Source organism: Magnolia sinica, chromosome 7, assembly GCF_029962835.1.
Source record: "Magnolia sinica isolate HGM2019 chromosome 7, MsV1, whole genome shotgun sequence".
NCBI lineage: Eukaryota > Viridiplantae > Streptophyta > Magnoliopsida > Magnoliales > Magnoliaceae > Magnolia > Magnolia sinica.
Window position 1 is genome coordinate 6284734 of NC_080579.1, and position 72089 is coordinate 6356822.

The following is a 72089-nucleotide window of genomic DNA, read 5'->3' on the forward strand; positions in this document are numbered from 1 at the left end:
AAAAGAGAAAAAAAATTTATATGCTTATATGTACATATTTATATAAATATGTATTAAAGAAAATTGTAGGTAGAATAAAGTTTTCCATGTTATAAAAAAATAAAATAAAAATTGAATAGACAGCCACGGACTATAGTTATGGCTATAGTTATAATCCGTAGCCATGGGTAAGTACCTTCGATACTCTTCGATATGTATCAAAAATTGTAGGATTTTTGAGGCAAACTCGCTGGATAGTACTGGATCTTTTTTTATCATATCGAAAGACCTTCGATACATATCAAAAGACATATCGAAAAAGCAGGGGCTACGGTTATAATCCGTAGCCATGGGTAAGTACCTTCGATACTCTTCGATATGTATCGAAAATTGCAGGATTTTTGAGGCAAACTCGCTGGATAGTTCTGGATCTTTTTTGATCATGTCGAAAGATCTTCAATACATATCGAAGTATATATCGAAAGACTTTCGATACATATCAAAGGACATATAGAAAAAGCAGGGGCTACGGTTATAATCTGTAGCCATAAGAACCCCTTAGCTATAGGCTCTTGGTTTTGTTTTTTTTTTTCTGTTGTAATCTCCACCACTTTTTGTGGGTCCTATTATGAGGTATGTGTTATATCCAAACCGTCCATCTATTTGGCGAACTCGTATTAAGGCTTGAGACGAAAAATAAGACAGATCTAGCTATCAAGTGGACCACACTGTAAAAGGCAGTGGAGGATTGAACGTCTACCATTGAAACCCTTTTAGGGGTCATAGAAGTTTTGGATCATTATGAAATTTGTTTTTCCTCTTCATCCAGGTCTTTGTGACCTTATGAATAGATTGGATGGAAAATAAATGTTATGGTGGGCCCTACAAAATTTTTAACGGTGAAAATCAATTTTCTCGCTGCTCTTTGTGGTGTGGTCTAGTTAATCTTTGGATATGATTCTTTCTTCTTTTTCTTTTTCATAATGCTCCGAAATTATCTCGAAATATGACTGAACGTTGTGGATATAATAAATATATAACTGTGCGGCCCATGTAACTTTGATCTCTTTTGAACCGTTCATACAACTCGGAGTTCGAGGAGCGTCAGCGCTCATCTTCGAGCACCAGCCGATCCTCTTTCGGAAGGAAAAGCAGGGGCATTTTCGACCTTTGGGAAGCCATCCATACGTATGGGGCTTATTCTTGAGAGGTAAAAAGAAGTGGGCTTAAAAAGGTAAATGGGCCATATATGGGTCATACAGCTGTAAATTTCTCATTTCACGGTCGCATGCGGATCACGACTAGGGCTGAAAGTTGGGCGGGTCCAACCCATCGACCATGACCGACTTGACATTGGGTTGGGCTTGGGTAGGATGTATCGGGTTTGGGCCATACCAACGCTAACCCGATAAAACTTGGGTTGGGCTCGGGTTGAGGTCTCGGGTTGCCCGACCCAACCTAAACTCGATCAATCTATAAGTTTCTTATAAGTTAATTATAATTGAGAGTAGATCGTCTGTGTTGAATGCACTCGAAATTTCAATGTCGTCGGGTTTCATTGGTCCACGTAATTTCCGATAACTTAAGCTAACAAGATACACCGTATTTCTCTCTCCCAAATAGATTGCTTGATGCACAATACGACTTTTTTAAAGTAGTTATCCTATATTTTAACTTGTTTGTTTAGAAAAAAATATTTTTACAATAAATAACTACATATATAATTAATAAATTTATAAGTATAAAAAATAAAATTTGTATTGAAAATATAATAAACTAATGTAATAATGAAAATATTAGCATATATTTACCCGACCAACCCGGCCAACCCGGCTGAACCGGCTTGGGTTGAACTTGGGTTTAAAATTTCCAATCTAAGGTTGGGTTGGGTTGGATTAGGGTTGAGGTACAGGAACCTTGGGTTGGGCTAGTGTTGACCACCAACCCGACGCAACCCGCCCGACTTTCAGCCCGACTGATGAAGGGGGCGAGAGGTTTGCTAGAATACATCTACTCGTATTGTAATACAATGCATCACATCTATAGCAGTTAGATCTGGAATCATTATTAGTGATCCAAACCGTTTAAAAGATGGACCTGTACGTCTGTCGATGATGCTTAATGACTAAACCCTGAATGGGATTCTTAAGGCTTCAATTATTTAACTTCTTGTTTGTGGAATATAGACTTTCTCTTTGACCGTTACTTTGTGGGCCATTGATCAGAAAGTATAGGACTTTCTAATCTTGAAGCCACCTCGTTGATAGATTCATCACATCAATAGCTTGGATATTAAATGTAGCCCCATATTCAATGGCTATGGTCCGGACGTGTATCCATTTGCAGGACATGAGGATGGTAGCAAACCTCCGCGTGCAATGCACTGAATGAAATAAAACTGCATTGGAAGTTTCTGCACCTAACTATGCCATAAGTCATGATACAACCATTTTTTTCTCAAAGCATGTCACGTGTGTGGAATTGTTTACACCCATTTTTTTCATTGTCTTAATTGGCCATTAATAATGTCACGTAGTATTATTATAGGCTTGATACACACCGAAAGCAGAAGGGTGCTTGCACCCAAAGAAATCATTAATCAAATTATTTTCAGCCTTACATATTATGATATTAATGAGATGTGGTACAAATCCATATGCGTACCTCTAAAAAGGTGAATCATCCCATGCCATGTGGGTACAATCAACATACCTATTTATGAGAAAATATATCAGGCATGAGTTTATCACGAATCTAGCGATGATATCTTCATGAATTTACCACAATCTAGCGATGATATATTCGACGTGACCATCTCTCATGATCCTTTCAAAGTATGAGATATTGGAAAAAGCAATAGCGATAAACGAAAAGTTCTAAACATCAGGAGATCAAATCATTATCCAATCCAATCCAATTTGGGTCTAAACTTAAGTTGGGGGAGGAGATTGTCATGATATAATCCCAAGTAGTCCATTAATTGAGACAGACAATGGGAGAGCAAGATCAAAAGACTATTTTATCTATCCAACAATTTAAAGAATTGAAGAGGCGGATAAAGTACCCAAATGCCCCTCAAGTCATGTCTCGATTAAGAACTCGAAGAGTTAGAATGTGTTGGATCCTCTATCTGTCCATCATTCCCAGCATCCAAAACCATCCACATTGAATGCTGAAAATGTCAAATGAAGCCTACTCTATATCATCCAACCTCTTGGTGACAACTGACGAAGTCCATTCAATAAAATGTCATTAGAAGACGCAAGTGATCAAGATTGATCTGAATTCAATCCCAGATTTAGTTGTTTTAATCAGAGGGATTTTGACAAATCTAGGCTTAATCCATTGTGGGCCATGGACACCCTACAACGGATCAAGATTTGAAAAGTCAATGAGTACTCTGAATTTAACTGGAGTTCTACTTCTCAATCCAAGTTATCAATTCTGAAATAATAAGAGTATTCTTATATTCAGAATATGAATAGCGACGCGAGTGTGAAGGAGCCAGAAGTAACAAGGAAACCCTAACGAGGTTTCACTGTCTCAATGATCTATAAAAGAAGTAATCAAAGAAGAGTTTGGTACCCTACGTCAAATAAATCAACCTGTCTTTTATTTATATTTTCTTCCTGTAATCTAACTTAGTTTAGCTATTCCCTAATAGCTCTTGCTATAGTATCTTAGGAGTGGAGTTAGTCTTTTTGCCTTGAGTTATAGCTCGTGATATTTTAACTTTCAATTTTGTTAATCATACTCGTCTCAATTTGTCTATTTTGAAAGGCGTACAAGGCATTTATCTATTTTTATTTTGTTTATTCATTTGTTGTCTTGTAAATTGTCCTTTGTAATAAATATCATTTTATAATACTTAACAGAATCGGCAACATTTTACCTTATTTAATTTGAATATATCTTTATTTATGTGAGAAGTAATTTGAACTTATAGTGTTGGTAAAAGAAAAAGTCCTTAAGGTCGTAGACTTAAATATATTCTCACAAGGCAAAAAGAACTCATTTAAAAGGATTAGTCTCATTTTTTTTCACTAATCATATGAACGAAGCACAATATTAGTAGTCAAGAGGACTCTGGATCTTTGATTCAATCTCCAATATATCCATCATGGCAAATGGAACATTAACAATTTAATCAACTCTTGAGTTAGGCAAACTCTAGCATGTCCGCCTATCCTACTCACATACACATGTATCCAAATAGACCCTTGCTCATATGAGTGGTCACGTGTTGATTGAACATAGAGTGCAACAAGCATATCTTGTCCGTACACAAGCCAATTGATGTCATCTATAGGCATTGATGTTATGTCCTACTCTATGTGTGTATTGGTAAGATTTTGTAACAAGCCATTGTGTATATCCCACCTTTTGTATGGTTGGAATATTATACATATGTCACATGTTGGCGGGAAGAAATGGAGGTAGCTTCTTATACAACTAATGTACATTAATATTTCACGCTTAAGAATCACCTGAGATTTTATTTTCCATTTTTTTGATTTTCCTTTATTTTTATTTTTTGATTTTTTTTACATGCACACTCACACCTACACACCACATGGGTACTCGGACCGATGACCTTAGTGTTGAAACCCACAGCCTACCAAGGTTGCATTTAAAATCAAGTGAGATTTTAAATGAGAGAAATGCTCACACATAACTAGTTCGCATGTGGGGGCACTTAGGCGTTTGTATGACATCTTGGATGTGGTTTGGTTGGTGACCCCAACAGGCTAGCAAGAATCAACGCTTCATGGGCCTTACCATGACTAATGTGTATGTGTTTTATCAACATCCATTTTGTAAGCTTAATTTAGGGCATAGTTCAAAAATTGAGATAAAACCAAAACTTAAGTGGACCACACCATAGGAAAATGTGGGGAACCAAAGCCCGTAGACCACACCATAGGAAACATGGAGATTGAACGCTTACAGTTGAAAATTTCTCAAGGGCCACAAAAATTTGGGATTTAACTAATGTTTGTGTTTTCCTTTCGTCTAAAATTGTGTGACCTTATAAATAAATTGGATCACAAGTAAACAATACTGTAGGTCTTATGAATATTTCAATGATGAATGTCATCATCTCCATTGTTTTTTGTGGTGTGGTCCACTTGAGCTTTGGATATGCTTCAATTTCACGCCCATGCCTTGGAATAAGTTGACAAAATAAATGGAGTGCAGATAAAACACATACATCATGATAGAGCCTATATTGCCTGAAACCAGCAGGCTGGATGTCGTTGGATTCACCAACCACATCACCTCCAAACATCTTACTCACCCGGCCAGGTTGTCTCCAAATGAAGATGAGACTCCTAAAAAATTAGGTCAATCCAACCATAAAAATAGTATAGCTTTTATGAAATTTTCTTTTTGATGGTATGACCCACCTAACGTGGGACTAACCTCATTTTCGTAGTAGATGAAAGTGAAGATTATATATTTTTTTTAAAATAGGCATGGTCCCAGGAGCAGTTAATTGTAAATGAAAGAAAGTGCACAGCTAGGTGGATCTGCAAGGCCCAAAGTAATGTAAGTATTTTATCCATGCTGTTAATCACTTTTATTAGACCATTTTAAGTTATGACTCAAAAAATGAGGCAGGTCCACAGCTCTAGTGGACCACGCTAAAGGAAGCTGCAGTGATAATGATACCCACCGTTGAAACCTTCCCACCGTTGAAACCTTTATGAGGGCCACTAAGATGTTTTTTTACCATCCAACCTATTAATAAGGTCACGTAGACGTGGATGAAGTGAAAACACAAATATAAGCTTGATGCGAAACTTCTCTAGCACCTCAGAACTTTTTAATGGTGGACATTCAATCCCCACTTTGTGGTCCTCTTAGGACTTGTACCCGCCTAATATTTTGCATTATATTTTAAAATGATCTGAGAAAAACGATTAATAGCATGGATAAAACACTTACATCACTGTACCCCACGGAGCCCTGCTCGGACGGATACCGTCCGAGCGGGGTAGGACGCAATCTGCGTCCCCCTTAGAGTATGTATGTCATCCAATGCATCAAGCAGAGCTATTGGAAGAGGGGGCTAAATATCATGCTGATCCAAACATCAGGTGGGCCATATGATAGAAAACAAAGGAGAGCCACTTAAAAATCTCAAAATTCATGTGATGGTCCACTTAATTATTTCATCGGCATGATTTTTGGGCATCACTTTCCTATCGTGATTTCTTGAGCAACTATTTTAAATTTGTTGGACGACGTACATACACCATGGATCGCTCCACGCTATCTGTAGGTAAGACATCAGAATCTTCAATGTCGTGTGGCTCATTTCTTCAGTGATGCTCACGTACAACTAATTGCACGACAAAAAGGTGTGGGTGATGCAATCGTTGGATCGACGTTATGTTTTGGCAAATCCATTTCACGGTGAGACAAACTTGATGGACGGTCTAGATGTCTTAATGAGCATCATAGTGGCCCAACACCTGAACCAATTGAACGTAGGTTGCGTATAAGCATTTCTCTTATTTGTCATGGTTTACGTGCTAGACCGTAGAAATATGGGGGAGTGGATTGCGTCCGAACCCGGTTGCATAATCCGTTGGATTAGAGCTACTGCGGGGCCCATAGCGATGTATCTGTTTATCTGCGCCGTCCATCCAATTTCTGATATAACTTTTAAGTAAGACTCCAAAAATGAAGTAGATACAACGGTCAAGTAGACCACACTAAGGGTGTGTTTGGATAGGTGGATTGGAAGGGATTGGATTGTATTGGAAGGGATTGGAAGGAGTGATCACGAGATTGGCCGGGCATGCCAAACAAATACGTTGAACTTTTGCCTGGATATAGCAATCCCAGCCATCCACTGACATCACCATCGATACCTTGAAATACACTCAATCCCTCCTAATCGTACCTATTTTGCCTGGACCGGGATTGGCCAAGCGTGCCGAACAAACTCAGTGGTCAAATCCCTTGATATAGAAATCCTATGGGATTACTATCAATCTATTGGTGCCATCGATTATCTAGAAATGGCTGCCATCCACCGTAATACAATCCAATCCTATAGGATCGGCCTGTCCAAGCACATCCTAAATAGTGAGCTTGGGTTGCATTATATTCACGGATTTGAAGAAATAAATGCACGAAGAATTGAATGCAAGAGCCATATCCGTTGTGGTCCGCTTGAGCGTTGGATCTACTTCATTTTCTGGTTCATACTTTAAAATTATCTGAGAAAATAGATGGACGGCTTGGATAATTAGATACATCACGGTGGGTCCCACAAGTGCTCTAGTGTGGCGGCTTACTATCCGACCGGAATTCGAACGCAATTCACATCCGAAAAATGCGAGTAGCTTTTCAGTTGTTTGGAGATGCTGATTAGTCAGATAACGTTCCACAGCACACGTGGCTGTATGTACGGTGGGTAAATCTTGACCTTTCATCTGGTATGTCTTGATATGAAATGCCCATGGTACAAAAAACACACTGGTTGGATGATAACTCGCCATGATTACTTGACTTTGTAACCTTCGATTTTGGACACATTGACATTTTTTAATTTTGACCGTCCATCTAAAGGCCACAGATCAACGGTTAGAATTGCATTTGTGGTGCACCGAGGTTTCCAAATTACACCGGTCGTGTGGGCCCATCTTGTTGTGGATGTGAAATCCACTCCAGACATCAGGTGCGTCCATCATTTTAGGCCCTTCCACCAAAATTTAGTTCGATTCACGAATTGGGTTGGGCCACACTACTGGGAATAACAGAGAGAGTACACAAACCATAGGTTGTGTGCGCATTCCATCCAATCCGTTCATCAGGTACTCCTTATCAGGATGAACAAACATTCCAAAACCATCCCGATCAAAAACTCATATGGGCCACAGATGCATGAACTTAGATGTTTTACCTATGATTTTACATTATTCCTCATGGTGCGGCCCACCTGAGTTTAGTATTGAGACTATTTTTGATATGTACAGTAAAATTGAGAAGGCTCACTTAATGGACGGAGTGGATGTCACAAGAAAAAACTCTGGTTGTTTATCTGCGGGTTGTAGATGGTGGGTGGCGTGGGCCCCACCCACTAATGGATCAGATCTCATGCACGTGAGCCATGTTGTCTTTGGCGTGTGTAGATGCGCGCCTGTTATCCACCGCCCCTAATTAATACTATCTAATGCTAGCATTATTTGCGCGCATGAGATAGGCGTCCAATCATCGCGAAACACGAGACAAATACTTACACGTGAAAGAAATCAGAGACACTAATAAGATATATTTAACCGTTTGAGTTCCTATGATTTTGATATTATTTCATTTAATTCATCAGGTGGGCCACACATATATCTTTAATCTGGAACGTAGTTAAAAATTCCTTGTCAATCGCTTTCATAAACGGACGGTCTTAATGCAAATTTCACCAGTATCATTCATGAACCATAAATCTATAAACAGTTTTCGCTACCTTAGGAGTGGAAAGGATCTTACACACGTGACTTTAGTTGTCGCATGTGACGAACGCCCTTCGTTCATCAACGCGATTGGAGTGGCCGCCGATTGCGTTGTCCCCATCAAGACGGACTCCGTCTTGGTAGGGGCTATGTGGGGTCCACCATGATGTGTGAGTTTTATCAACTCCGTACATCCATCTTACAGGAATATTTAAGGATTTGGTACCAAACATAAAACGTATTTGATACTCAACGGGACCACAAAAAAGGAAGAAGTGGTGATAATACCACCACCGTTGAAACCTTCATACGGCCCACCGTGATGTTTATTAGCCATCCAACCTGTTCATAGGGTCAAATAGACCTGGATGATGGGAAAAAACTAGTATTATCTTGATCAAAACTTCTGTAGATCCCAAAAAGTTTTCAACGGTGAAGGTTGAATCCTCACAGTATATTCCACTTAAGCCTTGGATCTGCTTAGTTTTTGGGATCACATGCTAAAAAGGATATGGGAAAATGGATGGACGGCGTGGATCACGGTGGGCCCCACAGAATCTCTGCCAGGAGTTCACGTCCTATCAGAGTACGGTTTCAACCGTGGTTCTAGCCTCGAGTCAAAAAAGTCCCTGGGACGCGGATGCGGACAAGCTACTGACGGGTTGAGTACCGAGACTCACGGCTGAAGTGACGTCACCAAGTTCTGTGGGCCCCAGCACGATGTATGTGTTGTATCCGTGCCGTCATTTTATTCGGAGAGATCATTTTAGGACAAGAGCCAAATAATTAGGTAGATCCAAAGCTCGAGTGGACCCCACCACAGAAAATAATGGGGGAGTGATGCCTACTGTTTAAACCGTCCTAGGTCTACCATGATTTTTATCTGAGATCCAACCTGTTCATGAGTTAAAACAGACATGAAAGAAAGAAAAACACAGATATCAGATTCATCGAAAACTTCTATGGCTCACAGAATTTTTTAATGGCAGCCGTTCAATCTCCACTATTTTCAATGATGGATCCAGTCGAGATTTCAATCTGCCTCAATTTTTTGGTACATGCCTTAAAATGATCTATATAAATGGATGGACCGTGTGGATACAAAAAATTCATCATGGTGGGCCCCACAGAACTTGGTGACGTCACTTCGGTAGCCAGTCTCGCCACGCGTCCAAAGTCCCCATCCCACCGCGCTATTCGAAAAAGAGAAAATCATCAATACTCCGGAAGAGTATGATAATCCATACACGTGCAGATACAATCTTTACTCCATATCAAATCCCATCCGTACAAATATCATTCCCACTGTATCGTGATATAACAAGGATGGACGACGATTAGACGAATTCAGGCGATTCATTTAATCTAAACCTTCGTATAAAATATCGACAGCTCATAGTTATTTATGATGAGAAACGCTCCAATGCTTAAGGTTTGGGTCATATTGTTCTAGACTGTTCATCAGGGCTAAGGTGGATTTCATGGGCCACCAAGAAAAACATTACCCTGATCCGATAAATATTAACCATTTGATTAATGCCTTAAAAATGGACGGTCGTGATCATTCAAAACAGGATCCAACCATCATGGTTTGCTCGTGTCTCTTAAAAGTCACTTTTTTTGAAGGGCAATTCTACCACCGCCATCCATGACATAGAAAAGGACGGCTGCAGAAATCAAGGTCGGATTCGATCATTCTATCGGTGTGATTTTTGCAGCAAGCCATGCAGTGAAGTCTAATCTAATGGACGGTTCAGATCGAACCAATAGGACAGTCCAAGTGAACCGATGCAACTATGAGCAATGGAGCATTTTTACCACCTAATCCTATATCTGAACCACATCTCGTGCGGCCTAGATTGAGCGAAACGGGGGCTACGTATGCGTGGTTGGAGTGCACGTGTATGAATAGTTGTACTCCGCCAGAGCATCAAATAACTCCTCTCTTCAAAAGGAGCAGTGCCATGTCTCTGCTCATTTCAGCACTTTCTCGACATCTCTCAAGTGTCATCCGTTATATAGTCTTCCCTCCACCAAATGACATTTGAAGAACTAGGGCTTCAAAGACAACACAGAAAGATCGATGGAATCTCGGCCGTGTAAGTCCTCAAACTCCTGTCTCTTTCTTTCTCTCCTTCTTTCTCTCTGCAATTTAAGGAAAAAGATTACGGATTGTGGTGCGGTGTGAAGATCACCCTGCAGCATCACCATTCCTAGGTGGGGCCCACCTGAAGAACGGTTCGGAATTCTGGAAGGTGAGTCCCACCTGTGCAGAATGCTGGCCCGGATGAGAAGCAAACACCGGCCACTACGGCTATATATATATATATATATATAGGGAAATTCGGGAGCATAATTTGGAGAATTTTAACAATTTGGGAACTGATTTTTTTTTTTTTTTTTGAAAAGAAAAAAAAATATAAACTTTTATTAGAGAATAAGATTATCTATGTTGGGTTGTGGTTCTTGTGAAGAGGAATGCTCTGCCGAATTGCGGGGTGATTGGTTGAGGGGTCATTGTAGGGGTACTTTGGGAATACTGGAATGTTGGGAGTGGGCCCCACATGGGTGTTGTCAGGTGGGGCTTTTCTTAGTTGCTTAAGCATTCCTCAGGAAGCTAGTCAGATGATCCCCGCCGTGTAAATGCCCTGGGGCAAAGCAAAACTCATCTGTTGAGCCACTCTTGGGTATGAAAGAAATAGATAGCTTGAGAATTCTCCGTCTTTGTTCCACCGGCCGAGCAGACCGGCATATTCTTTTGCGCTAGGAAATTACATGGTTGGCCCCATGTGATGAGCAGCTTGGATCTTGCATGTTGGCATGTGTGGAATAGTGGATAGCTTGAGAGTACTCCGTTTTGTTCCACAGGCTGAGCAGGCTGGCTTGATCTTTTGCCCTGGGAAATTACATGGTGGGGCCCACGATATGAGCGGGTCAGATCTCACAAGTTGGCATTTGTGGTAGAGTGCAGTTAGTTAAGTCTGCATTTCCCTTTCCCAAGTGTTAGTTATAGCTATTATCGAATTCAATGGCAAGGAATATTTTGATTTGGCATGTATGCCGGTAGTAAGCAGTAGGGCACTTCTCCAAAGAAATTGAAGAGTCGATTTGCAGCATACATTCCAATGTGGCACACTTGTCATGGATGTGAGCAATGCATCAGTTGGAGTCACTATTGGGTATGAACAATGGATGGTTAGGAAAAGGATGACCGATGCTCTGAATTTAATTACATTGTTGCTCACTGAATGAGTGGACCATCTTGACTTCTACGCTAGGGCATGTTCATTGTGTTCGCCAACTAATGAGTGTCCCAGGTCTGTCACATTTTTTCCCATGCTGGCATGTGTTCTGGAATTTCCTTTCAATTTCCTTGTGGAATCACCATTGCATTTCCCACACCACTGTATTCCTATTACTATTCATGTAACAATGATGCTCCATGTTCTGAAAAGGTTGCTGTTTCCAAAATTGTGTAATGGACGTGGCAACAGAGTTTCAAAGAAAAACAAAAATTTCATGTATCTTAGTGGCTTTATATACTCTTTAATCTTTATATAGTTCTACTATCATTTTTAGTCATGTAGAAGCATTTTTCCTATAATTGGTGCATTTTTTTTTAGCTCCATTACACTCAAGGTATTCCGTATCGGTAATGGTCAACACTGTTACTGATATGAGTATCGGCTGTATTGGCCGATGCGGTGGCATAATGACCATTACGATGCTTGTAACAGTTGAAAAAAAATTTGCCCGAAAAGTTCTGAAAAATACTTAGAAAATTCAGAATAATGTAAATATTCTAAATATGTATTGATTTTTTGTTTTGAACATGTTTATGATAGCGTAACGGTCAACAATTTGGTGAGTGTTGTATCTAGTTGTCTGGTGAATTTGTGAACATGGTTATGTGTCTCTAATATATACACATCACAGTTGAACATTAGAACTAGAAATCAGATAAAAAGCATAAATACCACTTATTTTTTTGAAAAAATGGCCATCGAAGTTTCTATTCGTCCAAATCGCTGTAATCTATAGTTTTAACCCTAAAAAATATAGTAAAAGTGGTCGAAATATATTGTAGAATAATCTATGAAAGTTTTTGGAATAAGAAAAGTAAAAAAATGAGGAGAAAAATGAATTTAAATAGAAATAAAGATGCTAATTTTTGGATCATTAGGGGGGTAATGGTGTTATGCCTCATAATGGCCTATACCTGTAACGGCTGATACGGTCTCAGAAAACCAGCTGACACCTTTTTCCCCTCATATCGTGTAATAGTTATGGCCGTTATCTATACATATCGGCCATACGGAACACCTTGATTGCACTCATTAACTTAAAGTTGCTTTGATATGCCATGTTTACTTGGGTCCCTATGTTTGATACACACATTGAGGTTTCTATGTGTTGGCTTGTTGTGTTTCCAATGCTATAAGAGATCAGCACAACTTTCAAGGAAAAACGATGACTTGTTTTCTCTATCTTATTGGTAGCATTTCCTCGTAATCCAGACCGTTAATTTGAGTGGATCCTTTTGCGACAAGTCTTTACCATTTGATTTTCACTTAATTTTTAGGACCCACTATTCCTTACCCGCATTCTTTCCAAGCAGCAGATCTATAAGGTCACAAACCTTTTTTTTTTCATGGAGCTAATTTCTTCATTTATAATTAAAATCCATTGCTTGGTATGCAGAGATTAAATGCCCCAATATGAAGCACCCTTACTTTCATCTATGGCCAACCATGTAGCATTAATGCAAGCAATCCTTCCAAGTGAGCTTCTCTAAAGCCCAAGGTTCAGACTCCTTTGGTACCACACGCCCATTGTTGTCTACAATTGTAAGATTGCTTTGGATTTAACTTACCAAATTTGCGAGCAAGGGCTAAGGTTTGTGAGCCTTCCTCACATGACAAAAGTCCGATGAGCATCCTTTAGAAGGATTGGACGAAGAATATCCCAAATTTGTCTTTGAGCCACCTCAACGAGTTTGGATCCGAAGAGAGCGAAATTCTTAATAGCCTTTTAACTCTTCCTCCTCGTCCTCTAGCATATTCCTATGACAAGACGGAGTCCATGACATCTCGGATCCCGAGGCTGAACATAAAAGATTAATAGAGACATCCAAATTTGGGGACAAGTTTGCCAACCTCGGGAGTTCTTCATACAACATCCTCTCACCCAACAAAACATCCTTTCAGAATCGAACCCTTCTTCCCTCCCCCAAAGAGAACCCCACCCTCTCCTTGAATCTTTCCCCTATGCTCGAGATAGCCTTCCACTCCCTTGTCGCCTTACATAAGAAAGACTTCTCAGTCTGCCATTCCCTCTCCTTCAATCCCTACTTTCTTGTCGCCACTTTCTTCGAAAGGTTTCCATCCTCCAAACTGAACCCCCAACGAGCACCATATTGATAACTTGCAAATTCCTCATACCCGCTCCCCTTTACGTCATAAGTATACACACCTCTTCCCATCTCATGAGATGGAATTTGTTCTCTTCCTTCGCCCCACACCATAAGAAGTCACATATGAGGCTCTCCAGCTTCTTCTAAACACTTTTGGGCATTTGAATAGGGATAAGAAGTGAAGCGGAATATTTGAGAGCGCTGCTTTTATTAAGGTAAGTCTACCCCCAAGGAAAGGTGCCTGCTTCCTAGCTGAGAGTTTCTTCTCAACTTTCTTGATGGCCTTGTCCTATTAATGCTTTGTGGGCTTCCCAATGCATAGTGGGAGACCGAATTAGGGGCCATTTGGCAGCATAGATTCAATGTGAATTGAAATCTAAAATCACAATTACTATAGAATCCATGTGAATTAGAATCCTAGGCGGTGTTTGGCACTATGCATATGGATTCCATGTGAATCCAAAATTTGTGTTTGGCACCTTTCTCCATGCATAACATGTATTTCACTAAATTCCCCACTGTAAGGTTTATGTGAAATTCACCCTGATCACCAGGTGTGTTACTCAATATTAGCCATAGGGCTCAAAACTCAGCTTGGTCTGTGATTCAGGTGGACCATACGATTGGAAACAATATACAGGGATACCTCTCTCAACCGTTTCCTTCGTATGGGCCACTTGAATCAAGAATCGGGCCGATTTTTGGGCCCTATGGCTAACATGGAATGGCATACCTAGTGGTTGGGGTGGCTTTCACGTAAACAGTAAGGTGGGGCATACCAATTCTTGAAATCAACTAAATCATTTTCATGTAGAGACATTGTGGCATGAACCCATCTAGGCCTTAAAAATGTTGTGGGACATGGCCACCATGATGTTTATGTAAAATCCACCCCGATCACTAGGTGTGTTGCTTAATTTGAGTCGTAGGGCCCAAATATCAATCCACCATGATGTTTATGTAAAACCCCCCTGATCATCAGGTGCGTTGCTTAATTTGAGTCGTATGGACCAAATATCAGATTGCTTTGTGATTCAAGTGGGCCGTAGGAAGGGAAATAGTAACCCTCACCCTTCAAATTGTTTCCTTTCGTGTGGCCCATATGAATTGAGGATGGGCTTGATTTTTGGTTCCTAGTCCTACATTTTAGTTTTGTATCTAACGGTAGGAGTGGATTTCATATAATCATCATGGTGGGCCCTGAAAAGATCAAGGGTGCAAGTCTCCCTCTCGGCTTTTCCCTAGATATGGCCCACCTAAATCATACACCGAGCTGATTTTTGGGCTCTACGGTTAAATTAAGGGGATGCACTTAGCGATCGAGGTGGATTCCATGTAAACATGACTTTGGGTCCCACCAATTCTTGAAGCAAGCATACTGTTGATTTTGGTGCTGATGTCATCCATGGTAAAGGGTGGCAATGGGATTTGAAAACATAACTCTTGGCAACGAATCTGAAATGGGTGAAAGGGTGGTAAATGGAATCCATTTACGACCACGTTACCATCCCCAAATGCACTCACTTTATGCGTTTACCACCTATTCGCACCCTTTTCCAGCATTTCCATGGTGCCAAACGACTCCTTATGAGGAAGGAAATGAACCAACCCTACAGCCGAATACCTCCTCTAACTTTTTAACCTCCTCCTTGGAGATGCCAATGCCTGACATTTCACTGTTTTGGATGCTCATCTTTACACCTGACACCACTTCAAAGCACTATAGGATCTTCCTAAGGTTATCCACCATGTCTCCTCATCATCACTGAAAAGTCTTATGTCATCTGCATGCTGAAGGTGGGAGAAATAGAAATTATGCAATAATACAAATTTCTACATTATTGAATATCTGTATGGGCATGTTGGTGAATTGATTTTTCAGGGTCCTTGTGTTTGACACCCATGTTCATAACCTGTTCATGTAGAGCATAATGCATAGCTGCACTTGGTTTAAGGATAAAACTTCAGGTAGCTATTATAGGGTGACAAGGGGTGCCATTGACAGTTTTGTTTGGGTGTCAATTTGGGTTGTTATCTATTAGCAGTTTGGCGGTCATTTCTTTCTGTCTTTTAATTGACAACTCTTATGGCATTGCTGCATCAGTCCTTTTCTGATAGTTAGTTTCGGAACCCCTTTATTTGTTTTTAACCCTTGATTAGTTTTACACTCTTACCGCTATGTTTTGCTGTTGGTTGGTAAAGATAGTATGTTGGGCTTCTATAAATGAGTTTATGGTTTCAAACTTTCTTTTGGTTACAGCACCATCATATTTCGTCGGTCCTTGTTTTCAGTTTAACCAGAGATGCAATCAATTCTTTGAGAGATTTCCTTGCATGGTATCTAACATAGCATTCGTGCTGTGACCTTGTAGGATCATATCTAACATCTTTTGAGAGTTTGAAGCATAGAATTAAATTTGTATGTTTTCTGTATAGTTCACAGCTTCTATGTCTTTTAGTTCAATTTTTGTTTTGGTTTTCAGGAGATTGCTTATTAACGGGTATGATGCAGCATCATGGAGTTCAAAATCCGATACCCATCTTTTGAGTGTACACGGATGAAATTTGTAAAGCACATTGTTGCGGCTACCAATTCCATTGTAGAGCAGAAGACAAGAAGTTGGATTTCATGATGGTTGATTCTTCTCTGTTACTGTATGAGAAACATGGTATTATACTTGAGTCTAATCCACTTCTAGTTTTATACTAGGGAAAATTAACAAACATCCTCTCTTAAAAAAGTATTGATACCAAGAACCCCAAAGTTTTACTTTCATCCCTGAAAGCACCAAAGTTTATAAAGCAGTCTGGAGGCACCCCACCATGCGTTAACATTCCATTCCTTCCATTTTTAATTTTCTTTTCCGAAAATGCTCCTACTTGAAACTACTAAGGCAAAATGAAATGTCCCTAACTTGTAAAAACTGAGGTGTGGCTCTGCAACTTAGTTGAAATCATCCTGGAGGGAACTCATCCACCGCACACTTGGCAAGTATGCATTACAATCCAGACATCCAAATTGCTGGCCCTGTTGTGAATTAAACATAGATTGAAATCACAATGATGGAGGGATCTTTGACCATGTTGTTTTGCCCATTAAAATACAATTGCTTGATTATTTCTTAACCATCCACTTGTAACCGTGAATTGAATTATCGGCATCAGCAAATCAGTGTCATCCTCAATAGGGGAAATGATTTGAACGGCCTGGATCAATGAACATCTGTGTCACATGTTACTTGATGAATCATCACCATTTAATAAATTGTGATACATAAGCAGTGTATCTGCCCCTTGGTTGACATAATCTCCATCCAGGTTCCTATATCCATCTTTAGACATGCCGAACAATTTAGATTGAACAATGTAGATGATTTGAAGAAAACATTAGGCTGTTCCACTCATCTAGTGATCCTCCCTTTTACGAAACAAATTGTAATAGAGTTTGAATTGAATCATACCACAATAGGCACCAAGCAAAGTAACATATCAAGACGTTATCAATTGAGAACCTGTTTAACAGGTGTATGTGTGTCATGGTTGCTCATAATAAAGCTTACGCCAAAAAAGAATTGCCACCAACATGGACCTCAAAATCATGCTTCCCTCGAAGCATAAATGTTATTGTGTTTTTGAGTCAAAAGCCATAAAAAATGCAAGTTCCTAATGAGGCCTTCAAAGAATCGATTTTAATAAAATTTTCTTTATTAGAAAAATTGTAGAATTGTAGGATTCATCCAAAAGGGATTCAAAGAAGGATATGAATCTTTGATAGTGTGCTGAGGGCGTGTCATAAACCCTTCTTGTGGGTCTGATAAACCCCTGTTCTGGCTATTTGTATTCTGTCCTGGCTTTTGTTTTTATTTTGCTTTGCTTGGTGGTTGGCAAAAAAAATTTCACCATCCATCCAAAAAAGCAAAAAGAAAACAGAAAAACGAAGGATTGAAATAATTTTGCCTAATACTTAAATCATAAATCATTAGATTTTGACAACAATGGATGTTCCACACACTTGCTAGCCATGATTTTGTATCAGGTTGTCCTCAGCGGCTGCACACATGCCCACAAGCACACTTGTGCATGATTGAACTCCAATTCAAACATTAGGTATGGATGACTTGGAACTTTCCCTGTTCCAAAAATCAAGATGATTCACGCATCAGGTGGGATATGCTCTTGTTAGGAAAGTCGATGGTTATAAAAAAATCACTATTGGCTTGTGGCCCACCTAATGGGGGACAGACTTTGATTTTGGGACTGGAAATGTTCACAGTGAGCCCCACATTGCCCTGCACACGTTTCATGTTGGCTCATGTGCAATGATTCACATCTTCAATGGACCACAGTAGTATTTCTCTGTCATGGTGAGGTCTACATATGAACAGCTCATGTCTCAGGCATTGGTATGTTGGTAGGTGTGCTACAGTTAGGGGGTGTTTGGTTGCTGGTTTTTGTATTTCTTGTCTTAACAATTCCCTATATTTTATAGAAATCAAATTTGGTTCTCACTGTAAGGTTGGTTCTTACATTCCTCAGCTGTTTCTAGAAAAACTTACCTCAGCTTTTTGCCAGGGAATGAAAAACCTGGGCAATTAAAACAGAAATTTAGACTTTTTCCAGGTTTTTCCAGAAAATCAGTTGTATCAACCAAACAAAATTTAGTCGTTCCCCAAGAAATACAACGCCAACTCCAACATTCTCCAGGAAATATAACAAACGGATAATGAATTTTCAGCAACCAAACAGGCCCTTAAAGGTTCCTATGGATTGTGGACCCACAATTGATGGCCTGTGATCCAAAATCGAATATCCTTAGCATTGATATTTCAACCCCTTTTCAGTTGAATGCAGACCATTACTGTATTTTATATATATATATATATATATATATATATATATATATATATATATATATATATATATATATATATATATATATATATATATATATTTCTTGTTTTGAAACTTTCTATTTGCTAGAGACGTGCTGAAGGGCTTAGATGTCCCCATCTGGTAGACTTCTGGTGCATGAATCACCCAAAATGGGCTCATTCGTATCAACGATTTGAATCACCGAACATTGGGACCACTTGTACAACTTGAAAACATGTGCATAAACAGCCATGGAGAAGCTCCATTTCCAACTCTTCCCAACCTCACTCCATGAAAACATTTCCAAAAATCTCGCAGCAATTTTTATAGGGAAAGGATCATATTTGCAAAAGGACATCTAACTGACCCAAAGTTGGTATGCTAGGGGTATGTTATGATGATTTTCTGAACTCAGGTTTAATGGGATGAAAGTAACTATGGGTGTTTCCTGATCCGAACACTTCTTCTTATGGGGTTTGTGGTCACTTACTCCTATACTATTGTTTGTGGAAGTTTCCTAGCATTGCTCTCCCTTGTTGCTCGCATTTATGCCTCACCAAATGGTGATCCAGATTGTTCGTCTGTAGGTCAAACCATGGTAGGTCATGGGGCAAAAATCCCATGGTTTTAGATCTTGGTTTTTGAGTGTGAATGAATGCATGTTTTGGTGCGGAAACTTGTTGCTTTCTTGACCCTGCCCCACAAAACACACACACACACACACACACACACACACACACTTGGGATTGGACTAATTAAAACCATGAATTGTTGATCTCCACCGACACAAAGGATCGTAAGACACAACTTTCAATGCTTCAACACCTCTGTACGCATGGTGAGGATATCTGTGCAGTGAGATCTTTCCCATGTCACCCATACACTGTTCTGCAGGCCCACTAGATCAAAAGTCTGAATCATCACGTTTTGGGGGCACATGGGGCATGCAACAATGGAGAACAAATGGTGAGGTGGTCTTGTTTCTGTTAGTAGTAAGTTCTAATTATAACTGATCCCACTTGCAGACTGTATTTGCATTCAAGGCATCGAAGCCAACATCATTTGTGCTGCGGGTGGTTCTTTTATTCTTTGTGACAGCATTTGGAGTGTATATTTGCTTTGTGAGTCTAAAGCAGACGACTGTACAGATAAAACACAAGAGCATACTTCCAATTATTGAAAAGGCAAAAGTGCATTGTGATATGCTTAACATCCTGCCGAAGGAGGTCCTCTATATGCATTTTCCGCATCCCAAAACTTATAGCAGGTAATTTGTTTATCCTTATAGTTACCTTGTCTATTCACTTTTGTATATATTTTTGCAAGCTAACTTGTCAATTTTCTTTGAACAGGGGTGAGTGTGCATGCACTCCTGTCCGCTTCTTTGTGATTTTATCCATGCAAAGATCCGGAAGCGGGTGGTTTGAAACCTTGCTAAACAGTCACCCCAACATCAGTTCAAATGGGGAAATCTTTTCTGTTAGAGAAAGGAAAACCAACATTTCAACGATCTTAGCAACATTAGATACCGTCTACAGCTTAGACTGGTTTAGTAGTGCGGCAAAAAACGAATGCGTAGCTGCGGTTGGATTTAAGTGGATGCTTAACCAGGTGAGATATCTTTTATCATCTCTGTTCTTACATTACATCCCATACCTATACATGTACTGATGTACAAATCGTACTTGCTTGATCCTTGTAACCAGGTCCTGCTCCCACTTTGAATCATGCTTTGGACTCAGGCCCATGCTCCTCTTTTCTTACCATTTATGCTTGCTAACATTTTGAAGCAGATGCTTCACCCCCCTACACTTGTATTTGTTGCCTCTTAGCTTCAAGCTTTGTGCAACTATTGTATAAGTGCTTGCGTGTGTGCATGCATGTGTGCCTGTGTGTTATATGAGAAATGCTCCAGTGCTCGTAGAGCACCATTAGTTATAGTGCTCATTATTGGATCAGTTCGCTTGGAAAGTCCAAGCGATTGAAGTGTTTGTGCTTGCATGCATGTGTATCAGTTACTTGGAATGCCTGATCAATTGATCTGAGCTGTGTGTTAAGTCCAGAATACATTATAGGCTACTATGCAAACACCTTAGTTTCTGCAGCCATCCTTTTTCCAAGCCATGGATGGGATGGTAACAATTGCCTAACAGAAGTGATTCTTTAAAATAATAATCAAACCATTTGTGCCCCAACAAATAGATGGATCAAATTGTTTTTCGTATCTATTGTGTAAATGATCTTAACCATCCATACTAAAGACCATTAATCAAGTGCTTAATATTTACCAGATCATTGTGACGTTTGCATGGTAGCCAATGAAATGTGCATCAAACCTAATGAACAGTCTAAATCAATGGATTGGACTCTCTAAGTGTCCCAATGCAACTAGGAGCGCTATTAAGTTACAGGGCTTTGAGCATAATGGATCCTCTCTCTCCCTCTCTCTACACAGATACACAAACTTGTACGTTCTTATGCATTGAAACATGGTTGTTTGGAATAAGAACTCGGCAGGTGAACAAACTAATTTGCCTAATATTTGTTGTTCAGTTGTCAATATTTTTCTCAATAAGAAGAGAACCATATTAAACAATTGAGTGGAAGAGAGATGGATAGATGAAAAACGTACATATGAAAGATATTCTAGAAGGAGAAGAGGCTCTTACTTCTATTTGGTTTCTCAGTGCAGTGGAAATACCGAAATCTGAACCAAACAGGTGGTGAGAATCACTGAAACACGCCTCAGAAAAAAAAAGAGAGAACAACCAACACAATAGTTTGCATGTGGTGAGATGAAGTATCAAAAGAACCCAACCAACGACAAATAAGGTGAAAAGGGAGGAGATAAATAAGAGAAGTCTTACCTGGGGCATAAGTACAAAAAATAATTCTTTCCACCCAAGTAACTATTCAATGAACTGCTCTCTACTCTCTTTTCTTTTCTCACAATTTACAGACACACACGCTCTCTCAATATATATAAAATCTACACATGGTTTTTATAGATCTGGAGATAGCATAAGATAGAGTACCTAGGGAGGTTATGTGGTGGCGATGAGGGGGGAAGGTGTCCTAGGAGCATACGTAGACATCATTAAAGACATGTAAGGGTGCCATGTTTGTACAAAGTGAAAATGGCACGTGGCGAGACCATTGAGTTTCCAATATCAATGGTCTTCATCAGGGGTAGGCACTTTTCCTTACTTTTTTGCACTTTTTATAAGAAATGATAGCTTGCGAAATCGTTTTGGCCTATTCCGGGCCGTGTGTAGTCGATCAGATGTGGTAGAGTTTGTGGCTCTTCATGAGGGCTTGAGAATCTCTGCAAAGTCTTTTTCCAAGCTGCTGGTTGAATGAGATTCTAGAAATGTGATTAACTGGTTCTCTTTGTTGGGCCGGGGCTGTGAGGATTTCCTTTGTCATCTGGACATTAGAGCTTTTTGCATGGCTCCTAATAGGGCTGAAAGTTGGGTGGGTTGGTGCTCAACCCTAGCCCAACCCAAGGTTCCCATACCTCAACCAAACCCAACCCAACCCAACCTCGGGTTGGAAATTCTCAACCCAAGCCCAACCCAAGCTTGATCGGGTTGGTCGGGTGGATACATGCTAATATTTTCATTATTACATTAGTCTATTATATTTCAATACAGGTCTTATTTTTTGTATCTATGATTTAATTAATAATATATGTAGTTATTTATCATAAAGAACTTCATTTTTGTCTAAACAAACAAGTAAAATATAGGACAACTACTCCTTTAAAAGTCATGTTGTGTAGCACGCAGTTTATTTGGAAGAGAGAAATCTAGCATATATTGGTAGCTTGAGTCATCGCAAATGGCATGGACCAATGAGACCCGATGGCACTATGATTTCATGTGCCTTCAACATAGACAATCCACACCAACTCTATTTCTTCGTTGATGATTGATGGAGAAAGGGTATTTGACAAGGAGTGAATTTGTGATTCCATTGTCAACTACTGTTCAAATTTGCTCTTGGATGATGGTGTGTCTCGTCCAAGCATAGATGATCTCTCTTTTAATATCCTATCTCAAGAGGATGCCAATCATTTGGAAAGTCCTGTTCATCTCAAGGTAACTGAATATGCTGTTAGTGACCTTGGCGGGGATAAGGCCCCTGGGATTAATTTGGCATCTGTACAACGAGATTCTCAGTTCTCATCAATTGATCTCCTTTCGGTTTCTTTAGAGCTTCTTGTGGCCTCCAGCTGGGAGATCCCTTATTTCTTTTTTTATTCATCATTGTCTCTGAGGCTTTTAGCCGCATGCCCTCGAGAGGTCAAGAGGTTGGCCTCTACGGGGGTTTCTGGGTAGAGAATTTTTTGGATCCTATTAACCACCATTTGCAGATGATACCCTTATTTTTTATGAAGCCAATGAATCTATGGTTAATCTTATGTGTATGAATTTTTGTTGGTTCGAAGTGGTTTTATGTCTTAAAGTGAATATGTCCAAAATTGAATTCTTTGGAATCAATCTCCCTTGGTACGAAACCTCACGTTTGGCTAAGTTATTTGGGTGTGGAGTGGGTTCCCTCCCAACTATGTACCTTAGTCTCCCTCTGTGTGTGGTGAAGTCTCCCCTCTTCCTTTGGGATAATATTCTCGAACATATGGAAAAGAAGCTTTTCCCTTGGAAAAGCAAGCTTCTATCGTTGGGTGGTAGGATAAATTTGATTAAGGCGTCTTTGTCTAATTTATCCATTTATAATATGTCGCTTTTCCACTACCTAAATTATGTTATTCTTCGCATTGATAAACTCTGTAGGAAGTTTCTTTAGCAAGGAGGATCCTCTCACTGGAAATTTCCTCGCCTAAATTGAAACGAGGTATGCTTGTCTTTCTCGGAAGGAGCAGGCATTAAGAGATTGGATTTGGTTACCAAGGCTTTGCTCGGTAAATGGGTTTGGAGATTCAATAATGAGAACAATCTCTGAAGATTGCTAGCTGTGGCTAAATATGGGGTTGATCACACTATGGGATGGATCAAATCTTTGACTCTCTATCGCTCCTAGAATTTTAAATGACTTCAGATTCAATCTGGGTAATGGGGAATCCATTAGGTTTTGGGCTGATAAATGGTGTGGGGATCCCCCCCTGATATTAGTATTTCTGTGAGCATGGTTTTTGGGTGAGGGTGTGAACAATGTTTTGATTCCCCCATTTAGGCGCAATCTGCGAGATTCCGAAATCGAGGACCTTACTGCTCTTCTTTCTTGTTTGCAGGGCTTTGTCCCTTCTCCCTTTTTGGAAGATTCCTTGTTTGGGAGCTTAACAACTTAGGGAGCTTTCTCGGTGTGGTTGTTGTATAAGGATCTAGCTTCTCCCTCTTCCCTAGCTTTAGGCAGTCCCTCAGCCCAAGTTTGGTTCTATGGGGCTCCCCCTAAAGTTGTGGTGTTTGCTTGGCTTGCCATCAAGAATCATATTTTAATAGTGGACAACCTTTACAAGAGAGGAATGCCCTTTACTAATGTTTGTTTGCTATGCTTCTAAGATGCTGAATCTGTGGATCATTTGTTCTATCACTGTCTTTTTGCGTGGAACATTTGGTCTAGCTTGTTAGATTGTGTGGGTGTTTCCTAGGTTATGCCCTTATCCATTGAAGATTTTTCTGCACTTGGCACGAGGAAGAAGGTGGAAGGCTTGGAAGGAAAAGATGGAGACCGAGCATGCTTGCAGTCCTTTGGGCATTCTGGTTTGAAAGAAACAATCAGGTTGCTTCCGTCGGGGTTTTTGGTAGAGTTTTGAGTTTGTTTAGAGCTTGGGCCCCCTAGTGTAGGTTTTTTGGGGTTCCAGCCTTGGGGCTGGCTTGTTGTACATAGTTTTCGGTTTTTTTTTTTTTTAATTGTGTGTGTGTGTGTGTGTTTTTTTTTTTTCTTTGCTGGGTTCTATTTTCTTTTGTTGTGTTTTCTAGCTTTGCCTAATAAATTCATTCACCTTTCAAAAAAAAAAAAAAAAAAAAAAAAACCAATCTTCATCACCAATTCACCATACATGTATTTGCCAAGTAGGAACATCCTTTCTTAGAACTTCTAAGAAGAGCATCTCTCTTGGTGGGCATCGTTGTCATTTGCATTCATAGCATGTTTAATCCTAAATGTGCAAGAGTATGTTGATGTGTAACTATAGTGCAGTGCTTCTTTTTTTTTTTAAATTTTTTGTTTTGTTTTGTTTTGTTTTATTTTGTTTTGTTTTGTTTGTGTTATTATGGTGCAAATTTATATTTGGGTTCAAAGTGGTGACCCTTGATCAACAAAGATGGTTGGATAGGAGGAATCCATGGTGGATTGCAGATGACCCCAAAAGAACTATGATTAGAAAATCATAGACATAAATAGGGGCATGCAAAATGGATTTTAGGAGTAAAAAATGGTCTTACCTTCCATTTTGCATGCCCGTATTTGGATTGTTGTGATAATCCAATCAAGGCGATATCGGGGCCATGAGCATTCCACAGTGGAGCCTCTTATACAATTTTCATGGAGATCATAAGTGGGCGCACTTGGGCTCACAAAATTCACACTGTGATATGGCATGGACAATCCATACTGGATCATAGTGCAGTTCATATAATTTCTCATCTTGAACTGGATGAATGGTGTTCACTGTTCAGTGGTTTTTGTGCCCAATTGTGCTTATCAATATCCCTCATAATTTATAATGTATAATAGATGCCATATTTCCTTGTTATGTCCTGCTTGATCTGTTCTTCCGATCTTTCTATAACTTTTTTACTTTCTCAATCTTTTACAGGCTGTCATGGACTATCACAGGGAAATAGCCAATTATTTCAATTGGAAAGGCATTTCTGTAATATTTCTGTTTCGTAGAAATCTTATGCGAAGGCTTGTCTCCGTGCTGGCGAATGCTTATGATAGAAATGTGAAGCAGCTCAATGGCACCCATAAGTCTCATGTGCATTCAAAAGAAGAGGTCTCTCTCTCTCTCTCTCTCTCTCTCTCTCTCTCTCTCTCTCTCTCTCTCTGTGATTACAGCATATGTGTGGCCCTCCAAAGCAACCAGATTGTATTGGATGATGTTTTTGTGATGGGCGTATTTCACTCTGCATTTTGGACTCTCAGTTTCTCGTATAAGAAGGCTTCCAGTTTGAAAAGGCAAAGATGGGTGAAAATACCTTTAACATTTAAAAATTTTCATTTTAAAAGTTTTATCAAATCTTGTTGTTATGTTTAAAAGCTTTTCATCCTTCTATTTAATGATGTACAAGTGAATTGCACCTTTTGTGTTTACAAAAAGTCAAAGGCTAGTTTGGTCACTACTCATACATGCAAGCTGAATTCCCACCACCAAACTGCAACCTTTTTTTTTTCCCGAAAGGTAGTAGATGTTTGTTAAAAAGCTGCTCAGTGACTGCTAAGACGGCAAATAATTACACGGAGTAAGTCAGGGAACATAAAAGATCTACCCGAAAATAGGAAAATGTTTTACACCATCAGATCCTGCAGCCCATTCCATTACATCCCTTTTAATTTTCCACACAACTTCCTTCCAGGGCCTTGATTTGTTAGAAAAACAGTGGGTGTTGCGTTCACCCCAAATATTAAGAATAAACGCCAAACCGCAGCCTGTTAGATATAGGAAAAGGCAAAGTGCTTGTATTGGCTTATCCTTCTGAGACAATGACTGACATATTTTTATTTTTGAGGAATAACTCTAAATTTTTTTGAAAAGAAATGAAAGAGGAACAAAAAGCATGACAATTACGGTTTCAGGAGTCACCAATGCAAAGAACTGCCAAGACACTCCTTTGGAGCACATCTGAGATATCATTACAGTCTGCACGATTTTTTTTTTTGATAATGAGAATTTTACTAAAATCATGAAAGCAGCACACTGAGATGACGAGAGGTCATCTGGTTGCAAGAGTGTTGAGTGTGACTGCTCTACAACAATCCTTAGATTGGCATGTGCCACCAGCCCATTCATTTTAACCTTCTCCTGCACTGAACATAATAGTCCTCCCTTTGTGATTCTATATTACAGAACACATTATTTTGATTCTTCCATATCAGCCACAACCCTTTATTTTTTTTACAGGCGCACACACCCCACACACTCACGCTGGTGGAATTTCACCGCCTATGGGTACTCGAACCCTTGACCGGGAGTTGTGAAACTCCATATCAGCCACAACCCTGCTAGCAAAGCAAGGTGCCACAATGCTCGTTTGTTCATTCCCAAACAAATACCCTTCGCAAGCATCTCCGAAAGAGGAAATGAAACCCGCAGCATCATCTTTCTTTCTCTCTCTTAATTATAAAATGGGGGCCCGAAAATATTTTTATGGAAAATGTTATTTGTTGTCAAATGTCATGGAGATATTTGGTCTATTTTTCAATTTACTCGGGGGCTATGAGTTATGCGAAGGTGAAATGTACCAAATTATCCCTGCAATTCATCAAAATGATCTCCATGTCCACTTCCTTTTATTATAGTTGTAAGATACGCTCATAACTTACAGTTTTGTACTTAATAAGACCCACCTGACTCAAGACTGATTTATAACTACCCCAAAAATAATCTCTCGTGCCTATGGCGTGAACCAGTGAAAAATATAATCAGGCACACAAGAACCTTTCTGATTCATGTTGATCAAGAATGATTTACAGTCAACAGTGTGACTTGGTTCTGTGCTGTGCATATCTTCGTGTCGAGGACTGTATAATTTATCTAGTAAAACCAGAAAACAAAAACTCTATCTGAGTTCTTGAACTCAAAAAATCAGAACACGCAAACTTTTCAAACTTGAAAAATATGCTTATCAACTGAGTTTTGATTCAACTGGGACACATGCCCTTGTCCGATTAGCAGTTAGAACTATGTGCTTTTGAATGTTGATCTGAACTTAAAAAATGGACCGTTTGGGGGGAGAGGAATAGGCAGTGCTTTGAAAATAGATCCAAATCTGAAAGCTTGGTAATTAGGAAGATTACTTCTTGGGTGGTTGGTTGGGCTTCAGGTTTAAGGATCCAGATGCTTGTGTTCTTCTTGCCATTTTGGGCCTGTAGTTTTTTTTTTTTCTCTTGTTTGCTTTGTATTCTTTCCTGTCTTCTTTTTGAAGCGGCTATTCAATAAAATTGTTACCTTTCATAAAAAATAAAAAAAATCTAAACTTAAAAAATAACATTGATGGTTTCCTGTCTGTTGACCTGGATTATCTAATTTATGCTTATGAATCTGCATGCACGTTGGCTTATCATCTTTAATCATCCATTGCAGGCAGAGGTACTAGCACAATTCAAGCCCATAATCAACACCGCTGTCTTGATACCCAACCTCAACCATGTCGAGCAGATGATGGCAGATTCCTTGCGGTACTTCAACAGCACCCGCCATGTAATCTTGTACTATGAGGACATTGTTAACAACCCCAAGGTAAAAAAAAAAAGAAGCTTGCTGCTAAGGCTACATGCACTTGCCTACATGTCATCCAGGGGCATGTTCCAACTTTTGCCACATGTCCCTGATCCACGTGGCTTGTGAGGTGCGCCCTACTGTATGGATGCCATGGCCAAAAGATCAGGCTGGTCCACTAATCAGGTGGGGCCAAGCATGTATTGAATGTGGGAATTGGCAATTTTTTGAACCATCCATAATTAGCATACATCTGTGGTCTACCTGATGCACTTTGGCCAGGGAATCTACAGTGGGGTGGGCCTGCCTGATAAGTGGTGTGGATCTCATGAGGGGATGCAGGTGAAGTCAACATAACTCCGAAAAAACAGTACTTGCTTTTATCTATTTTTCCTCAATATTGATTTTTTTTTCATTCACTTGCAGACATTATCTGATGTTCAAGAATTTCTGAGAGTTCCTGTAAGAAGATTAAGGAGCCGCCAGGTGAAGATTCACACCAGACCACTTTCAGATCATGTCGCAAACTGGGAAGATGTCTACAAGACGCTGAATGGGACACAATACGAGCATCTTCTCCATCATGTGGATTACATCCCCTGATGTGAATTGTAAGTGCTTTCAGAGCTTCTCACTAGTGTGTAGATGGCACCAACTAAAACAGTTGATGGGTTATGGCTAAAGTTGCAGCATTTTTTTTAAGTTCTTCCTTTCACAATGTAGATAGAAGAGGCTTAGGTTGGGTGTGGCCCACCATGTAGATGGCTTGGCCTGAAAATTGGGACACTCCGTTTCGTCATACAGGACACATGTATGCTGAATGCTGACAGTTGGCATTTTTCTAAACCAATGACTGTCTTCATACATTCATTGACCACCTGAAGTGGTGATTCGTGGTCCCTATCATCCAAACATCAGGGCCACTTGATGCACAGCCCAGATTGGCTGGGTAGAGGTATTTGGTCCTAGCTTTAGGCCTACCTGCAATTTGCAATGCATGGGGAGAAACACGATCTCCCTTACAACCTAGAACACTGAGCAAAATATAATCTAGCCACAATAGTAAAAAAATCAGGTGCCATTGGCATTTGGCAGGCTCCTGTGTGCTGCCCTGACATTTTCCATTGGCGGATGCAACCATTGCAGTATAAAATCCGAGGGTTCAAGTTCATTAGCTCAAATTGAACATTAGTATATTGATACTGAGTTTTCTACAAGTGGTGCTTAGTCATGGATCCAGGCCATTGGTCGTCCAGTCGACCTGCCGTTGATGGACCATGCCCCCAAAAACCCGCAGATTGGAAGATCACCATCACCAATCATGGGCCTCTTTTCAGTTGTGTGGACGATTCCTGCATGTCTCTCTCTCTCTCTCTCTCTCTCTCTCTGATTGGTTGATGTATGTCTGAACTGTCTATTTGCAGGCCAGAATTGAATGGTTAAGATTGTTCTATTGAGAAGATTTTTGAGCCATGGCCCTTCCCTGGTGAGGCATAGCAGAACAATGGTCGAGATCACTGAACCACTGCTTCGCTTGTACCAACAGAAAACTGAGTTTACAGTACAGACGGATGACTTGGTAATCCAGCCTGTGATACGGATACATGAACTGATGCGAGGAGAGGCCTCATTCTACAAACAGACCCATGATAGCGACAGTTTGGATCCCTGAACCACGGACCACCACCTGTACTGACCGAAAACCTGGATTTGTATTATACCCTCGTCAATGGAATGAATATTATCTATGCAAAATGTGAAGTGGGAATTGTTAACATTTACGTGGGAAGTTTGGGAAGATAATAGCCATTCAATATTTTTGGCCTTTTACCTGATGCATGCAGACTGTTTTAGTGTTCTTTAGCTGTCTAAAGGCCATGGTTTACCCCCTTTTTTTGTTAGCTTGTTAGTACACCCACTGTCAGTCCACACATCACTTTTAACCACTCCCACTAGGGAATCGATACCAAGATCCCAGTGTTGAAACCAGGTATCTTTCGCTAAAGGCCATGGTTTACCCTGACTGAAGGTTTCTAGGGCATAGTCCTTCCAAGGTGGGTGCCCATCAGATCAACTGTCCCAATCATTGAATTATTCATTTAAAATGTAATCTCATATGACTCAGCGATGTAGCCGTTTCAGACCAAAATGAAACGGCCACCATTACGATACTGGACTGATGTGGGGTGAGTTGTGCAGGTTTTGGTCCCTGGGGAGAGTTGCAGCCCCATTTGTATAGATTGGGGTTGAGGACTCTAATTCTTGAAATGTTTAATGCATTTTGGTTCATTGATTCATTTTCATAAGCAGTTGCTTATGCTTGCAGACATTACTACCTAAGTTTGGATTCTGTGGCCTTTGGAAGAAAGAACACAAAAATTCTCCAGGAAGAGGTTGGAAGATTTTGTAAAATAAAATACTAATAAAATTTTCTCTGAGTATTACTGGATGATTAGTCATTTTTCTTCAACATTACTCAATGATTAGTGGATTTTCACTCTTGAATCATGAATGATTTATGAATTATTAGATCGTTGATGTCCTCTTCATATTGGCCTGCTAGATTGAAGGGTTGTAATAATTTACCCTGGTAAATCACTGTGGTCTTCATAATAAAATCCACATTAACGGTCTGGGTCATTGGACATATATAGTAATGAATAAGGAGTGGCTGGGCCCTTTAATTCTTCGTTCAAACCCACCTCCATTGACCATGCCATCTAACTGTAGGCTCTTTTCAGTGTGTTCATGTGCGCTGTAAATGATTCTACTGGGCCACCATTTCTTCAACAAGGCCTGCAACGGTGCTAACCATCTGCTGCAGATTACAATGAGAGCAACACAGCTCTACAGTTCGATGGAATTGGCTGTCAATTGACTGGCCCCAACCATTAGATCAAGATGGGTCCAAAAGCTCAGCCTCGATTAGTAAGCAGCCGAGCTTGAACAATCAGGTTGGGCTGTGCTGGGCTAAGTCCATAGCATGGCAATAGGGGGGATTGCCTAATTTCCACTAGCGGTTAACCTTTTCATGTGATTTGAAGATTTGGGGTTAGTTTTTTTTTTTTCTACAATGTAATTTGAAGATTTGGTGGAACTTATGGATACAAGTTCTCTATGACGGTGAATGCTCACATTTATATGGCAAGCACTTTACAAGCTAGACAATCATAAAAAAATAATAATAATAAAAAAATTCCGTGAACACATTACAACTTAAAGTCAAACATAATTCCTTGATTTCCTCTTATATAAAAAAAGAGGCACAATTAAAATTGTCTGAAAGGGGGATGTTTACAATTTCATACAATAATCACCTTCGGCAGCCCATGTAGAAATGCAAAATTGGCCTATATTGTTTTGACCGCCTAAAAGCAACTAAAAAAAGGAGAGCCCTGCACATGCTTATGTGGCACACGTTTGAGATTCGGGCTGTCCATTAGGTGGGCCTCACGTGCATGTCACTTTAGCTAGAACCAGACAATTCCAATGCTAGAAAAAGTAAAGGGAATTTTAGAAATAGAAAAATGTAGAAAATATTTTTTCTGGCCTTGAGTCGTGCAGAAGGGGTTCTTTTACTTTAAGACATTAATTACCCGCTATGCATTTGAATTGTAGATTATGTCCATGTTTCAAGTATCTGATGAAAACATTACCAAATAAAATTGAAGTCACATGAGTATCCAAATGCTATGCATTGCCACATAAAATGCCAATGCACTCACAAGCTTCCCCACATAATGCCACATAAGCTGCCATGTAGTAGGCATGATGGACACGTGGGCCGAGCCGCACATATTTAAAGGAGTAAAAGACATTTTTTGACTAAAAATCGACTAACATAACTATTATCATAACTACTTGTTTGGCAGCATGGATTTGGGGGATTAGCTACTTTTTTGTTTTTTTTGGTAGCTAAGAATTGGAGGGATTTGGGTTTGAGAGGAACTCAAATCCTCCAAAAGATCTCCTTTTGCACTCCCATTAAAAGCTATGATTTCAAATCCATGCTGTTAAACAAGCCCTAGTTGTGATAAAGATCAAAAAATTTTAATTACTATTAATTTTGTTATTTTTTATTTTTACACAAGTGATCTATCTTGCAAATTGGAAAATGCTAAAGTCCCCACCTTCATCCAGATGTTATCAACATCAGGAAAAACTTTTAAATGGCGCGTGTTAGATAACCAATTTGGACAGTCCATTAGTTCATAGCATGGTGGAAAATCACTTTGAATGATGACCCTAACCATTTCATCAATAGAATGAAAAATGGACAACCGAGATTGAATATGATCAGAGAAGTAAAATAAGTCCAATCATCTTGAAATGTCCACTTAATAGGATTGCTTATGGTTCCAAAGCAAACACTAACCATCCGTTCTATGGCTCATAACAAATGGACCATTTTAACAAAATAGCCCACATTAGATTAAAGTGATTTGTGCACCATGACTTGCCCCTAGTTGTATTAATCTATCAATGATCGCCTGCACCATGTCAACTAAAAGCTCTCAGAACGTCACATAAGTCCTGTGAACCTGCGGATGCTGACAGACTCCTAAAAATGAGTTCATCTCATATTAGCTAACAGTAACAATTTATTAGAGATTGTGCTTTTTAATGCATAATGACTTCATCTTAACAATAATCATATATTAGAGATCAAGATCCTTGTTAAACTAAAATGAAATAAACTCTTTTTCAGGCGGCTATCAAAAAATTAATTTATTTTTCAAAATTGACATTCAGCTCGTTGGAAAATTCACGCTTCATGTTTTATACACCATCTGTCATAGTCTTTAACCATCTATTTTTTAACCTTATAGCCCACCTTTTTGGTGGACCTACCAAATTATTAAGAGAACACATATATAGTGGGTTCGGCTGATCTCATACATGCATCATGTAAGATTAGCATGCCGAAGAAAAAACTGGAAGAGCAAAATAAGAAAAAGAAAAACATTGGAAGACACATGACCCACATTTCCATGTTTCGTAAGATGTTCTCATATTAGTTAACAATAGCAATTTATTAGATATTGTGATTTCTAATGTATAATGAGTTCATGCATGTTAACAATAATCATGTATTAGAATTCAAGATTCCTATTAAACTAAAATGAAATAAATTCTTTTTCAAGCTGCTATCAAAAAATTAATTTATTTTCTAAATTGACATTCAACTCGTTCAATAATCCACGCTTCATGTTTTATACACCATCTGTCATAGTTTTTAACCATATATTTTTTTAACCTTATAGCCCATCTTTTAGGTGAACCCGCCAAATTATTAAGAGAGCACATGTATGGTGGGTCTGGCTGATCTCATACATGCATCATGTAGGATTAGCATGCCGAAGAAAAGAGTGACAGCAAAATAAGAAAAGGAAAAAAATTGGAAGACACATGACCCACGTTTCCATGTTTGCTAAATGTTCTCATATTAGTTAACAGTAACAATTTATCAAAATCGTGATTCTAATGCATAATGAGTTCATGTTAACAATAATCATGTATTAGAGATCAAGATCCCTATTAAACTTAAGTGAAATAAATTCTTTTTCAGGCGGCTATCAAGAAATTAATTTATTTTTCAAATTTGACATTCAACTCGTCCCATAATCTGTGCTTCATGTTTTATACACCATCTGTCATAGTTTTTAACCACCTATTTTTTTAACCTTATAGCCCATCTTTTAGGTGGACCCACCAAATTATTAGGAGAGCACATGTATAGTGGGTTTGGCTGATTTCATACATGCATCATGTAGGATTAGCATGTTGAAGAAAAAATAAAATACCAAAATAAGAAAAAGAAAAAAAAATAAAATGAAGACACATGACCCACGTTTCCATGTTTACTAAGATGTAAGAAACTAAGTTAGGCTTTTCTCTACCATCCAATGGAGAGGAATGACTAATAGAAAAGGACTCTGCTCATGTCCATATAAACTAATTCGGCTATGGGGCACTTGAAAAAAGCTCTATAATAGATGGAATGGGTGTTTTGAAGCCATGAAATATTACTAAAAAAAAATAAAAAAATTAAAGCTTCTTTTGATGAAATGGACCCAAACACGCAACAACCATTATATGATCCTAACCATATCCATTAATGTATAAAATATTAGAGCAATTAGCTTTGCAGAAGTTTGCTTAGCTTAAATTAATTGGCAGTTGTCCATAGCATGTTTTCCCACATAAGCATTACTAAAGAAAGTCACATTAGTATATATCCAAATGCCACAAGATGCACCCACAAGCATCCCCACATAATGCCACATAAGCTGCCTTGTGTAAGGCATGACGGACCGTGGGCCCTATGGCACATAATTAAAGGCCTAAAAAATACTTTTTGAGTGAAAATTGAGTAACGTAACGATTTTGATAACTACTTGTTTGGTAACAAGGAATTGGAGGGATTTCTTTTAGTTAGGAACTGAAGGAATTTGGGTTCGAAAGGAATCCAAACCCTTCGAAAGAGCTCCTTTTTAACTCTCAATGAAAAGTCATGACTTCAAATCCAGTCAATCATGTATAGATTAAAATCCACCCAATTCCACGGGATTTGAAATCCCTTCTGCTTAACAAGCCCTAGCTATGATAAAAATCAAACATTTTCTTTATATATAAAAGCAATCTATTTTTTAAAATGGAAATACTAGTTCCCACCTTCATCTCGACATTAACAACATTAAGAAAAAATTTAAATGGGATATGGTGTGTTAGATAACCGATTTGGACAGTCCATTAATTCATACCGTGGTGCAAAATCACATTGAACAATGATCCTTACCATTTGATCAATAGAATGAAAAATGGACAATCAAGATTGAACATGAGTAGAGAAGCAAAATAGGTCCAATCATCTTGAATTACCTACTAGATAGGATTTCTTTTATTTCCAATGCAAACAATAACCATCCAATCTATAGCTTGTAATATAATATCCCACATTGGATCAAAATGATGATTTGTGCACCATGACTTGTCCCTAGTTGTATTAATCGATCAATGACCCACCATTGCAGTATGTTAACTAAAAAGCTCATGGAACGTCACTAAAGTCCCGTGAAGGCAGGGATGCTACAATTATCCCTTTTTGGCAGATGACTCAAAAAGAGCTCATCTCCTATCAGTTGTAATATTGTATTAAATATTCTAATATATAATGAGTTCATGTTAACAATAATCATGTATTAAAGATTAAAATCTTTAATATATAGTCACTGTTAATTAAAATGAGATCAACTCTTTTTCAGGCGTCTACCAAAAAGTTAATTTATTTTGAAAAAAAATATCATAATTAATGTTTACTCATTTAAAAATCCAAACTTATATGTTTATATACACAATCTGCCCTAGTTTTTAACCATCCTTTGTTTTTTCTTCTAAACCTTGTAGTTCATCTTTTAAGTGGACCCACCAAATTATTAAGAAAGCACATGATATAGTGGGTCCGGCTGATCTCACAAATGCACCATGTAGGATTAGTATGCCCAGCTGATCTCACAAATGCGCTGTGTAGGATTAGCATGCCGAAGAAAACGAAAGACCAAAATAAGCAAAAGAAAAAAAAGAAAGACACATGACCAATGTTTCCATGTTTACTTAGAAGTAAGAAACTAAGTTAGGTTTCTCTCTAACGTCCAATGGAGATGAATGGCTAATAGAAAAGGGCTTTGCTCATGTCCATGCAAATTAATTAGGCTATGGGGCATTTGAAAAAAGTTCTATAATAGGTGGAATGGGAATTTCTAAGCTATGGAATATTACTAAAGAAACGAAAGTTTCTTTTGATGAAATGGACCCAAACACGCAACAACAATCATATGATCCTTAACCATATGGATCAATCAATAAAATATTAGAGTGATTAGGTTTGTAGAAGTTCGATTAGCTCAAATTAGATAGCAATCATGTTCATAGCTTGACTATCCGCCCAAGCATTACCAAATAAAGTCACCCAATTATCTGAATGCCACATGATGGACCCATATGCATTCCCACATAATGCCACATCAGCTGCCATGTGGTAGGCATGATGGACATGCGGGCGTGTCGCGCATAATCAAAGTCGTAAAAAGCACTTTCTGAGTGAAAATCGAATAACATAACGCTTATGATAACTACCCATTTAGCATCATGGAATCAGAGAGATTTGTAGGGATTTGCTGCTTTTTGGTGCGTTTGGTAGCTAGGAATTAGAGGGATTTAAGTTTGAGACGAATCTGAATCCCCCAAAAGAGCTCCTTTTGAACTTCAATTGAAAAGTTATGATTTCAAATCTAGTCAATCCTGACTAAAATCCACCGGATTCCACGGATTTCTAATCCATGTTGCTTAACAAGCCCTAGTTGTAATAAAAATCAAACATTTGGATAGTCCATTAAATCATATGGTGCATTAGATAATTGATTTGGACAGTCCATTAGTTCATGCCATGGTGTAAAAATCACATCGAACAACAATCCTAATCATTTGATCAACAGAATGAAAAATGGACAACCAAGATTAAATGCAAGTAGAGATGTAAAATAGGTCGAATCATCTTCCAATTGCCAACTAAATAAGATTGCTTATAGTTCCAAAGGAGACACTAACTATTCAATCTATGGCTTGTAACAAATGGACCATTGTAACAAAATACACCACATTGAATCAAAATGATTTGTGCACCATGACTTGATCCCTAGTTGTATTAATTGATCAGTGATCGATCGCAGGTTGCAGCATTGCGACTAAAAGCCCTTGAAACATCACTAAAAGTCCCTCGAAGGCAGGGATGCTAGCCATTGTCCCTTTTCGGCATACGCCTAAAAGAGCTCATCTCGTATCAGTTAACAGTAATAATGTATTAGATATTGTGATCTCTAATGCATAATGTGTTCATGTTAACAATAATCATATATTAGAGATTTTCTGTTAACTAAAATAAGATGAACTTTTTTTCAGGCGACTTCCAAAAAATTAAATTATTTTGAGAAAAACTATCAAAATTAATGTTGATTTGTTTGAGGATCCGCACTCGTATATTTATATATACTATCGACGTAGTTTTTACCCATCCATTTTTTTTAACCTTATAGTACATCTTTTAAGTGGGCTCACCAAATTATTAAGAGAGCACACGCGTATAGTGGGTCCGCCTGATCTCACCAATGCGCCATGTAGGATTAGCATACTGAAGAAAGCGAAAGCCCAAAATAAGTAAAAGAAAAAGAAAAAGAAAATTAGAAGGCACCTGACCAACGTTTCCATGCTTACTAAGTTATAAGAAACCAAGTTGAGTCTCTCTAACATCCAATGGAGAATGGCTAATACAAAGGGCTTTGCTTATGTCCATGTAAAAATACTTAGATTATGAGGCACTAATAAAAGTTCTATGATAAATGGATTGAATGTTTTTAAGCCATGAAATATTACTAAAGAAATGAAAGCTTCTTTTAATGAGACGGACCCAAGCACAAACACACAACAACAATCATATGATCCTAATCATATCCATTAATGTATAAAATATAAGAGCAATTAGAATTTATACAAGTTTGCTTAGCTCACATTAGCTGGCAACGCGGCCCATCTACATACCCCCACATGAGCCGGCACCTTGCATGGGTACAAGTCCAAGCGGGCCCACAAGTGCATCCAATCACATGGATTAAAAATTAAACCGATCGACTCATTGTGTGGGCGACATGTGAAAAAACACACGACTGCGATTAGAAATGCTCGATATGTGACTTATTTTTGGGCCAGAGCATCTACACAGTGGGACCCACTTAATGGATGGTTTAGATCATTTGCTTGCATGTGATGATAGCACATTTGTACATGTGTGAGGTAAGCGCATGTTGGCTTAGCAAAGCTCTAGCTTTGTTAAAGAAGGTTTATGGGGATTAATCACACATCACTAAAGAGAGATTTTGTTTATTTAAATGATAAAATCTCATGCTTCTGTAAAAGCAAAAGAAAATATGTGGCATCCACTTATATAGATGCGTAAGAACCTCATATCTTGCATGATTATTATTGTGTGCGCACAGATTAAGATATTTATGCTGGGCCTTTACAAATAAGGGCGCACTTAGATTCTCATCCTTCACCGTCCAATGGCCGGTGGTGATCCAACCATGACGTCAAAATCCCATTTTAGAATGTATGTTGGGATTTGTACAGACCATCTTGGGTTTGGTGTTTGGTTTCCTGGATTTGTGAAATCCATGGAAACCAAATTCATTGATTGGATGTCATGAATTAATAAGAATTCTTAATCCTAGAAATCCATGTTTTTGGGTATAAGATTTTCCTCTAAGATACTTGTTATTTGTCAAATCCATAAAAACAAAAAGTCAATATCTCTTTCTACCTCACTCACATGTGAGTGAGATCCAAGCCATCAAAAAAGGTAGGATTGCCATGAGCCGCCCTTGTACAAAAATCAGGTTGTTCCACTCATTAGGTACGATATAAAAAGCCGTGAACATGAATTTAATGTCAGTCGTCTGTTTCATAAGGCCGATTTTTATAAACATGTTGAAAAGTCAATGATTAACTTGGTAGAAATATTTGGAAAAGCTAGTGATTTAACTATTTGAGAAGGAATTAATTCACTCATTTTGTGAAAAATAATGTAATCATGGTATACCATTTTAACAATTTTTTTATAATATAAATAATAGAAAATGCCGCATTCATATAAATTAATTTCATTTCCAACCATTTCCAGCTTCCAAAACAGCACTAGTGTCCCTACTTTAGAGATGTGTGGTCCACCTAATGAATGAGGAAGCTTGATTTTTAGGTGGTTATGTTCACTATTAGCCCCACCTAATGAATGGCTTAGATCCTGCACAAGTGTGCAACGATGACGTGTGTTATAAATCTCCACCGCATGGGACACCAATTCATCAGCTATTCTAGTAGAATATTTGAGAGGTGAAATTTATGGATTTATAGCCTGGTTATCAAATACCATAAATACATTTGAGAGGGATAATTCTCATTTGTGACTTGGATTACCAAACAAAAGATTTCTGGACCCACATTTGAAATTTCCAGGCTATTCCATGGAAATGTCATGATTGTTGGTTTTCATAATGGCTGCGACTTATACACGGTAGACATGATTTTAAGATAATCAAGGACGTCCAGATCGCTGTTTAATTTGAGATACAATAGCAATCATATGATTTCCTTTTGTTAATTTGAGGCACTCATTATTGTACTCTTAATGATGTAGGGAGGAATGTGATGAGGTTGGTCACCGTCTTCTTCAGGAGATAACTACTTCGGACTATGGAGTTCCTTGGACTCTTCAAAGAGCTTCCTCAAAATGCACGAGAGATAAAAGCAGAAATAATTCTTCATCAATCCGTAATAACTTGATTTATGATTTAAAAAAATTGAAATTACAATTTTTTAAATAAGGAACTCAAATCTATGATGGAGTTTTAGACTTAGACTCCAATTCAAACACCCTAAATACATGAATTACTATAAATAGTAAACTTATTATTTATAGACTACCTCTATTCCTACTCGACTTCATTATTTTCGGCCAAAAATGGTACGTGTCCAATTTAGATCAACTGCGTCATTCTCCTAATTTTTTAAAACCATTTTCATATGCACGACTCCTGTAACTCACTGGATAAAAAGTTATACTGAAACTAAAACTTAGTATTTATAGTAAAAATGAAAATAAATGAGACTTTTAACCGCTGATTTAATAGAATCTCGCAAATCTGGCATGGGCAACCCAGCGTAGAAGGGTTGATTGGCTTAAGTAGATTCTCCTACTCCAAAATCATATATTATATATTAAAAAGCTCATCCCAATTTGTGAGATACAACTGATTTAAGGTTCCGACAATCTGGATTGTTTCCACCTCTGCTCGAGCTTTCTTTGATCCATCTTTGCCATGAAAATGTCTGTGATTCACTCTACATCACTTAAACATCCATTTTATACAATTAGGTGCTCAAGATTGCTTAATCAGTAAAGTTTTCGATCTATGCTTAATCCACAATGTGGCCCACAATTTGGATGGCTGGATTTTCTTACATGTTTGTGTGTACAGTGTGCAAGTCATAACCATTTTCAAAATGGTTTTGAACCACTGGACCAGTCAGTTTTCCACCCATCAAAGTGGACCCGGACTCGGACTCGTCCAACCCAGACTCAGTCAGACCCAATCCGATGCCCCACAACAAGCAAACTTGACTCAACCGAGTCAGACTCGTTCACCGAAGTCACAACTCAACTCGAGAGTGGGAGAGTCGGTCCTGAGTCGACAGTCTTTTAACCATGGTTAGGCTGAATGATTCTAGCCATCCAATCCTTAGCTTACTAAAATGGTCCATTAACATAATTCAGGGGAAAATAAGTCCACTCGATAATGACAGTCCATGTTTCATGGCCATCATAAATCAGTCATGTTTCTAAAGATCACTTTCTATCCATGCATTGGATAAAAAGAAGGGTAAAGGAAGACCATAAACTATTGTCTGGAAGGAGACCCCCAATGATTGTGATGGACGGACATGATGTGTGGGCATGGACCTAATAGACAGTCTAGATTGATTGGTTGGACTGTCCATGTCTCACCATAAAGACAACACTAGATCATTTTTAGAGAGTACATGTAATTTGACAAAATTAGAGCCATTGGAGAGGTAGGCCATGGTGCTGGTTTTTCGTTGTTTTTTCAATTTGATCATGTGATAGGTATGAATGTGCTAGAATGAAATTTGCGGCTCAATTTAAACTAAACAATTATGACCCCAAGTGTTGAGATAGACATATAAGTAATATATAACTGAATTCAAATGAGATCAGCTACTTATTCAGCCACATTCACAATATATAAATAGGATCAGATGAGATCAATCATATATTCAACCACTTTCACAGTATATAAATAGGATCAAGGGATATTCAGATAGTAGGGTTCATCCTATTATGATGAGATGCACCTTTACCTTTAATACAAAAGTGTTTTTTAATATAGATAAAAGATCGAAAAAAGGATTTTTACAGTTGCGCGGGAAGTTGACTGTGATTGTGAAAATACACATATTAGCTTGATCCAAAACTCATGTTGCCCCCAAGAATTTTTTAACGGTATATGTTCAATTCACAATTTTTTCCTGTGGCGTGGTCCATTTAAGTTTTGTATATGCTTCGTCTTTGGATTCAAGCACTAAAATTACCTGGTAAAATGGAAGTACGAAGTGGATAAAATACATATATCACAGTGGGCCCCACAGAGTTTACTCAGTAACCTTCCTGTACTGAGTTACTCAGTACGCAATCCGCTTCCCCCTTGAGCATGGGTGTATGATTGGTGGTGGGGTCCCCGGATTTTAAGACTCGGCAGTTCGGACTTATTCATTCGGTAATGAGTCGAGTCACCACTCGGCTGAGCCGGGAGTGACTCGGTCGCTTTCTATATTTTCAGTTCTGACTCATGGTGCTGTGTCATTCAAATTAGCTTCAGGGCCTAAAATTTAGCTTGACCCAAAAGTCTGGTGGGCCACACCACAGGGAATAACGTAGGAAGAGATACCCACCCTTAATTCTCAGCAAGGCCCACCTGATTTGGAGAACAGCCTGATTTTTGTCTTCATCAAGTGCAGATGAACGGTCTGGACGGTCTGAAAGCAGATTGCTAGTATCTCTGTAAGCTATATTAAACTATGTGGGGCCCACTGTAGATGGATGTGTCTTATCCATATCGTCCATCTGTTTTTTCAGATCATTTTAGAGTAGCTGTCCAAAATTGAAAGATATCCAAAGCTCAAGTGGTGCACATCACAGGAGACAGTGGGGATAAAGACGTCCACCGTTGAAACCTTCCTGGGCCCACGGCGATGTTTGCTTGTCATCCATCCTTTTCATATGGTCACAAAGAAATACATAAAGACAAAACAAAAAATATCAGTTTGATTCAAAATTTCTTTGACACCAAAATATCAGCTTGATTCAAAATTTCCTTGGCCCCTAGGAAGCTTTGAATGGTGGCCGTTCAATTTACACTGTTTCGTGTAGTGTGGTCCACTTGAAAAATGCCATGATTATTGATTTTGTAAATGGATGCTATGCATGATTTCAAGATAATCCAGACGGCCCAAATCGCTGTTTAATTTCAGATATAATAGCAATCATATGATTCCTTTTGTTAATTTGAGCCACTCACGATTGTACTCTCAGCCATCCATTTGATACAATTAAATGGTCAGGATTGCTTGATCAGTAAAGTTTTCATTATGCTCAATTCGCAACATGGCCCACAATTTGGATGACTGGATTGTCGTCCATCTTTGCTCGTACAGTGTAGCGGATTAGGTGTGGGCTGCCCTAACCCAAGGGGCTCACCTTGATGTATGCATGTATTCTAAATCCATACCATCCATATGTAGAGTTGCACATGAATCGAACCGAATTGATCTTAGTACAGCTCCGCTTGGCTCAGCCGATAGCTAACCCTAGCTTGAACTCAGATCAGCTTGTGCAAAGTGCATCTCTACAGCTACACTACCTCACATGCCCATGTCCTCGCACCGACTCTATGCGCACACGCAAGTCCCGCTGCTCTATAGATCAAAGAAAATAATAAGATACCCCACACCCCATATAAAAACACATTTTTTTTCTCCTCTCCTTTCAGATACGGGACTATTGCCGAAACACCAAAAAAATCTAAGTTTTCAAACGAACTTTTTTAATATTAATTTATATATTTTTTATTAAAATATTTTAAATCAATATTTTTTACAACACACACCACAAGTAGGGGTATACATCGAGTCGAGCTGGCCTTAGCTTGAACTCGGCTCGGCTTGGTCCTCGAGCCTGACTGGCTAGCTCGGCTCGGTTCGGTTAGCAGCTTAGGCCAGTTCGAGCCGAGTTTGCGCCAAGATAAAGCCAAGTTCGCCATTGCAGCATTTCCACAAGCACCTGGACCGCATCTTCAAAATCTTTCTGTATGTGAAACAAAAGCAATGGTTTTACAGGTATTCTATCAAACACCTTCTAAGCAACATAAAAATCATTAAAAACCAAGAAAAAAAGAATATTTGTTTCATATAAATACCTTCCTTGCCACCAGCCACACTTGGTTTGGTCATTTTGTCAAACACTTGGTGAGCAACATCAATGGCAAAGTAACCGAGTCACCGAACTGGTTCGATTTGAGTTTGATTCGAGCTGGATTCGATCCGAGTCTAGTCCCGTTGGGGCCTGCTGGAACTTGGCTCGAACTCATTTTTGAACTCAAAAAATCAGCTCAACTTGGCTTGAACTCAGATTCGAATCGAGCTTTTTCGAGTCGAGTTGAGCGAGCTAACCGAGCCAGCTCAGTTCGTGTACACCCCTAACCACAAGCCAACCTGACTTGGCCGAGTCCAACTCGACGGGTCGGTCGTGAGTCGCGAGTCTTTTAACCATGATATAGGCTGCATGATTCTAACCATCCAATCCTTTAGCTTATGGTCCGTTAAGATAGTTCAGGGAAAATAAGTCTAATCAACAATGACCGTCCATGTGCCATCATAAATCAGTCATGCTTCTAATGAATCACTTTCCATCCACGCGTAAGATAAAAAGATGGGTCGAGTAACATCATAAACTTTTGGGTGGATAGAGACATCCAGCCAGTGTAATGGACGGACCTGATGTGGGGATCCAATGGACGGTCCAGATTGACTGGTTGGACTCTTCATATCTCCCCATACAAACCATGAACATTGGATCATTTCTAGAAAGTACAATACGTTCGATAATGAGGATACGTGTCATGCCACGTTTACCGGAAAGTGAAGCCACTGGAGAGGTAGGCCCCACCATTTTTATACTAAGGGAACTCATCTGAGAAAAGAAATGCTTTGCACTTACTCCAGCACACTTACCGACAGGACCCATGAGTGTGAGATCCAAGCCATTCATTGAGTCGGACATTATAGAAGTTATCAGGTGTTGGATGTGAGCATTTCTCATTTCTAAGTAATGCATCATTGGTAGTGCAGTCGCCAGATTTAAGACTCTACAACTCGGACTGACTCGTTCCCTTGAGCCGAGAATGACTCAGTCACTTTATATTTTTGGCTCTAACTTGTGGTGCCCTACTGTCCATGTGATGCGTCCACTTAAATTAGCTTCAGGGCCTGAAATTTAGCTTGATGCAAGACTCTGATGGGCCACAACGTAGGAAATAACATACGATGAGATGCCCACCCTTGATTTTCACTGGGGCTAACCTGATTTGTAGAAGAGCCTGATTTTTTATCTTGTCCCTTCACCTTGGTCTAGAAGTAGATTGAATACTAAGTAACTCAGTACACTATAGTAAACTCTTTGGGGCCCACCATGGGTTTGTGTGTATTATCTATGTCATTTTCTCATATTATTTCAGAGTATGAGCTCAAAATTGAAGCATATCAAAAGCTCAAGTGAACAACAGCATAGAAAATAATAGGGATTACCTTTCTAAGGCCTACGGTCATGGTTAGAGCTGGGCATTAGATCGAGTCGGATCGGATTGGATCCAACTTGACTCGGTCCGGATTCTACATGGGCCAACTCAAACTTGGACCGATCCAGGACCGAGTCCGGGTCATCTGACTTGGTCTGGCCTGAACCCCTGCTGTTCTGAGCCGATTTGAGTCTGACTCGGTCATGAAAACTGAGTCGGATTGGATTGGGCAAAGTTCGAATCAACCTATTTGCATTCAAAATAAACAAGCAAAGGTCTGCTGTATTCACGATCAACCTAATTGTACTGTAGGTTCTTTTCAAGTCCAACTTGGAAGTAATGTAATTGTTGTTTGGTGCAAGATTCGCAATATGCAATGATATGGAAATTGCAATTTCTGTAATTCCACACTATCAGGCTCTAAATTATAGTTCTATTTGTACATCCAAACGCATCTTTTGACATCATCATCATGAGTAATGAGAAGATGAAGAGAGTGACTCGCCAGAACAGGAAGTCGCATGTGCCAATGTATCATGTTTTTGCAAGATCCTCTCTATTCATCAGCATGACCCTACTGAGTATGTCGGATTGCCTTAAAATAGGATGAAACAGGTCACCAGGTCAGTCCCAAGAATATGGAAATTTTAGGAACTTTAAAAATAAAAAATAAAAAATGACCAACAGTCCACATCTAATCTGCATGTGCATTCTACATGAGACCAACATGATTTTTAAGTCATGTCACCCTTTAGACCCACTTGGTGAACAGCTTGGATCTGACAATCACGTGCCACGATAGCATTGGTGAGATTAAGATTGTAGCCTTTGTAGGATCCATTGATAGCCCGGAGTACAGACGTCGGGCACTGAAGAAGAAGAGGAGACTGGAGAGGAAGAAGATCAAGAAGGGGAGGCTAGAGACTGGAGAGTGGAGAGGAAGAAGAAGAAGAAGAAGGGGCTCGTTCGTTCTGTAGGGTAAGAAAAGAGGGGAGGGGTGTAAACGAGCTAGGGTAAAAAAATTAAAAACAATATTTATACTACCCACTCCGGGTCGGGTTTGATCGGTTCGGACCAGATCCTTTTGGTTCGGGTATTCGGGTCGAATCGGTCTGGATAGACCTCTATCTGGACCCAACTCGAAAAACGATCGGATCTTGATTTATACACTCGATCAGGCCCGATCTAGGCCATCAGATCTGTTCTGATCGGGTCGAATCGGGTCGGATCCACCGGATCGGGTCAAAAATGCCCACCTCTAGTCATGGTGGTTTGTCATTGGAACCTTTTATAAGGTGACATAGACATGGATGAAGGGCTTGATTTCAAGATAATCAAGACCATCCAAATAGCTATTTAATTTGAGATATAATAGTAATCATGTGATTTCCTTCCGTGAATTTGAGCCACTCACTATTGTATTGTCAACCATCCATTTGATACAATTAGATGGTCAGGGTTGCTTAATCAGTAAAGTTTCCATGCTATGCTTGATCTACAATATGGCCCACAATTTGGATGGCTGGATTTTCGTACATGTTTTCGTGTATGGTGTGCAAGTCAACAACATTTTGAAAATGTGAGTGATTATGTGTGCCCCATCCTCACCCAAAGTGGTGTGGCTCACTAACTCTTATTATGGAGCCCACCTTGATGTTTGTATTCTAAATCTATCCTGTCCATCCATTTTGTCAAATCATTTTATAACATGATCCAAAAAATGAAGCAAATCCAAATCTCACATGGAGCATATTATCCAAAACAATGGTGATTGAACGCCCCACCATTAAAAGCTTTCTAAGGCCCATCATAATGTATGTTTTCATAATGTTTAATTTCCATCCAACCTCTTGCTAAGGTCACACAAACCTGTATGAATGGAATAAATAAATAAATAAATATCACATTAATCCAAAACTTTTGTAGCCCATAACAAGTTTTTAATGGTCAATCACCACTATTTCCTGTAACATGGTTCATCTGAAATTTGAATTTATTTTATTCTTGGGTTCATGCCCTAAAATGATCCTAAAAAAATAAATGGACGAAATGGATAAAGAATACATACATCAAGGTAGCCCTAGAGTAGGGTAGAGGCCGCACCTAATCAGCTCCCATTGAAAATGGTGCTCAACTATTAGGAGGATTCCCTTAGCAATTCATCCAAGTGGACTCGGGACTCATTCAAATAGACCCAGGAAAGTCAAACCCGATCTGGTACAACACCACAACCCAACCACTTGAGTCGTAGCCCGAGTCGATACCGGGCGAGTCGGTAAGTCACGAGTTTTTTAACCATGGTTTAGGCTGCATGATTCTAACCATCCAATCCTTAGCTTATGGTCCATTAAGATAATTCAGGGGAAAATAAGTCCAATCAACAACGACTGTCCATGTTTCGTGGCCAACATAAATCACTCATGTTTCTAAAGAATCACTTTCCATCCACACGCTGGACGATAAGATGGCAAAGGAACATCAGAAACTTTTGGTGGACAGAGACATCTAATCAGTGTAATGGACGGACATGACGCGGAGGATGGATCGGATAGACAGTCCAGATTGACTGGTTGGACTCTCCATATTTCTCCATACAAACTAAGAGCATTGGATCATTTCTAGAAAGTACAATACGTTAGATGATGAGGACACGTGTCATGTCACGCTAGAGAGGGAGGCCACACCATTTATATACCAAGGGAACCAATCAAGGAGGAGAAATGCAGTACACTTACCAACAGGACCATGAGTGTGAGATCCAGGCCGTTTATCGGGTTGGACATGCTGTGATCGTATCTTAAGTAAAAATTTGGGTCGGTCCATTAATTAGGTGGGCCACATGTGCGTGTTGAATGGTGACAGATGATCATTTTGTCTGGCTGCCCATTATTCTCATACAAGTGAGACATACTTGCTGAGTGGACAACCTCATGGATGGTCAGGATCTAGGATATATGTGCCATGTTGTCACGTGTGCTGTGATGTCCTATTTCCATTTCAAGCGAGCATGTGACGTTCTCACAAACAGTACACCTAAAGTTGGTGACTGAGCAATCTTGACCATCCAATTAGATGCATATCAAACACAACCGTCCAATTGATGGACCCTCTCCTGGATGGACGGTTGGCCCAAAGAAGTGCCGATAAACCCTGTCAATCATCTGATCAACGGGAGACATTTCTGACCGCTGAGCAAGTAATGAGGATCGAATGAATGACGTGTACGATCACAAATTGCAGGCAGTTTATAGTCGAGTGGGTAGCCCGAGTTATGCATCAGGTGGGCCCCACATGGGACAAAATTCAGACCGTTGAATTGATTAGGTGGGCCACAAGCAAGAAACCAATGGATACCCATACAGGCAAGGGGAAGTATATGATCCTTGATGGAACTCTAGTTTATTTGGGTCCTCCATTTTCATGAGTGGAGCCCCTGATTTAATGATCCAGACCGTTGATCTGGGAGGCTCCGCAATAGATGGCCATGCTCCAAAATTCACCGGATTGGCAGAAATCAATCCCTTAATTGATTGGGTGGAAATAGATGGTTGATAAGGAAATACACCAATGGCTCACATTCAAGAGAAAGAGACTAAATATTGGATGGTTCAGATCTTCCAATCTGGTAAACTTTTTGAGGGCGTGGACCATTGTTGGTATGATGGGCCTTATCATCTATGGGAGTTCCTAAACCACCCTCCTAATTGAACAATGACCAACATCTAAACAATAACTTACATATAGAAGGTTAAGAATAATATACATCAACCGTCCATGTTGGTGGGGAAAAATACCATGCTATAGAGATGTAAGAGCTTCCAGTACAGCAGATTTTTCGGGCATCGTCTATCAATATCAAAATCTATCTGATCAATGGTGTGGATCATCTGTGGGTAAGGTATGGCTCACATATCCGTGGTCAATACTAGAGTGTATTCATGTAAAACCGTTGCATGAAACTTGTTGGGAGATAAGTCACCATCCACACGTACCTATCAAATAAGTGCAACATCCACTCCGTTGAAACAGTGGGGATAATGACATCCACCGTTGAAACCTTTCTAGGGCCCAGAGATGTTGATTTGTCATCCAACTTTTTCATAAGGTCATACCGACATGAATGAAGGGAAAACACAAGTATCAGCTTGATTCAAAATTATCCGGTAAAATGGATGGGCGAAGTGGATAAAATACATATATCACGGTGGGCCTCACAGAGTTTACTAGTAAGCTTCGCGCACGGAGTTACTCAGTACGCAGTTCGCTTCCCCCTGAGCATGGGTGTATGATTGGTGGTGGGGTCCCCAGATTTTAAGACCAGGCAGTTCGGACTTACTCATTCGGTGATGAGTCGAGTCACCACTCGGCTGAGTCGGGAGTGACTCGGTCACTTTCTATTTTCAGTTCTGACTCATGGTGCTGTGTCACTCAAATTAGCTTCACGGCCTAAAATTTAGCTTGACCCAGAAGTCTGGTGGGCCACACCATATGTCACGCCCCAAACTCGAAAAACGGGTTCACAAAATTTTCGATCGCCGAATCTGACACCGACAGCCTCCGTAGTGCCCCATTCTCAGATCCCAGCACTCACGTGCTCGATTTCGATCCTGGGATCCTACAAGCAGGATTTTCAGTATGATTTTTTTTTTTTTTTTTGTAATGGAGCATAATCACAAGTATAACCAAGTCATAAATGCGACATTATCATCACATATCCATTAATATAATCATTTGAGTACAATGCTGAAAGGAAAATACATAAATAAAAAATCAAGTTCCAGAAGACCGCTGCATGCTTCAAGCTCAACACTGCTGCAACCTAATATCACCTGCACGCATCTATTGTGCATAAGCTTATAGAAAGCTTAGAGGGTGGTGTAAGTGTGTGCACAAGATAAGTGTCTAGTATACCATAAAGCCCATAAATCATACACAATCAGAATAAGCGAAATATTGACAAGATCATAAATCATACGATATCAGAGTAAGCGAAAATATACTAGTAAGTCCATGAGTGCTATCAGTCGTACCAAGGCTATGCGATGTAAAACATGACAAGACAATAACAGATGCTGAGGATGCAAATGCAATATGCAAACTCTGACGAGCCATGAATACCATCAACCTCATCTAGGCCATATAAGTGCAAAAATATAGTAACACAAAATGCTAAGTAATGTGGATGTAATGTAATATGTGGTGCGAATGAAATGATCATGCTGGAATGTGAAGTCGGGATGATAGTACGTAGTATCGCAGGCTACGGGGTCCACCACAAGAGACTTCTATCCAAACCAGTCCCATACCTAAATTTGGATAGTCCGACTTAATGTGGTAAACTCCTGATCTTAGGTTAGTCGCGCACCCAATCGAAATCCTAGCCGTGCGATGGTACACGTAACAAATAGTTACGCACCACCAGCCTGAGTGGATAATGAATGAATAAATGAATGGATATGCAATTCTTGCTCAATAAGTCCGCATATCAGAACGGTTGCTCTCTGAAAAAATCACCGGGGTTTATTACACTCAACACCGACTGCCTCCTCCCTAGTTGCACAGCCTAGCGAACGGAATAGACTTCACTATCTGCCTGACCAGTAGTCTGCCAATACCTACCTGGCTCGTCGATAGCTGACCCATTTACGAGCTGGTCATACTCAGCCTAGCTTATAGCCCCCTCACTCGGGCGGATAAGGCCACACCCTCTCCCAACCGACCACGACACAATGGGAGAAACGACCTACTGGTATTTGGCACTCGGGCGCTCATGTTCCACTCGGTCTACACATTGGGGCACCTCCTGGCCTCGGAGATTCTAGAATTTTCACCCAAGGATATCCTAAGTGCCCATAATGCTAGAACCAAGTATTTTCGGTGTCCCATTTAGTCATTCACGATGTGCCTGTGGAGGCTACGGCCCTGATGTCGCTAGGGCATACAATGATCAAGTCACATATATGCGAGATGCATGAGTCATACCGTATAATCATGCAGCAATCTCGCGTGTGTCATGCGCTCATATGGGGCGCTTCGTCTCATAAGGAGTCCCGTAAATGTCTCAGCCTAGCGGCTTATACTATGATCAAACATTCCTCTTATCAAGCATACATATGATGCGTATGGCATGATGCATGGAATTATACTAAGTATGTTATAAAGTGATGAACTATCCTCGCAAAGAAGATGGGCCTAAACGGCCTACATGTACAAGTATAGGCCTATCAATGGGCCTTAAGGAGAGCGACAATGCGGACATTTAACCAACATCATCCTTACAATGTGGACGTCAAACTAACATTGTTCCCTAGGCACGGCCCGCCATAAACATCATTACATAAACCATGGTGGAATCACATTACAATGGGCCTTATGTACATCCTGTTGGGCCTCGACCCATGGGCCTCCAATACATCAAATGAGCCTCATAAATATCAAGGTGGGCCTCCTCAAATGGGCCTTAACCTATGGGCTCCAAATACATCACAATGGGCTTCAACCCATGGGCCCTAATACATCACGATGGGCCTTCACCCATGGGCCCCAAAATACATGATAGGTGGGCCCTGCACTTGGGCCACAAAAAGCGCAACAGGTCGGCCCCGCTCATGGGTCAAAGATACATCCTGATATGTCACATGAATATCAAAGTGGGCTCCTCGAATGGGCCATAAAAATACATCAAAGTGGGCCTGATGGATGGGCTATAAAGTATATCAAGGTGGGCCTCACAGATGACCACAAAACACATCAAAGTGGCCTCAATGGATGATCATATCACGAAGTGGCCCACCGTGATATGTTTGAGATCCAACCAATTCATAAGTTAACATAGAGCTAGATGAAGTGGAAGTAAAATATAAGCTTAATTGGAAGCTAATGTGGCTCCTAAGAAGTTTGAACGGTGGATGTCACTGTCCCCACTATTTTCAATGGTGGGGTCCACTTGAACCTTAGATCTGACTCATTCTTAGTCTCAAGCCATAGAATGATCTCTAAAAATAGTTGGAAGGTTTGGATACAACCCATGCATCATGGTGGTTCCCATAGGGATGGATGGCATAGATGAAGTACACACCTGATCATGGTGGAGTCCACACTAATGGAAGGTGTGGATTACAAAACATACATCAGTGGTCCCACTTAGGGCCCACCATAACATGTATCTACCATCCAATTTGTTTAATAAGGTCACATAGACCAATAAATAACAAATAAATATTATATTTATCCAAAACTTGTGGAACCAGGGAGGTTCCAATAGCAGGCGTCCAATCCTCCACTGCTTTTGCTGTGTGGTCCACTTGATAGGCAAATCTGCCTCATTAGTCTTAAGTCTTAAGGCCAGCCCGCCAACTCGATGGACGGTTTGGATGTAACACAGATACCAAGCGTGGGGTCCACTGCCGTCCAGGTAAATGGCTAGACGGCATAGATGAAACAAATACATCGTGGCTGGGACCCACGGTCCTTGGCCAGTGCAGGACGCTGCACCACAGTTAAGGGCTTTACCCTCCATAACATTCATAATTGTTCATTGGGCCCACCAACCTTAGTTCGTAGATCCAACCCATCCATTATGTGTGTCCCATTAGATTAAGGGGTCAGACAAAATTTCAGGTGCATCCGAACCTCAGGTGGACCCCAGCAAATGCTTTAATATGGTTTAGCATATATTCACATGATTGAAGATGGTGTGGGCCACCTGAGATCTGTATATGGCTGATTTTTGGGGTGACCCATTGTTTAAAGGGGACCCAACAAATACACGGTGGGGATGTTCAAGACACATCACGGTGGGGCCCACGCATGGGAACCCTGGTCCCTGCCTCTTCGTCCACGGTGCAACAGCGTCCTGCGCTGCTGATGCTGTAACAGCAGGCGCCGCTGCCTATGTATTTTTTTTTTTTTTTGAAAACTTGATTTTTCTGAGGTTTTTCTTAGGTGGGGCCCGCATCAGCAAAATCCACCCCAGCCATTACATTTCCTGACTCAAGACTGACCAAACAAGTCCAATATTCAACGTGTTTTGGCTCAAGGTGGGTCCTAGTCGATTTTTAATGGTAAAAATCAATATTTTCTATGCTATGGCCCACCAGAAAAATCGGATTGGCCCCACTTTTCGGCTCAACGCCTAAAATGGTATGGGGAAAAAGATGGATGGCATGAATTGAATTTATACATCAAGGTGGGGCTTACACAAGCAGCCCACCTAAATAGCTTGTGGAGTCAAGCTACTATTTGTATTTTCCATTTCACGTCCAGTGTCCCTGGACACTGGACGATTTGGCCTCAATAAATACATTTAAGATGGGCCCCACCCATGGACGTAGGCCACCACAAAAAAGGGTTGGATGGTGTGGGTAATATATACATCAAGATGGGGTTCATCCGGGTGGGCCACACGGCCCCATCATCTCACCACAAAACAATGAAAAAGGGAGGGAGAGATAGAAAGAAGAGGGACACATGTGATGGAGGGCTCCACCACTATGAGCCCTCCCTTGCATTCAATCATACATCAAGGGGGTCCCAATACATGTGGACCCATTCAATCAAAGTTCAATGGTGGTGATTCCTTCTCCACTCAAAATGGACGGTCTAGATGACCTCTTTTCATGAAAGGAAAATAAATATTATGAAGGGGTCTATGGAGAATGGCCCCATCATGGAATGATAATGAGAATCAAGGCGAGCCATTGGCTACATCTAGGGTCCAAAGTGAAATTCATACCATCAATCGGTAGGCCTCACTTAGCCAATCATCAAATCATGAAAAATCTAGCCTATAGAAGGACCCACCGTTCGATCTTCTTGGTCCATTGAAACGCCGGTCTCCTTGTGTCTCACTTTAATGGTGGAAGATGAGAAACAAATGGCTAGGATGAAAGATTTTGGGAAAGGAAGTGGGCCACACAAACTCACTTTTCTCTCACTTGAAAAACTATGGACGTCCACACTCTTTCTCTCATTAGTTGCTTGGAAAATGGTGTAGAGAAAGAGAGAGAATGAGATGTAAGGAGAGAGAGTGATGGGTGATAGAGTGATGGATGTGAGGTAATGGTGTGCTTGACTAGCATGGGTGTTTAAGAGAGAGGGTGAGAAAGAGTTGACTTTGGGGTTGCTTGACTTGAGGAGAAAGAAAGCATTGATTGATTGATTGATTTGAGTGATTGATTGATTGATGGGACATGCTATCGAGATTCTCTTGGGATTGTAAACGCGCAGCGTTTTCTTTGAAATAAACGCCGGCCCATATCTCCCTGCCAGGGTATCGGATCGGTATGCAAGATGCGGCATTGGAACCGTGGCGACGATGCGGTCGCAATGGTATAAGTCTCAAATTAAGCCGACTCAAATCTACCGGATACGACTTAGGATTGTGCGCAAACGTCGATCATAGGTCGCAGGTTGCCGAAATTCGACGAGAAGGATTGGGGAGTCGATGAAACAGTATGGATTAGGATACGGGTCTTACACTATAGGGAATAACATAGGAAGAGATACCCATCCTTAATTCTCAGCAAGGCCCACCTGATTTTCAGAACAGCCTGATTTTTGTCTTGTCACTTCATCAAGTGTAGATGAAGGGTCTGGACGGTTTGAAAGCAGATTAGTAGTATCTCTGTAAGTTATATTAAACTATGTGGGGCCCACTATAGATGGATGTGTCTTATCCACTTCGTCCATCTGTTTTTTCAGATCATTTTAGAGTAGCAGTCCAAAATTGAAAGATATTTAAAGCTTAAGTGGTGCACATCACAGGAGACAGTGGGGATAAAGACGTTCATAGTTGAAACCTTCCTGGGCCCACGACGATGTTTGATTGTCATCCATCCTTTTCATATGGTCACTAAGAAATACATAAAACACAAAATATCAGTTTGATTCAAAATTTCTTTAACCCCAGAATATCAGCTTGATTCAAAATTTCCTTGGCCCCTAGGAAGCTTTGAATGGTGGCCGTTCAAATTTACACTGTTTTGGTGTGGTGTGGTCTACTTGAAAAATGCCATGATCATTGATTTTCTAAATGGCCGCTGTGAATGATTTCAAGATAATCAAGACTGCGCAAATGATTGTTTAAATTCAGATATAATAGCAATCATATGATTTCCTTTTGTTAATTTGAGCCACTCACTATTGTATTCTCAGCCATCCATTTGATACAATTAAACGGTCAGGATTGCTTGATCAGTAAAGATTTCAGTATGCTCAATTCACAATATGGCCCACAATTTGGATGACTGGATTGTCGTCCATCTTTGCTTGTACAGTGTAGCGGATTAGGTGTGGGCCGGCCTAACCTAAGGGGCTCATCTTGATGTATGCATGTATTCTAATCCATATCATCTATTTGTAGAGTTGTACAGAGTTGAACTGTAACATCCTGGATTTTCACTGTTTTGGATTTCTAAAAATCCTTGATTTTTTTTAATAATTAACTCATAATATTACTTACTAACCATTAGCACTCAATATTACTTTATACATGGGTGGTACTAGTAAAGAACCGCACAAGTTCAATTAATCAACCGAAGGAAGCCAACAAATCCGTCCGATCACTTGAACATTAAGTTTAGCCCTATGATTTACTCACATAGGATTCAAATCTAACCGATCCATCACTAACTAATCAACACAATCATAACTAAATTAGATTTATAATCGAAGCCGAGTCGAATAAGGCTCAAATCTTGACTAATAGACCAAATCAACCCCGTTACTCTTTTAACCAAAAACTGACAGTTTAAAGTAGCCATGACCAAATCTCCACTTTCACTAGTTATAAATAGGCCACACTATGAACATATTTATTCCAAACCTTAATCATTGCCCATAAGAAATCTCAATACCTAATTCATTCTATAAATGTCCCGATTTTCTTAACAAGCTCTAGACTGCTTGCTAGTAGGCCACTAGTTTCAAAACTATAGAATAATGCCCGTCTTACTGGGCTCGACGTCTATCGAGGGAGTCGGACCTAAGTAGTGCCCAAAACGGCTTAACTTAGGCCGAAAGCTAAGTGCTTATAACGCGCGAATCCCCTAGGCCGAAATTTGAAACTTAAGTGAAATAGACATTCTGCTCTTTCGTGAAGTTGTAGCTTTCAGACTGTCAATCCACAACCAAAATTGGAGTACCGATTAATGATATTTCTCTGCTCATATCTATATAGGTGCCACCCTGATCGACCATCGGTAACCGTTAAACAGACTTCTAATTATAATCGTTGATTGACACATCCAAATGGCGGACCGATCATATCCATACGTAGATCATCATTAGGGATAACTATCCCACTGTGTATATCGACTTGTCCACCCCATACTGGGCCTTAAAGGTTAGAAAGACCTTCTCATAGGGCTAATATATTAAAAACCTAGCCTTTGGGGCCATTTACACCAAATCTGGCACTATATAAGGGCTTCTTTTGGGCACTCCCTCCTCCCGTATGAATTTCAACAAGAAATAAAAAAAGGAAGAAAGGGATAAGTGAAAGAGGAGAAAGAGAGAGGGAGGGCTTGGAAGCATGAGGGTCTGTGCACCTTCATCATCTCATCTCCTCTATAGCAATATTATCCTTCATTGGTGTCGATTCGGCGACGATTGAAGGTAAGTATTGAGTTATGTTTGTAGGTTTAGGTCTTGTGTTTAATTCTTTCCAATTCTTACAAGCTTGTATGCTTATTTAGGTATTTCAACAATGATTTCCTAACACCCTAACTCTACGGGCACCGTGAATCGAGCGGTTCGTTACAAGGTGCATACTATTATCCTTAGGTGGCCAAGTACCAATTTTAGGATGAATTTAATGATTATGAATGTTAGGGTGATGTACATGAATAATCTAGAGAAAACCTAGCTAAGAGCTTACATGATAGGTCCACTTAACTTGTATGCAATGATTAATTGTTGTTTGATTGGTCTTCAACATGTTTGGGCATAAAATTAGGGTTGCATGTTCATTTGCGCCTTTGATTTTTGCACGATCTTCCCTGTAGCATGTATGATTGCATTATTTCTTGTTGTATTTATCTGTACTATGAATGATGTGTTGTTCTTGTTCTCTTAGGAAATCCAGCATCACATGTACACATGTCTAACTTATACTATTATGAGTAGTTGTATTTATTTTAATAACCTAAAATTTTATGCTTAATGTATTGTACGAATGATTCCACCTGTTGTAACGCCCTGAAAATCGGGGGTTGAGCAGGTACCTAATTCCCGAGTTCCAACGCATCACTTATGCAACAAAAATAATGATGATTTGATGTTGTTCATGTTAGTACATAAAACATGAATGAGATTAAGCTAAATCAGCGAATCATGCTCTAAGGACAGTTGAATTCTCGCAAGCAGAAGATTGTGATAAGGAGAGATCATATATATATATACACACACCATTGTAAGTCCCCAAAGTACAAACTCATTGCCAGGTTAAATAGTTACAAGTATTGTTTCAAGATACAAAATATCAAAAGTGATGGTCCACTACAAGTATAAGCCCTGAAGCCCCGTCGATTCAGAACGGTCTATGTAAACCCGCCTGAATACTGCATGTAAGAGAATGCCTCCTCGTCATCTTCAAAGTCCGACTGCGCCTCGCAGGCTCCGCCATCATCTGAGCCTACAACAAGGTTTGGTTGGTGTGTACAACACCGTCCCGTAATGTGAGAGTGAGTGATCAACTCAGTGGAACAATAAAGCAAAGGTTAACATGTTATCAATTCAGTTAAGCAGTAATGATAACGCAATACAAGCAAACATCCCTAAGTATTGTGATTAATGCAAGAATGATATGAAATAATGATGCATGCCCTCACCTGCGCTCCCTTAGCGACTTCATCTCACGATTGTGCATGCAATACTTCCTCGGTGCTTGACCTGTTTCGCCAAATACACACGTAATACGGTGCATTAACCTGATTACCAAGTTCTTATTAGTCCTTTTCATACAGCAGGATTGGGAAGCTAAGGTACCTCCCTTATATCAATTCCCAAACGATGATCCATTCTAGGGTCGTCAGTCCTAGTAAATATCATACGATGTTACGGTTCTAGGTCACTGCAAATGGCTCGTCACCTTATCAGTGCAGGCCTAGTATATACTCTGGTTGCTACATAAATGCTCGTCGCCTCTACGCGGTCTTAAAGTATGCTCGATGTCACTACAAAGGGCTCCTCACCTTATCAGTGTAGGCCGACAGCTCGAATACAGTATCTCATACCACCATATTCGGCTCATGAGTTTGTGTTGCTCACTGGACACTACGGGGAGGCTCGTCACCCCAGCGTAGGCCGGCAGCTTGACCACGTTGTCCCATACTACCATGCCCGGCTCATGATTCTTAGCGGATCGAGGTACTAAGGTTAAAGGGATTTTCACTGGTGAGTTTGGTACCTTAGATTCAAGCAGTAGCGTCCATACATGGTGAACATACATCCGGTCAATTGGGTTACTTGACAAGCTCGACTGGCACGAGCGTACGTCGAGCCGATTGATATGGAGCGCACAAGCACTCCGCGTGGCCTAACCACTGCCGATAAGCAGCGTACGACTCGGATTCATCGGGCGTGTCTGTCGTGGTTAAGTAGTTCAACCACCGTTCATAGACAATTATCGATTGCCTAGACTACATCGTAGCCCCAATCACATTCCAAAGATAACATTCACATATAGTAATTCGGAACAGTATGTGACAACAAAAATCAGATATAAATCGTACTTGAGCGATTTATCAAACACATACTACGCATAGTATCATACATAGACATTTCATCCATACTGCGCATAGTAGAAAGATAGGTTATATAAAGATTACTATAACCATAGCTAAAGGAATTGAGATTCCTATCCCAACACCCTCATTACATGCATTTAAATAAGCATTTTCACATTCGGGCATTTTATCAAACACTTAGACTACACATATTACATACCTGTAAAAACTTAGTTAAAAACACATATAGTAGCGAATCCTATCACGAAGGAGTTGCCATGCATATAACGATCATGCATTAGCAACCAACAATCATGGCAAGCATAAATCATAGTTCCATATTCATTCGAACATTTTCACAAGCACTTAGGCTACACGTTCCAACATACACGACGTATGTTGGCCGTAATATGTATTAGGGCAAATTCTTTCGCCAAGGAGCTGTCGCATATACAAAAATCATATATCCACGACGATTAATCATGGCAAACATAAATCCAGATTCCATACGAATCTAATCACTTCATCAAACACATGGAATATACTAAACTCGACATAGTTCATATATATCTGAAAAGTGAAACAAACGTCGCATTTGGCATGTGAAATGGCACCCACGTCAGTTATAAATCATTAACCAACATTGAAAGCCTTGAAAACCATAACCTAAACGTTTATAGTCCGCACCTTACGCCGGTAAATGCGTATCGAACTCAGTTTGTATACTGAGTCTGTGTCTACGGCACCACAACAACCTATATCAAGGAATAAGTTAGCTATTTCATCTATTACAATAGTTGAAAACCCTAAAACAGGTTAGGATTAGGATTCCTTACCCAAGTACGGAATTGGAATCGTCCGTATGGCGATATAGATAGAGTGGCTAAGTGCGTGGAGCAACGGGATCAAATCCCAGAATGAATCTCCAACTGTCTCTTTTTCTTTCTCTCTTTTTCCTTTCCTTTTCCTCTCCTCTCTTTCTTAGGGTTTAAAAATTCGTATGAAATATAAGAGAGAGGGTTTAAGGCCCTTATATAGAGTCAGGTCTGATGGAAATGGCCCCAGGGCCAAGGTATACTTAGGTTATATCCAAAAGGCATCTGCTTTAGCCCAACGGAGCACTTCTAGTGGCCCCTTCTCTACTTGCGGTCAGACTTAAGCTTCCTGATATTGGATCAATGTCAGGTTGAATTTTCGCTCCGATCGGGTTTACAGATCGACCGTGGCGGACCAGTTTCAGTTCAACGGTCACTGTCATTCTATCAGGGCCACAAGTACATTACCATGTATGGAAAATTTTTCCTGATCCGATGGTGTATTTGGGTCAGATTCTGACTGTCTGAATCCTTATATTTGGCCCACAAGTGACACGACTCAGTTTACTTAAATTTGAATTTTATTTCTAAAGACATTCACGTTTCTCACACACTTTGTCACGGGCTCAAGTTGTGCATTTCTAGATACAATTAAGACTTGATTTTCGAGGGGATTGTCAAGTCCAGTAATGCGGTCATAACTGTATAGTTTTGCGATTATCGAACTTTTGAAGTGCGGTCCAGGTCCGATATGGAGTTTTAAAGCATTCCCAAGAACAACCAGGTTTAGGGATGTATTTTAGGTTTCAAGGTAATGTAGCGTCACTGACTCTACACGTTTCGGGTCTTGCAGATCATATTTAAAGTAATTAGTGCTAATTTCACATATAAACTAGTTTAACACTAGTTAATTCTCGCCTAATTTCTAAAGGATTTGGTCCTGTGAGATTTCTGCATGAGGTGGTACTCGGGTCTTTGTATAGATTTTTTCGAGACGTTACACCTGTACTAGAAGATAAATTTTTAATTGCTAGAAGTGTTATAAAATGCAACTTATTCTCGGGGTTGGTTAAGGAACTGAGATTTGTGAAAGTGGTTCTGTTGGTTGGACCATCTTGCGACTAGTCCGACTGATTTAGGCAGACGTGAACAGGCAACGGTAGCAAGACTACATGGGTTGCTTGCACCCGATGTCGTGCGTTGCATGTTCGTTTGAACTTGGACGGTCTAATCCACCAACTGACCAACTAAGTTTATTAACCATATTTACTTACACCTGTTTGGAACTTAGAACACCCCTTACCCACTGACACCCACTGGCAATAATTAGAAACTGATCCACAGTCTCGTGAGCCGAGCATGGTGGAATGTGATACTATATCCGAGCTATCGGCCTACGCTGGGGTAACAAGCCTCCCCGTAGTGACCTCGAGCGACCTCGTTTCCCAGCACTCCCTACGTGCTTGCAATCGGGGGTGGGGACTCCGATGGGATCAAGGATCGCTGGGTCTTAGCCTCGCACGTTGAGGGGTCCTGGCCTGACAAATGGATGAGAACATTAATATCGTCGGGGTGTACCAGTTTCCCCAACCTGTTAGATGAACGAAATTAATTAAAAACTCAGCTAATACATTATTCACACATCGCATTAGCTAGGATTTGGTGACTCAGTAGTTGAGGTCGCAATGAGGGAGTGTTGGTCATGCGCAACCGTGAGACGAAATCGTTCGAGGGAGTGTTGTGGGTGAGGTCATGCATCATACATAACTCATACATACGCATTAACAAAGACTAGTTAGTGATTTATGAATTTATGTTTTTCATTAAATTCATCATGAAATTATTATTTAATGTAACTTATGACTAATGGCACCCACTGAGTTAGCTACTCACTCCCACTCTAGGACGGTGTTTTAAAATACCAACGAGACATGTCATTAGATGCAGGTGAGGCGGATCTCGACTAGCTGAGCGGGGTAAGCATGGATGAGGAAAAAGAGCTTCCCTGCTTCCAGACTTTCGGCGGATCCTTCTAGTCTGAGTTCGGGCTACCGCGGGGTATGGACCAGGGCTCTAGTCACTTCGGGTCATGTATGGATGGGACCTAGTTCCCTATTTAGATGATTTGGATTTTTGGGTTTGGTATTTTTATATTTAGTAGCACTTGATACTGCTTATGCTTCATGCCTTACTTATGGTTCATGCCTTGCTAAACTCTCCATTATTTATGAGATTATCCAAATGTAATCAAAAGTTTGCTTTCGTTGATTTCGGGTAAAGGAAGAATCAAAAGTTTTAAGATATCTCAAAAATTTGGAGGGCTGATAACGCTATGAACGAAGCAAAAAGGGAAAGAAGAAAATTTTTTAGGAACTTATAATGTTTTAGCAAAGTTTGCATCGGATACGAACTTAAAAGATCTTAAGTAATAAAATCCAATCCTTCTAAGGAGTTGTAATCCAACCATGTTAGAAACTACTTTGAATATATATATATATATATATATATATATATACTAAAAATAATCTGATTTAATTATACAGGACGATTCCTGGCTCAGCCCGCCTCCTCGCGAGCCGGTCCTTTCTTTCCCACGAGGGAAAGGATCACCAGGAGGAAAAGAAGGAGGCAATGGTTGCAAGGAAGGTCATCTTTCTTGGCTAGAGATGGATTGGATATGAGGAAGAGATTTTGAAAAGGAGCTTGAGATTGAGTTTTAAGAAAGGGTTTGGGGAATGGCCTTTAGAAATGAGTTTTTGTGAACAGTTCTTAGGAGTGGGTTTTATAAGCGGGTTTGAGAAAGGGGTTTTAAGAATGGTCTTGGAGAGAGGTTTTGGAAATTAGGATTTGAGAAGACACAAATTTGAGAGAGTGGGTAGTGAGATTTGAGAATAGTTGAAGAAATGGAGAAGGAGAAGAGATTTTTTTTTTTTTTTGTAATGGGTTTTGAGAGTGACTGAGCGAATGGAGTGAGACTTGGGAATGAAGTGTGATGTTGGGTTTTGGGGAATGTATGTTGGAAATGGGTTTGGATTGGATATGAGAAAAAAGAGATGGGAGTTAGTTGGAGAGAGTAGGTTTGATGTTGGCTTTGTGAATGGGATTTTGTGGATGGACTTAAGAACGGGGTCGAGAGAAAAAAAAAGGACAAAAAAATGGTTAAGAAAGAGTTTGGGAAGGTGGTTTGGATATGAGGAAGAGGAGATGGAGAGTTTGTAGGAGGAGAAGATGGATTTTGAAGAGATGGGTTTGAGAATGGGAGAGTAAGGATGATGGAGTGGGAGTAGAGGGAAACGAGCTCTACATATCTCGAATTTTTGCAAAGTTTCTTATACTTTCAGTAACTAAATTTTTTTTAAAAATTTTTATAATGATTTATCATTAAGTTTAAAGCAATTCTAAAAAGTTTCATCTTATTTGGAATTGTAGATAAATTATTAAAATTCTAGGAGTAACAGCTGTCTGAAATTAATATTTTTTGAATAGTTGGTAAAATATTTTAATTTTAACTATATTATAATTTTTATTTTATTTTTTTCTTATTTTTATATAAAATTAGACTTTGCAAGCTTTAATATGGCTTTTAAATCACTTAAATCGGAGTTGTAACGAAGGAGATATGAATTTTTAAAATTGACCTAAAACTGCAGAAAATTTCAGCGGGGCAACTTGGGTCGGGCGGGGTCACGCCGAGCCAGGCAGGATCATGCGGACTGGGCGGGGTCACGCCGGGCCACTGGAGAGTTGGGCAGGGTCACGCTCGCTTGGGCGGGGTCACGCCGGGCCTCTGAACCGTCGATCTTTCGACATGCGTATCTCGCAAACTGGAATGAGTTATTCGACGTGTCATATATGAATTTGGGGTAGGAGGATCTGATATACGCAATGAGCCTACTGGTGTCACGAGAATCTCCCCGGTCAGCAGTCAAAATCTGATTTTTCTACAGTTTTCTCCATTTTCGGTAAATTTTCATTCACCCTTAAGTCTTCGTCCCAAAGCAAGTCGGAATTATCAAATTTGGCCCTATATTCACTCATTTGGTCTAAAATGATGTTTCTGACCGTCAAATCTTTCGATTTCCGACTCGTTCCTACCAATGTACCCGGGAAATTCAAGAACAGGGTAATGCCAGGTGAATATTTAAAGAGATATGTTGGAAAGAGAGATTTCGACTTATGCCTGTCTGGCTAGGGGTATTTAGTTGTACTAAATGGGGTTACAATACTACTCCCAACTCAAGATTTGGGAATGGCATGTGTGGAATGGGTGTGGGACGAAATTCCAAATTAACTTCCTAGGCTTGCTAGATGAGCCTGGTGTTGAGAGGCATGATGTGGAATTTTCAAATCTCATGATGATGGACTTTCCAAGTAAATTTCGAAAGGAAAACTCAAAATTTACCTCTAGTTGGATACATTCCAACAGGTCATCATGGAACATGGGATGCGCTCATCCCATGGACAATACCTTACACCTACATTAATCGTTACTCTAACATCATTTCACCCTAATCCTACCTACTTCAATTGGCCCCATGGGCCCTAGGAATTTGATGGACTAACGAGCTAAACCTCCTAGTCAATCGAATCGAATCTTGCCGTCAGGTTAAGACCCTTGGACCCCCCTCTCTCGCTACCCATTCTTAACCCCTTGCAAGTCCTTCCTTCCGTCTAAAATTGTCAATTCAGGGTCTGGGAGGGTTCCTAGCGTTTTAAGTCCCTGTTGCGTTTTCTAATACATATCCTCTCAAGTCAGCGGACGCGTTAGTGAGTTCATGACCCATGGCCCAAGGGATTCCAAACTATTGCTTTGATACCATCTTGTAACGCCCTGGAAATCGGGAGTTGCGCATACACTCGACTCCCGAGTTTTCAGGTGTCACTTATAACCGATTTTTCTTAATATGCATTTAATCAGGTTTAAATGCACAGCCTGGAGTTCTTGGAACATGAAGCACAAACGCGCCTGTCGACTGAAATGAAAGAGAACTGGCATATGTATATATACACACACACATATGCATGCCTGAAAAAAATAAAGGGTCGCACATGGCGTCACCCAACAAAATCACAAAAGAATAATATGTCAAAAAAAGAATAAAGCTGAGCCCTCTGCGCAGCGATCCAACGTGCCATCTACAGGTCCGATGAAGGCCCGTACATCGGCTAGAAGTAAGAGAACTCGTCCTCCTCCTCGAGGCTCACGTTGCCAGGCTCTACGAAATCTATATCACCTGCATCTATGAAAATCAAGGGTGTTACAGTGGGAGTGAGTGATCAACTCAATGGGTGCTATTAGCCATAAGTTGTAACAAGCATCAATTATAATAAGAATTTAATAAAAAACAATCAATCATAAACATCTATCTAGTCTTGTTAATGCGCATGTATGATGTATGCCCTCGCCACAACGCTCCCTCGAGTGACTCTATCTAACGATCGCGTATGACAACACTCCCTCAGTGTGACCTCGACTGTCGAGTCGCCAATCTAACTAATGTCATGCAATGATGATATTAACTAGGTTCTTAGTTAAGTCCATTCATTCAACAGATTTGGGAATCTGATACACCCCACATATCAAATACCCTGAACTAGTTGCGAGGCCAAGACCCCCCAATGTGTGAGGTCGAGACCCCGCGATCCTTGATCCCGTCGGGTTTCTCCCATCCCCGACTTCAAGCACATGGGGGGTGCTGAATGTGGGATCGCTCGCGGTCACTACGGGGAGGCGCGTCACCCCAGCTTAGGCCGACAGCTCGGACACAGTGTCCCATTCCACCATGCCCGGCTCTCGAGACTGTGGATCAATATTCCATCCGGTATCGATGGGCTATAACGGTGGTAGGGTGTTCCGGTTTCCATACATATGTGAGCAAATAAGGTTAACAAACCAAGTGGATCAGCTAGTGGACTAAACCGCACGAGCCTAGGCAAGTATGTGGCAGAACGACATCGGGTACAAGTAACCCATGTAGCCTAATTACTACCGCTCACACGTATTCGCCCAAACCCATGGGTTTAGCCTCAAGGTGGTCCTACCAACGGAACCACCTTCGCTCTCCTCATGTTCCTGACCAACCCAAGGGTAGGAATAGTGACTCATAGCATGCTAATTACCAATGTAACATCAAGCATAATCAACACCATGTTCTCATATTGCTCAATATACAATTCAAATTTCTTTAGCGAGCAAACTATTAATATCATGAATAAGGTGTATGTGTATGGTGTGGGTTGGTGAGGAAGTTAAGCACTTCCTACACCTCAAGGGATCAAATACATGAGAGCAAATGAATCATACACAATATAAAATAACACATACGAGAAAAAGAAATCACCCAAACATGAGCATATAATCATCCATACATTAGATCATGAGAGAATCAAGATTAACATCAAAGAGAAATAAACATGCAATTCATACAATTCCAACAACGTGTCATCCCTAGGTTCCTTTAGATCCTTCCATACAACATACTAAGCAAAAAAAATCATTAAACTCCAACTATAATTGGTGCTAGGCCACCTAAGGATAATAGTCCGCACCTTAAGGGGAGATTTCCATTCTTTGAGATCTTAGGGTTTGGGGATTTGGGTAAAACCACCATTTCCTAAATCAAAATAAAGAAAGACAACATTGATGCCTAGAAATCTACACTAAGTTGCTCTATTGAAGGGAAATATACTATTCTTACCTCCGCTTCTTGGCATGGGTGGGTTTGGTGGAGGTTTCCTTGGAGAATGGGTAGAGAGTGGCAAGGTTGAACTTTCTTGGGCCCCACTTCTTACCACATACTCCTTTCCTTTCTTCTTCCTCTCTCTTTCTCCTCCTTTCTCCTCTTTCTCCTCCCTTTTCTCTCTTCTCTCCTTCCTTCTCTAGGGCAATTTCGTTTGGGGAGAAGGGTGCCCCAAATGAGGCCCTTTTTATAATGTCAGATTGGTGCAAATGGCCCCAAGTGCTAGGTTTTTACTATACTAAACCTATGAGAGGGTCTTTCTAAGTTCTAGGGCCCACTATGGGGTGTACAAGTCGATATACACAGCAGAATAGTTAGCCTTAATGATGATCTACGTATAGATACGATCGGCCTGCCATTTGGTTGCGCCGATCGACAGATATGATTAGAAATCTGTTCAACGGTCATCGATGGTCGATCGGGGCCGCGGCTATACGGATATGAGTAGGAAAATATTCTTAATCCACGTGTGAAGTTTGGTCGCAAACAGACGGTCCAAAATCCTCAACTTTACATAAGAGTGGACGACTCAATTCACTTAAGTTCCAGCTCCTTTCTTTAGGGTATTTGCGCTTCTCATGCACTCATCTTTAGCTTAAGTTGAGCGGTTCTGGACAATAACCAAGTCCGATTCCTGCGATGGACGTCAAGCCTAGTGAGACGTGCATTATTCTATAGTTTTGGAACCAGTGGCCCACCAACGAGCGGTATAAATCTCGTTTAGAAATCGAGGCATTTTTGGTGACCCTCTGGCCATGAAACTTATAAGATAGGTGCTTCATGGCCCGTTGAAGGGCCATGCAAAATTTAGGGTCGATCGGATATGGGGTTTGGTTGCACAGGTCTGATTTGCGATCAACGGTCACCGTTTCACGATTAGGTCTCAGAGTTTGTGGACGGGCGTAGAAAAAATACATTAGACCCTCATCATAAATTATGAAGAAATCCGACAGTTGAAATGTCTTACATTTCAGTTTTATTTACACGTGCCAGATTCTAATTTTGGCATTGGTGGAGCGCATCTTCTGGGTGTCCACTGGGTCCATGATCCGTGTTGGTACCTGAGCCCAGTGAGATCTATGCTCCCCTAAATTTTTATAATTTTCTGACCTTCCCATGTCGCAGTATAGCCCACACGGGCTGCTGCCAAGTGTAAATGGCCATTTGGCTTGACGACCCGTACTTGGCCCAATCACAACCCGATTGGTCTATTCTAATAGGATAATCCTAACTTAATTTAGTTGTGGCACCAATCCATGAGTAGTTTAAACGAACGGTCTTGTGGCAAATCTTACGTGGACGCCTCAGTACATTGTTCTGGTTGGACGGGACGTTACATGATTAATCGGACTTGTGCGGTTCTTCACTAGTACACCCTTGTATAAACTAACATTGAGTGTTAATGGTCATTAAATGATATTATATGTTAATTAATAGAAAAAATTTTAAGGATTTTTAGAAATCTAAAACAGTGAAAATTCAAGACGTTACAACTCGGTTCGACTCGATGTACACCCCTAACCACAAGCCAACCTGACACGACCGACTTTGACTCGATGAGTCCGTCCTGAGTCGCGAGTCTTTTAACCATGGTATAGGTGGCATGATTCTAACCCTCAAATCCTTTAGCTTATAGTCCGTTAAGATCGTTCAGGGAAAATAAGTCTAATCAACAATGACCGTCCATGTGCCATCATAAATCAGTCATGCTTCTAATGAATCACTTTCCATCCACGCATTGGATAAAAAGATGGGTCGAGTAACATCATAAACTTTTGGTTGGATAGAGACATCCAGTCAGTGTAATGGACGGACGTGATGTGGGGATCCAATAGACGGTCCAGATTGACTGGTTGGACTCTTCATATCTCTCCAAACAAACTAAGAACATTGGATCATTTCTAAAAAGTACCATATATTGGATACGTGTCATGCCACGTGTACGGGAGATTGTAGCCACTGGAGATGTAGGCCCCACCATTTTTATACCAAGGGAACTAATTGGAGAAAAGAAATGCTGTGCACTTAACTCTAGCGAGATAGAGAGGGTATTGACGGCACACTTACAAACAGGACCCATGAGTGTGAGATCCAGACCATTCATTGGGTCGGGTATGCTATGATCGTTTTTAAATAAAAAGGGTTGCGTTGGTCCATTCATTAGGTGGGCCACGTGTGCGTTGAATAGTGACAAATGATCGTTTTGCCTAGCTGCCCATTATACAAGTATGGCTTACTTGGTGAGTGGATGGTCAGGATCTACGACATACGTGCCATGTTGGCACGTGTGCTGTGAAGTCTCATTGGAGCGAGCGAGTATACTCAAAGGTGACATTCTCACAAACTATACACCTAAAGTTGCCGACTAAGCAATATTTACTATCCAATTAGATTCCTATCAAACAAAACCGTCCAATCGATGGGCCCTCTCTTGGATGGACGGTAGCCCAAAATAGTGCCCAAAAAACCATTTTAATCATCTGATCAACAGGAGACATTTTTGACCGCTGACTATTACCTTTAGTCAGAAGTAGGGTATTGATTGCAAGTAATCCTTTAAAAGGGGATTTCGTGCACGTGCACAAATTGCAGGCAGTCTATGCTTGAGGAGGACAAAATAGTTTCTTTGGGCCCCACCATGATGTATGTGTTTCATCCATGCCGTCCATCTATTTTATAGATCATTTTATGATATTACACAAAAACTTAGTTATATCCCAATCTCAATGGACCACATTACAGGAAACAGTGTTTAATGAACGTCCACCATTAAAAACTTTTTGGGGGCCATAAAAGTATTGGATCAAGCTGATCTTTGTTTTTTCCCTTCATCTGGGCTTTTATGACCTAATCAACAGATTGGATGTCAGATAAACAGTACGGTGGGCCTTAGGAGGATTTAAATGATGGATATCCAATCACTATTGTTTTCCTGTGGTGTAGTCCACTAAGATATATATCCCTCTTATTTTTATGTTGAAGGCCTAAAATTATCTTTAAAAATGGATGAACAGATTGGATGAAATAAATACATCATGGTGGGGCCCACAGACCACCCAACATCAGCCACGGGGCTGGTGTCAGGGGGAGTAGCCAATCCGTTCCCTTTGTTAAGTCCACACGAGGTGTGGCGTTCGTGAAAAAAAAAAAAAAAGAAGAGAAATTTGCGACTGTACGAGCCATTTATGGCCTATTTAGGAAACTACGCCCACCTCATTTTCCTTTGCGAGATTACGCCCGAGCTATACGGAAGGCTTGCCAAAGGTCGAAAATGCCCCTGCTTGTTCGTTCAAGCGGATATGTGACGCTCGAAGACAAGCGCTGACACTCCTCGAACTCCGAGTTGTACGAACGGTTCAAAAGATATCAGAGTTACATGGGCCCCACAGTTACGTATTTATTATATCCACAACGTTCATCCATAGTTCGAGATCATTTCGGAGCATTATCAAAAAAAAGAAATCCTATCCAAAGATCAACTGGACCACACCACAAAGAGCAACGGGAAAATTGATTTCAACCGTTAAAAATTTTGTAGGGCCCACCATAACATTTATTTTCCGTCCAATATATTCATAATGTCACAAAGACCTGGATGAAGAGGAAAAACAAATTTTGTAATGGTCCAAAACTTCTGGGACCCTAAAAGGGTTTCAATGGTAGACGTTCAATCTTCCACTGCCTTTTACAGTGTGGTCCACTTGATAGCTAAATCTGTCTTATTTTTCTTCCCAAGCGTTAGTACGAGTTCGCAAAATAGATGGACGGTTTGGATATAACACATACCTCATAAAAGGACCCACAAAGGCGGTGGGGATTACAACAGGGAAAAAAAAGAGCTGGTATCTTTGGCTACGGATTATAACCGTAGCGATAACCGCAGCCAATGCTTTTTCAATATGTCCTCTACTATACATCGAAGGTCTTTCGATATATACTTCGATATATCGAATGTCTTTCGATTAATCGGAAAAGGTCCAAAACTGTCCAGCAACTTTGCATAAAAAATCCTGCAATTTTCGATTAATCGAAGTGTATTCGATATGTATCGAAGATATAGCTACAGATTATAGCTGTAGCCATAACTGTAGTCCGTAAAAGTCTATGCAAATTTTTTTATTTTTTTATTTTTTATTTTTTAGTTTTTATTTTTTACATGGAGAACTTTATTCTACCTACAATTTTCTCTAATACATATTTATATAAATATGTATATATAAGCATATAAAAAAAAATTCTCTCCTTTTTTTCATTTATTTCTCAATTCTTTCAACAAGAATATCTTATAAACCAAAATTAGTTACTTGATGTACCCTATATAATTTTGGGGTAGGAGAAGATACTTTAGCCAACTAACCTAGTTATTTTCTAAGATTCCATCAGGTCGATGGGTTCAATTCATTTCATTCACTTTGCGGTCAATTTCAATCAGTTCGGGGTCATATCCATGCATTTCACCGTCAAGTCCCTCGACTTCACGGACAATTCGATGCTTTTCTCGGTCATCCCAATCTATGTCGTGTTGATTTACGGTCGTTTGAGGCATTTGCGGTCAATTCCCTTCACTTCACGATCATTTGCATGCATTTCGCTCTCAACGCTTTGAACCATGATCATTCCCATGCACTTCAGTCATGAAACAATTCGTGTTGATTCACGGTCGTTTGAGAATTTCGGCAATTCCCTTCACTTCACGGTTAGTTGCATGCAACCGACTGATCATGAATTGATGCGATTTGAGCGCAAATGCATGAGAATGACCTTGAAGTGAGGGGAATTAACCGCAAAATGCCTCGAAATGACCATGAATCAACACGAAATTGTTTGGGACGACCGTGAAATGCATGGGAATGATCATGGTTTGAAGCGATTTGAGCGCGAAATGCATGCAACTGACCGTGAAGTGAAGGGAATTGACCGCGAAATGCCTCGAAACAACCGTGAATCAACACGGAATTGTTTGGGACGACCGTGAAATGCATGAGAATGATCATGGTTTGAAGTGATCTGACAGTAAAATGCATGCAAATGATCGTCAAGTGAAGGGAATTAAAATGCCTCAAAACGACCATGAATCAACACGGAATTGTTTGGGACGACGTGAAATGCATGGGAATGATCATGGTTTGAAGCGAATTGACCGCGAAATGCATGCAAATGACTGTGAAGTGAAGGGAATTGACCGTGAAATGCCTCGAAACGACCGTGAATCAACACGGAATTGTTTGGGACGATCGTGAAGTGCATGGGAATGATCATGGTTTGAGCGAATTGGCGAAATGCATGCAATGACCGTGGAGTGAAGGGAATTGACCGCGAAATGCCTCAAACGACCGTGAATCAACACGAATTGTTTGGAATGACCGCGAAATGCATGGGAATGATCATGGTTTGAAGCGAATTGCGAAATGCATGTAAATGACCGTGAGTGAAGGAATTGACCGCGAAATGCCTCGAAAGACCGTGAATCAACACGAAATTTTTGGGATGACCGCGAAATGCATGGGAATGATCATGGTTTGAAGTGATTTGACCGTAAAGATGATGAAATGACGCAGTGAAGGGAATTAAAATGCCTCGAAACGAGCGTGAATCAACACGGAATTGTTTGGGACGACCGTGAAATGCATGGGAATGATCATGGTTTGAAGCGAATTGATCGCGAAATGCATGCAAATGACTGTGAAGTGAAGGGAATTAACTGCGAAATGCCTCGAAACGACCGTGAATCAACACGGAATTGTTTGGGACGACCGTGAAGTGCATGGGAATGATCATGGTTTGAAGCGATTTAATCGCGAAATGCATGCAACTCCATGCGTGAAGGGAATTGACCGTGAAATGCCTCGAAACGACCGTGAATCAACACGGAATTGTTTGGGATGACAGGGAAATGCATGGGAATGATCATGGTTTGAAGCGAATTGACCGCGAAATGCATGCAAATGACCGTGAAGTGAAGGGAATTGACCGCGAAATGCCTCGAAACGACCGTGAATCAACACGGAATTGTTTGGAATGATCGCGAAATGCATGGGAATGATCATGGTTTGAAGCGAATTGACCGCGAAATGCATGTAAATGACGTGGAGTGAAGCAAATTGACCGTGAAATGCCTCGAAACGACCGTGAATCAACACGGAATTGTTTGGGACGACCGTGAAGTGCATGGGAATGATCATGGTTTGAAGCGAATTGACCGC

The 72089-nt window shown here is 40.2% G+C and overlaps 1 protein-coding gene across 7 annotated transcripts; it reads left to right on the forward strand.

Annotated features, from left to right (window-relative positions):
- The first annotated feature begins 10391 nt into the window (after window positions 1-10391).
- LOC131250951 (uncharacterized) lies at window positions 10392-30570 on the forward strand. 7 transcript variants are annotated; one of them, XM_058251377.1, is made up of 8 exons: window positions 10392-10540; window positions 16338-16523; window positions 19752-19993; window positions 20079-20337; window positions 25505-25684; window positions 27992-28147; window positions 28553-28737; window positions 30326-30570. In XM_058251377.1, exons 2-7 carry the CDS (start codon window positions 16512-16514, stop codon window positions 28727-28729), a joined length of 1026 nt encoding a protein of 341 aa, XP_058107360.1. In that variant the 5' UTR covers window positions 10392-10540; window positions 16338-16511; the 3' UTR covers window positions 28730-28737; window positions 30326-30570. The 7 variants fall into 7 exon arrangements, with proteins under 7 accessions (XP_058107360.1, XP_058107358.1, XP_058107361.1 ...); XM_058251375.1 differs by lacking the exon at window positions 30326-30570 and adding an exon at window positions 29551-29965; XM_058251378.1 differs by lacking the exon at window positions 30326-30570 and adding an exon at window positions 29551-29965 and having other exon boundaries at window positions 19875-19993.
- The last annotated feature ends 41519 nt before the right edge of the window (window positions 30571-72089 follow it).

Excerpts from the sequence above, each read along its gene's own strand:
- LOC131250951 (XM_058251377.1), top strand. Across the intron at positions 19,994-20,078 it reads CATCCCAAAACTTATAGCAG|GGGTGAGTGTGCATGCACTC; the intron begins GTAATTTGTTTA and ends TTCTTTGAACAG. Across the intron at positions 25,685-27,991 it reads ATGTGCATTCAAAAGAAGAG|GCAGAGGTACTAGCACAATT; the intron begins GTCTCTCTCTCT and ends CATCCATTGCAG.